We start from the raw sequence: 72,089 nt of genomic DNA, 5'->3' as shown, positions 1-72,089 counted from the left end.
CATGATCAAGAAGAATAATCTTAGAAGGCCACTATCATTAGCAGAAATGAGCATTTACAGGATGAGGACTACAAGTATCCTCTGGTAGAATATTCAATAGAGGGTTCGTGACTTTCAGGACAAGAAGATGTCTTGATAGGAATTCCACTTATGGGGATTCAAGCAAGGATGATATGTAGGCAAGGAAAGATGTAGAAAAGTAAAGGAGATTGAGGTATTATCAATCCAGGAAGATGTCAAAGGAAGCACAAATGATCAAAGAAAAGAACTAAGATGAGGTATGTATGCATCTATGTTTTCAATTAAAATCATGTCATCATTTGTATCAATGAGCATGGAGAATTGCTCTGGTTGCATGGTCAAGGACAGGGTAGATCACTTTCATTGAAGAAAATCCTCAAAGACATGGTTCACGCACTAATAAAGGTCAACATGAGAAATTTCCTCACATGGAGTATGAGGTGGTTGACAAATAAAATCTCTAAATAAGCATATCATATAAAGAGATCAGGGATAAAATAACACCATGGACACTAGGAATCAACATCCGACAGATTTTTTGAAGACATCTCCGGGAAGAAGGCACAAGAATTCTAACAAAGGAAGAAAAAGACCATAGGACCCTCAACAACTAGAAAGGCCTTAGAGATGTGAAAAATGCAGGATGTTGATGATTCAAGCCAACAATATGTAATGATGGAAATCCATCTCGTAAGGTACTATTTGGTTTAATTTTATATTTTGATTTTTCTTGAGTAATATATAGATGGGATTGTGTAGGGCTACTAGAACAAGAGTTGTAATTACACGTAAAACTAACATTCATGTGGTGGATGGAAAATCCCAAAAGAAACATGATAAGAAAGAAGTAGCCATATGACGGAGGTTCTAGATATGTACCAAGAATGGCACTTTACATGGAAAAAGGAATGACACTACGAAATAAGAAGGAAAGTGATGCATCGCTGATGCCCTACAAAGAAGAAGATCGACTGAATTTCATGACATCAAGGAAAGAAAGTGATCAAGCAGCTGAAGGACCCACACAAAAAAAGTTGCTGATGAAAACAAGAGTCCCTGGTTGAGAGGGAGCTCTAACAAGTCCCTAATTAAGAGAGAGCTTAGGAAAGTTCCTGGTCAGAGGGAGCTTGGGTACATTCATTGACAGGAATGAGAATCTATTCCCTAGTTGAGAGGGAGAGATAGACACAACATTCTTGTCTTCACCTGGGAAGAAAGAATGGAGGATTGGGTAATCATCTGACATTCGATGCTCTTTGAGGATGTGTAGGGCATCAAAGATAATTGTAGGGAAGAGGAAAAATATTCTTTGAGGGTTGGGAACCCAAAATAAGAATAGTCCTAGAAGGTCATACTCAGTGAACACCCGGGTTGGTATGTACCTTGAGAGACAATGATGAAGGTGTCTATAATCATTGGTCTCGCCAACATTTTGCTTTGATCTATTGAGATATAGAGCTGTTGGCCAAGGCCTTGTTGTGGAAACAATGTTGGGTACTATGATGCCATAATAGATGGATTTCCAATCCGATTTCTCTTATGTGAATTCTTCAGATTAAAAATTTCCAAACACCTTGTAATGCTTTATGAATACCTCCCTAGTTAAGAGGTAGTGTTGAAGAAAGTGTAACTAGGTTAGATCTTCATAAATGTAATTTTGATATTTGTACTTGTAAAATAAAAGAATTATTATTTTTGTCATTATCAAGAATCGGTTTCTTGTACATTTGATAAGTCAAGCACATCTTGAAGTGCTTCTAGGAAAGTCAGAGTCAATGTAATCGTTGAAGACCCATATGGGCATGTTACACTATGTAAATATATGTATTAGAATCAAAGAAAAACGTCAAAAGAGATCCTCAAATAAAAGACAAGTCTCCTCTTCAAGTCGGCTCAAAGAAATGAATTTTTAGTCCACCTAAAGTCAAGTCAGCCTCACTAGCTCAAGTCAGACCAATAGGAGGGACATACTCCTATATATAGGGCCATTCAACCTCACAACTAGACCATCAATCATCTATGAAATTAGTGAGCAAGGAAAGACAAAAAAGATGTGTGAAAAAGGAGCACTGAAGTGATTCTAGGGAAACAAAGAAGAGGAAAGAGAAACTAAGTTTGGGAGGATTGTTTTTGGACCTAAGTTTTTCACACGTGCGAAGAAAGGAGGGCAGTTTTGCAGTCACATCAGATCCACAAGGGAAACAACATAATATAGTTCGATTGGGCTAAGAAGTGACTCCAAATAAGCCTCCATCTCAAGCAAAGGAGGTCCCACATCTAGCAAAGGAAGGGAGAAAGTAAAAAGGGTTATTTCAAGCCCTAGATCAGCCACACATGCGAAGAAATCAGACCTGCACTAGGGTTAAGAGGATCAACCTCTAAACTTAGAGATACACCAGAAGAAGAGGCTCACTATCTAGTTGAAATATCAAGAAGAAGAAAGATTTCCAAGCAAAGGAAAGGAAGGCACCAAAGAAGAGGTCCCTAAGGAGGCCTAGAGTTCCTGCAATTGCCGGAAAAAGAGTTGTTAGTTGCTGATAGAAGTGTGAAGGAAGAGATGAAGGTACAAAGCAAAAGAAGGCATTGATTGAAGAAAAAAATGAATAGAGACTACGTCTTGTGCTTGGAGGATCTACTGGTCAAGGTTCTAGGGTTTGGAATTTGTCAGTTGAAGCTTCAATTAGAGAAATTTACAGAAGGGTTTTCCTCTCTAGGAGAGAGAAGTTTTTCTCTGGCTGAGAACCAACATCTTGTGTTCTTGTCTCTTTTGTTTTGGTAACAGTTTGATGAGGTAAGAGAACACACACTAATAAATATAAGAGAAGATTGTGCTAAAAAGAAAAGTAAAAAGTACTTCACAAATTTTTATCATCATCAGAAGAATCTCACTATAACCCAAATGCCCTAGATTCTTCAAAAAAAATGTCAAATATCACTTCAAATTTCTAGTTGGTAGTATATCATCAAACAAAAGGTCAAATCCCAGATTTAAAGGATGCATATGCCATTTTGAAAGAGTAGATGGAAATAAAAGATTTGATGGAAGTTAAAATTTTCATAAGAGCATTCAATAACATTCCAAGGAACATAATCAAAAGTTGGGAATTTTTCAAATTCTAGATTCAAAGAGATGAATCATCATTCAAAAGACACCTAGCAACAAAAAATTAGTAGTTGGAGATTGTTTGCATATTTCAAGGAACAAAATAAAATTCTCAGGCAGTTCTTTAGCAGTAAAAAGCATCTAGAGAAGACAAGTTTCATAACATTTCTGTTTGAAAGGGATTTGACTCAATCTTCCATCATTCGAAACATCTTGCAATATGTTCCAGATTTATTTTATTCATTTGATATTATCTTTATTGTTAGTTAATTATTATGATTTTATTCCGGAAAGCTAGACATAGTTTGCCATTGTAATTTTCTCAATAATCTTTATTTTTTTTATTGTAAAAGGGTTGGAATTTGTGCCAAAACCTTGATATTTTTGTAAATATTGATGTTATAGTTTTTTAAATAAAGGGCTTCTGGCTTTAGCCTCTTACAAATTTTGTTGTTTTGTGGGTGCTTTCTAGTTATTACATAATCTTTACTTCTGCATACATCTGTGGTTGTATAGATATATGGGAAAGGTTGGGTTGAGGGTCAACATCCTTGACATCCCACTGCAAAGTTATGTTTTGTACACAGTAGATCAAGGTGACAATGTGTCACTATTGATCCCTTTGCTTCATTAGATTGTTGCTTCTATTCAATTCATATATGTATTGATGTTTCATTATAGAGTTTCTTCTATATGCTTCTGTTCTTATTAGGTATTATCAATATTCAGTATGAATGTTTATGCTTCCTAATATCTCTTTATGTATTCCATCCTCAAATTTAAAGCTATGTTATTCTATCATGTTGAATGTTGGTAGTTTGATCAGGCCTATGAAAGAGAGGGCTTTATCTATTAAGCAGTTATTTGTGACTCATTAGCAACCACCATTCAAAAACCCCTAGATCTGGCCATTGTGCTTCATAGGCTATTTTTTAGTGACAATTAACGACATTAAAGCCTTGTGACACATGAGGGATACCCCTTTGTTTCAAGGGACAACTTGGACCTAAAGTGTTGAGTTGGTTTCTTGGCACAATTTCCAACCAATAAAATTCCTTCAATAAAAAGATACAACATTTGGCGTCGTTGCCAGGGAGTGCATTAATGAAGAAATATTTCCCCTAGGAGAACGATAAAAGATTAGATCTATTTTTTTATGGTGAACAAGGATTAGACATTTGATATTGGTTACATTTCTTTCACGCAATAGCTCCACTTTGTTTTTATTTGGAAATTCCATGGGTTTCATATTCCATTGGTTCGAAATTAAAAGTGCATTCGTTGTTATGATGATGACATACAACAATATATCTTTCTTCCTCTCAACAATGATCATAAATCTCGTTCTTGAATGAAATATATTTCAACAACTTATTGATTTTCACCTGTAACTATAAGTTGCCTACTGAATTTGAGTTTTATCTTGTATATACTTTTCAATTTTTCAGTTGCATGCAAAGTGTTCTGTCAGATAACCCACTCCTCACTTGGTTACACTGAAAGTATGACTACACTTAACAATGCATAATTTCATATCAATAAGTAGGGGTGTGTGTTTGAATAAGATTGTGTTTGAGTAGTTAGTGTGCAATAGATCAGGTTGTTTTGATTTGATTTCAACAATTTTAGTTTGCAATGTGTGGATTCCTTTAGTTTGAGTATAATAAGTTGTAGGATAATGAAAGGGTTGAATTCATTATTGGGGATTGATATGACTCCATAGCCCAATGGGTTAGGCACTGCCATGATTTATTTTCATTTCCTGTAGGTGGCTATTTGCACTATGGTTCATTGATGAACAGGAATAATTTCATATAAAAGTAGGTTACAGGTTTCAAGTCATATATTGCAAGTTACAAGTAAAGAAAAAATTGACTAAAGGGACTGGTTTACGTCATATGACTCCATGCCCAAAGGATTCAAGGCACCTGGTCTACAAGTTCTTTGCATCCCATGGGGTGAAGCAATCCGCAATTGGAGCCTACATTGTAACATATTCTTGTTAGAATGACCGAGTTAAATTTTTGGTCATGTGGCTCTTTCTCATAATTTTTCTCATTACATATTTCATCCCTTTATCAAGATTTGTTGATTTTCTCCTTTTCTCTCATGATATTCAAATATCCTTTCACCTTTTTAATTTTTATTATTATAAATAATTTATATTTATATAACAATTTTATAAATATTTTATATTTTATAAAATATTTTGAAATTATTAATTAAATATTGTTTATTATTTATAACAAGTTCTTATTAAAAAATGAAGGCTCTTTAAGCCTTATTCTAATCTTAACCAGATTAGAATAAGTGGGTTAAGATTAGAATAAGTGCAATACATTAAGCTCCAAGCCACAAGAGAGGGGGCTAATATGGTGTATATAAACACCATGAGACTCCTCCACCCAATCGATGTGGGATAATTTCCCATGACCAAACACACACACACACACACACACACATATATGAGAACCAAGCTTCTATGCAGTCATTTATCAATCAACCTGATGACATCCAAATATGCCAGGTGTCAAAATCACATTGCAAGGGTAATATCAATGACAGAAGCACACAGGGAAAAGGCCTTGCGATTTTTAATGATGAGTAATGGCGTTCACAAGTCACCGACTAAGGTTCAATTCCGTATCCCCTAGGTCATCCAACATTTAACGCAAGGGGGGGTTCAATTATTTGTTGTTTGACAAAACAACCTTGGTAATGTGGAAACTCCAGAAGAATTGCAGGGCCCTCCTCATCAAAACCAAATACCACCCATAACCCCCTATGATACCATTTGTGGTTTCAACGTTAGGACATGTGTGAATATAATGTAAGGGAACTAGGATGAAATAACAAACCTAGTATATGAAGCATTTCTCACATTTCGACATATAGAAAGGAGTTGATGCAACGTTTCATTGAGAGAATACTTATCCTAACACAGATAAAATGAGGTTCAATCATGTATAGTTCGAGCCGATTTATTCAAATGGAAGACATTGGAGTTTATTTAACAATATTTGGAGTACAAAGGCATCACATTTTTCTATATATTTTTATGGTGAGAGCACTGGTACCCATGTTTATGTGTTTGTGTCAATGCAAAATGATGGAAAAGGTCAAGGAAGTCTTCCAATGGAACTGCGCCCATTTCCTGAAGGTGCTAATGCAGAGAAAACTATCAAAAAAGCTTTCACATCTTTGGAGATTCAATTTAATGCAAGTTAGAATGTTGATATTGATTTGAGTGTTGGTTTGTCCATTCACCCTCCTTGGATTTACAATATTTGTAACGTGAAGGCCACAAGTTGGAAAATTGTGTCACTACATTCAGAAAGCAAGAAATTTCAAGACAATCAAGCTTTTCAAAAAATTGAGTGTATTTGTTTGTGTATTTCGAACTAAAAGAAAAGGTAAAGAACCCTATATTGGTATATTTAGATATGAATATTTTCCAATGAGTGAGTATGTTTGGTCCAAACAAAAAATTGTCAATAAAGAGCTAATACTTATCATATCCCTACATGTTATTGGTCTAGATTAAAGTGGAAATGGTGTCAAGTTTGTGATAATGTCTGCAGAATCAAAGGCAACACGTAAAGCTTACAAACTAGAAAAGGATGAGCGTTTACCACAATTTATAGCAATATTCAAGTGAGAAGAAATTATGGTCTTAGCCAGAATGAGCAACTTGCAATCCAAAAAGTAAAGTTGGAAAACATTCCATGATGACCATTGGAGAAACAGAGGGTATCGTGGTCTATTTTTGAAGCTCATCTAAGTTTTAATATTGTTGGATTATGAAAAGAGCTACATCTATGAGTCAATGAAGAATTTAAGTAAGATGTATCTGTTTCATAGTTATAATTCCTTAAGGCCATAGCCATGGGTGTTGTCATTTAGGATAACATACTTCGTGGTGATGCAAAAATACTATGAGAGCTATGAAGAGTTAGAAATATGACAACGATTTCCTTTTTTCCTCGGATAACATTGGAAAGGTGGTTAATGAAGTTTTTACCTATATCTCTTCTTTGGAGCTAGGTACAACATTGAATAAGGTTATTTTTGTTGATGGTCTAGATGTCTTGAGAATGTAGAATTAGAATTTGATCCACAATCTTCATTTGTGTGTCTACATTTCGATTCTGTAACAAGACTCATCTTCAGGACAAAAGCCAAAGAGAAGAGCATGAATGCAGGGTAATAAATATGGGAGCGAGGATGTGAATAAGCTGACTCATCAACCCTGAAATTTTTTATTATCAAGACAAATTAATTAAAATGGAGACTAGTTATCACATATATATATGTGTTTAGTTATATTAATAATTGTTATTATAATTAATAAAGATAATATTTATAAAAATTATTGATCTGTTATAATAATTAAATTAAAATAAATATGATTGTTATTTAATGCATTATAATTATTAATTTAAATGAATAAAGTTAGTAGTTATTATAAATATTATTAATTGATTATAACTTTTAAATTTGTATCATGTGATAATGCGATATTAATATTTGTTATTATTATTAGTTAAACTAAATATGGTTTTATAGTTGTAAAATTATAGTTGTTAAATTACTCAAGGTAATAATAAGGAAGATATGGAAGGAAATAGGATAAGGGTGATGTAGTGCTAAGGTTTAGAGGAGGAAATGAATATGAGGGAGAGGGGAGGAAGGAGAGTTTAAATAGGGTAAGGAGGACAAGGGAAGAGACTAGTTAAGGAAGTAAGGTTAGGGGCCTTGTGAGAGTAAGGGGATACAACTACTATTTACTTCCATACCACCATCTCTATTAAGATTGTCAGGGTGCTTAATAATTTCTAGGGCTTCACGTACCTTTCGCTTATACAAATGATTTTATTTAGCGGTTATCAAGGTGTCTTCAAGGCAAATATGGTGACATGTCTTAGATGAGTTTTCTGCAAATGCTAAAGACCGAGTTCTATCATTTTTTTTATGTTAGTGCCATGTTCTTTTAGCCTAATTCGGAAGGATTTTCCTGTCTCTCCAATGTAACATTTTCCACACGAACACATGAATTTAGAAATCCCTTTGTAAACCCCTCGTGTTTCTTTGGTCTTTGCATATCTTCATACAAAATTTGAAGATGCAACTGGTGCATAAAGTGAAAATAAAAAACCCGTAGGGAATACACATGTTTTGCGTACATAAAAGGAGCATTTTGATAATTTTCTTAAAATTATTTTAACTTTTTCACCTCATAAGTGATGTTGGCTTCAGGAACTAGATCTATAATTGGATATGCAAAGAATAGAAGCATGGAAGAGTGACTATAGGTCTAATATTCCTCTACTTGCATTGATTATATCCTTTAAAGGATTTTTTAATAGGGAATGACCGTGTCAAGACTAGATTAAAGACGTCATAACAAGATAACATTCAAGCAAGACTTTCAAGAATAAAAATAAAAAACCAGCTGATATAGATTTTGTCTATGAAATGGAAAAATTGTCACAGATAATTATAAACCTCTTAGGAGAAGTGGTTATTGTTAATGTTGGAGCAGATACATAAGTTAAACTTGAGGGTAATACAACATGGCTAAGCTGAGAGCTAATGGACATATGGCAAACTTTTAGGGAGAGGTATCATTGAAGACACTGGTAAAATGAGGATTATTGTGGAAATTGATGATTAGATGCATAATCACCATGTAGCCTTGAGATTGTTGAAAAATTATCATCAAAAGATATTAAAATTGAAAAATCAATTAAGGGCTTCATTTGTTCCATTCTCAAAGATTTGAAACTACTTCTATACATCATTATTGATACATTTACACCCTCTTGGAAAATATCAGAGCTCTATCAAGAAATTAGTTTTCAAGTGGATAAGCTTGGACCTTCTTCCTATCCTCCACAAGAAATTCAACAAATGAAAGTTTCTACACACAAAAAATTATGACTACTTTGATGGTTTTTAGTATCTTATCCAGTTAATTCAATCATTGCAACAAATAGAATCTTATGGATTAAAGACAAAGGATACATGTTGTTGTGTAAACTGATTACTTGGAAAAGCACTTGGAAATCAAAGGTTCATTTCCATATTTATGGGCAGTCGAAAAATTCTTAGGGAGCAACTTCAGCAAATTTAAATTTTAAAGACGAGGATCAACAATCAAAGAATCTATTTGGATTTTGAGGCCCGAGTTTCATTCTATATTTTGTGGAAAAGTATAATGATTTTTTTGGAGTATATATCCCTAATCTCAAGATACATAATCTAATTATGAAGGAAATTCAATATGTCGAAGATCACTTCAAATTTCTAGTTGGTAGTATATCATTAAACAGAAGGTCAAATCCCAGATTTAAAGGATGCAAATGAAATTTGAAAGAGTAGATGGCAATAAAATATCCGATGGAAGTTAAAAAATTTAGAAAAGAATTCAAAAACATTCCAAGGCACAAAATCGACAGTTGGGCTTTTGTCATATCCCATATTCAGAGGGATGAATCATCAGTCAAAAGACACCTAACAACAAAAAATGAGCAGTTGGAGATTATTTGCAAATTTCAAGGAACAAAATCAGATTCTCAAGCAATTCTTTAGTAGTCAAAAGCATCTAGAGAAGATAAGTGGCAAAACATTCCTATTTCAAAGGGATTTGACTCCATCTTCAATCATTCAGAACACCTTGCAATATGTTCCAGATATATTTTATTCATTCAAGATTATCTTTATTGTTAGTTAATTATTAGGATTTTATTCCAGAAAGCTAGACATAGTTTGTTATTGTAATTTTTTTATATAATCTTTCATTTTTTATGGTTGGCTTTTAGGCCAAAACCTGGTATTTTAGTAAATATTTATATTAAATATTTTTAAATCAAGGACTTCTAGCTTTAGCCTCTGACATATTTTTTTGTTGTGTGAGTGCTTTCTAGTGATTACTTAATCTTTATTTCTGCATACATCTGTGGTATAGATATCTAGGAAAGGCTGGGTTGAGTGTCAACCTCCCAGACATCCCACTGCAAATTTGTGTTCTTTACTGAGTAGATCAAGGTGATAGTGTGTCGTTGTTGATCCCTCTACATCATTAGATTGTTGTTTCTATTCAATTCATATATATATTGATGTTTCACTATAGATATTCTTCTATACACTTATGTTCTTATTAGGTATTATTGATATTCAATGTGAATGTTTATGCTTCCTAATATCTCTTTATGTCTTTCGTCCTCATATTTCAAGCTATGTTATTCTGTCATGTTGAATGTTGGCACTTTAAGCAGGACTCTGAAAGAGGGGACTTAATCTATTAAACAGGGATTTGTGACTCATCAACAACCACCATCCAAAAACCCCTATATTTGGCAATTGTGCTTCATCGACTATTGTTTAGTGACAATGAACAACATTAAAGCCTCGTAACACTTGAGGGAGACCCCTGTGGTTCAAGGGCCAACTTGGACATAAAGTGGTTGATTTGGTTTCTTAGTGCAGTTTCTAGCCAATAAACTACCTTCAAGAAATAGATACAACAACTATCATAGCAAACTCCTTTCCTATACACCCCACCTAGTTACGTATCTCCGTAAGTAATGGAAACCATCACCTTGCCAAATATTTCTTTACCTATACCTGTCTAGTATTTGGTAGCTCCTGCCATGTCGACTATGTTAACAATTTCCCCCATCAAACATGTTATCCTGAGTCACCCCGCGGAGGCTCTACCACCTTTGAGCATGTTGTACTCTTCAAAATTCTGGTAATAATCATTTCCTGGATACCACCTTTGAGCATGTTGTACCTTTAAAATTCTAGCAATAATCATTTCCTCAAGAAAAATATTCTTTAATGTATTACTTATATGAGAATATTTATATGCATATAGTGACTTACATTCATGAATTTCTCTTGTATGAAGAAGAAGGTGATTTTTGAGCATATTTTTACCTAAACTGTGAACAATGAGAAGTGTGCTCTTCTTAAATTCGATTTGGTTATAGTATCTTTATCAAATTCAATTGACGGCCAATGACCTCATCAAGGGTTAATAAAGAATTAGGAGATTGATGACATCCATGGTGAAATATTTTACATTGGTAAGTTTTGGATTGTTTTGGATCTCACCAATGAAACCATGGAACTTTATAAATTGTGCATGTGGATATGAGTATATAATATTAAATATATTAAGTTTTCAATCAAAGTCTTGTTTAAATTAAATGTAAGGTGATTAATTCTTGGTGCCACCATGAAAATCTTCAAAGGATCATATCTGGATGATTTGGATTTATTTTTAATAAAAAAAATATTGCTATAAACCTCGCAACAAGTAGAAGGTGATAACCATCACAAAACACAATTTCAAATGAAATTAGATTGGTAGAAGTTTGATACCCCATATTCTCATTATGATATTAGATAGTTAGAAATTAGATACCCCATAACCTTAATATGCTATAAATATGCTATAAAGGAGGTTGGGTAAATTACAACCATCACTTAAATATATCATTATTATTATCACCATCATTTATATTTGTATATTCTAAATTTTAAATTTAAATTTTATATTTTTATATTCTAAGAATAACATTTTAAATGGATCTTCGAATTCTAAGTCGGTTATTGTAGGGAGCGGAGAAAGCGATGAAGGAAATCGAGTAGGGTTAGGGTTCTGGAACGAGCTGCCTTTGGCAGACCTGAACCTGGTATAGGGAGCAGGGGAAGCCTGCAACCACCCGCACCTGATCAGAGAAGTGAAGAGTGCAGAGACGAGTGGAGGACGGGGGATAGAAGGTAGGCGGGATTGATAGAGAAATGGCAGACGGGGACGGGAGGGGAGAGATCCCCTCCTATAAAAATGTAGCAGCAGGTGAGACAAGCAGAAATGGGGCGTATGGAGGTACCGGAAAAAGCAACAAGGACATCCCGGTCATGGGGGCTCGCTAGCAAGCAGGTTGGGAAGCAGATGCCTACCTAGAGCAACGAAAAAACCTAGGTTTATAATCCCTAACAACAAACTTGAAGAGTATAGAGGATACATGAAAGATCATGCTCTGATTTGTAAGTTTGTGGGGACCTGGCCGTCTGAGAAGGATCTGGCCAAATGGATACAACAGAGATGGAAGCCCAAGGGACACATAGACCTAAAACTAGGGGCAAAGGGTTTTTTCATGGTCATTTTCGCTAACCTAGAAGATAAGGAGAGGATTTTTGAGGGAGGACCCTACTTCCTGAACAACGCTGGTCTATTTATGAGGCACTGGGAGGAATGCTACAACCCAGACAAAGAAAAAATGCTAGTGGCACCGATCTGGGTCGGACTATTCGGACTCCCAATCTAGTTATGGGATCCAGAGATTCTGGAAGGAATAGGAAACACAATCGAGACATTTGTTAAAATAGATGAGACCACTAAAAGAGGAAGATATACGTCCTATGCTAGGATCTGTGTATACATGAATATCACAGATCTACTTTCGGAATATATCGAAGTAGAATACCATGATGAGGTCTGGCAACAACCAGTGGATTATGAGCATATCCCATTCCATTATAGAAGATGCCATGAATATGGCCATCTCTTCAAACAATGTCCTTTGAATGCATCTGGAGCAGTAGCAGGAAAGGGAGAGGAAGAGAAGAAGGAGACAGAGGAAAACAAGGAGGACGATGAAGGGTTCACAGAAGTGCTTACCAGAAGGAAATCTCAAAAAGGATCGTTCCCTCTAAAACCATTTGTCAAAACAGTAACCCGAGAAAACCAAAACAAGTTCGGGGTACTACAGGAAGAGGAAATGGAAACAGAAAGGGAAGACAGTGAAGAAGAACCAGCGGAACCTTCAAAAGGGGACAAAGGAAAAGACACAATGCAAACAAATTTGGAACAGGAGAAGGAAGGAGAAAGCATGGGAACCCCCCAAGACCAAACCCAAATGGAGATAGATCCACAAAAGGACAAAGGGAGTGAAGAGGAACAAGTAATGAAGAGACTTTTGCATGAATGGAGGCATCTAGATGAAAGATTCATACCGGAAGAACAAAAGAAATTATACAAGGACATGTTCCAAAAATATAAGGAGAAAGGAGGGGTAGCCATAGCAAACCAACCAGAACAGCTAGGAGCGCAAGGAGGCCAAGGCACAGAAATGGGTAATGCCGGAAAAGGTGGAAGAAAACGGGGAAGAAGACCTATGAGTGAGACCATCCAAATGGTTGGAGATATGTTGGTTAATTCAGGAAGAGTCATACCTCTTTCAAAGGTATTCCAACAACCCCTCAAATTGTTAAAATGATAATTACAACATGGAATATTAGAGGGCTGAATAGTAAGGGGAAACAGAGATATCTGAGAGACAGGTTGAAAAAAGATAAACCCAACATAATGATAATTCAAGAAACAAAGATTAGTGAACAGAAATTGAAAGAGATAATGAGTAAATTTAATCCCCATTATGAAATAATGGGTCAGGATGCCATAGGTAGTGCAGGGGGCCTGGAAATTCTTTGGAACCTAGAGGAAGTTCAATTTGAAAATTGGGTAAGTGTGCCTCGAATTCTTTCAGGAAAATTCAGGAATATAGGTTCTCGGGAATGGGTCCTTCTCACTGGGGTATACGGTCCCCATTTAACGGGAGAACGTAGGAGCTTTCTTCAAAATGTGGGAACAATCTGAAGCTTATTCCCAGATTCACCATGGATTGTAGGAGGTGACTTCAACATGATCACATCCCTAGAGGAAAAACGAGGAGGCCTGAGAAGAACAGATCTGGATATGGAAGCCTTTGGTGATATGATAACGGAACAAAGACTGGTGGACATACCCACAATAAATGGGATTCACACATGGAATAACAGAAGAGGAGGTATAAACCAAATTGCATCAAGACTGGACAGATTCTTAATATCTGAACAAATAATAAACAGGGATATATTTATTGAAACAATGATCCTACCAGGAATGGGTTCAGATCATTGGCCAATCAAACTAGAAATTGACATTAAAGCTAGCCCAAAAAAACGCCCTTTTAGGTTCGAGGCCTTCTAGCTCAGAGATCAGAAGTTCATGACAAAAATGGAAGAGTGGTGGAATCAGAGCCAGTAGAGGGGAAGAAGCAGAATGCAAACCTTCCAATTAAAATTAAAGGAGCTCAAGGAGAAGATTAAAAAATGGAACAGAGAAGAATTTGGGAACATATTCAAAGACCAACAGCTTCTAGACCAGAAAATGAGAATTCTGCAGCAAGAAATAATATCAGAAGGCAGAAGCGAGGAAAGAACCCGAGAAGAAGGGATATTAATAAGTCAAATTGAAGAATGAAGAAAACAGGAGGAGATTCTATGGAAACAAAAGTCAAGAGTGAACTGGCTTAGAGAAGGAGAAAGGAATACAAAATTCTTCCATCAAGCCATGATTCAGCAGCGACAAAGAAACAGAATTTTCTCCATCAAAAATGAAGATGGAATCCACCTAACCCAGCATGAGGAAATGGAGCAGACTCTAGTTGGTCACTTCAAAGACCTCCTTATGGAACCCCAAACGAATAGAGGAGAAGCTATTGGAAGGATTTGCAATGAAATCCCAAGTATGATCACCAGAGACCAGAACCTAGCCCTTATGAGAGCTGCAACCTTGGAGGAAGTGGAAGAGATCATGAAAGGGATGAAGAAGAATAAAGCGCCAGGACCAGATGGATTCATAGTGGAATTCTACCAAGCGGGCTGGAAATTCTTGGGGCAAGGCATTTTAGAGGTGGTAGAAGAGTCGAGAAGAAATCAGAAGGTATGTCCTGGTCTAAACTCAACCCTCTTGTCTCTTATTCCTAAAACTGCTAAATCTGAAACTGCCCAGGGTTTTAGACCCATTGCTCTTTGTAATGTAATTTATAAGATTGTTGCCACTCTGATGGCTGAAAGACTGAAGCCAATTCTGTCAAGCATTATCTCTCCAGAATAGAACAGGTTTGTGGAAGGAAGGCAAATCTTAGATGGCTTGGTAGTATCTCAAGAAGTGGTGCATTCCTTGAAATATAAGAAGGAAGCGGGCATGATGATCAAACTGGATCTCTTAAAGGCATATGACTGTCTGAACTGGGAATACCTTAAATCGGTATTAGCGGCATTCGGTTTTTGCAATAGGTGGATAAAGTGGGTGTATGATATGATTTCCACACCAAATTTCTCCATTCTTTTGAACAGAACGCCAACTTCAACTTTCAATGCCACAAGAGGGCTGAGGCAGGGGGATCCTCTGTCCCCATTTCTGTTCATCATTGCGGCAGAAGGACTGGGAAGATATATCAAGAAAGAACTGAGAGAAAGGAAAATCAAAGGGTTGAGGTTATGGGGAAACAACCTACCGATTACCCACCAGCAATTTGTAGATGATATTATGCTTTTCTGCGTAGTCTCCCTAAGAGAAGTAAAAAGAGTAAAAAGAATTCTTGACCTCTTCATGGAAGCTTCAGCTACTCAAATCAACAAGGAGAAATCTTGTACATTCCTTTTCAATACTCCGGGTAATGTCAAATCCTACCTGACTAGAATATTGGGCTTTCTCTCTAGGGACTTACCCACAAAATACTTAGGAACCCAACTAGCCCTAAATCCTTTAAAGATGGCGAATTGGCAACAAACCATTGAGAAACTTAAGAATAGACTGGCAAACTGGTCCTTTCGAACTTTGAATATAGCAGGAAGAGCAGTGCTTCTTAGATCAGTCTTACAAGCAATTCCCATCTACCCTCTTTTGGCAACGATTGTACCCAAAGGGGCATGCACAAAAATGGTGGAGATATTCAAAAAATTCATCTGGGGAGGGCCAAAGCAACAAAGGAAATGGGCTTTGATATCTTGGAAGGGCTTGACAAACAATAAAGAAGAAGGGGGATTGGGCCTGAGAGATCCTTATACCCTGAACCAAGTAATGGGGGCGAAGCTATGGTGGAGATGGATGAGGGGAGGAGGAGACCTATGGAAAAGAATCTAGATGCAAAAATAAAACATGCCCACAACACCTGAAGATATCCTAAGGCTTGAGGAAACGCCAAGAGGTTCCATAATATGGGACCTGGCCAGTCAAAACAGAGACATTATATCTAAACATGCATTATGGGAAATCCGAAATGGAAATTCAGCCAAATTCTGGGACGAAGCTTGGCAGTAAAGAGAGAAAATGAAGGAGATGAAGGGCCTTAGAAACACATGTCAGAGAGAAAAGGAGGAAGGACTGAATTATGTAAGTGAGTTCTAGAATGAAGAAAGCCAGGAGGAGACCTGGAGAACTTGGAAGAATCCGGAAGCGTGGGATAGACATATTGATACTGAACAAAGAGAGCTATATATAAGAGAAATGAAGTCAAGGAGAATAACTATCAGAACAGGTCCAGATATATTGAGATGGGGTCAATCCATGAAGGGAACCTTCACGATCAAAGAAGCCTACCATCTAACCACGCAGCAAGGGCAAGATGAAAATGCACCCATATGGAAACAAATATGGCAGAGTAACTGGTGGCCAAAAGTAACACTGTTTTTATGGTTAGTAGGTAAAGGTCACATTCTGACATGGGATCAGCTTCAGAAGCATGGATTCCATGGACCCCCCAGATGCTGCTTATGTAAGCAAGACCAAGAAATGCAAGAACATCTTCTAAACTCATGCCCTTTCACTCAGCAGCAATGGGAAGAAATCAAAAACTTTTTGGGAAGACAAACAAAGATCCTCACAACATTAAAGATACCATTAAACAATGGGGGCAAGGTCAACTCTCAATCCCGGTGGTTAGAAGAGCCTGGAGTCTAGCGGTGGGTTTGAATATGTGGATGATATGGAAAGAAAGAAACATGAGAATATTTCAAAACAAAGAAATGTCTCCAAAGATGATATGGAAAAGAACCCAAAGACATATAAGAGAAACTATCCTTACTGTTACACTAAAAAATGTCACCATGACTATTTGCAGTTAGTATGGCTCCATCCACTGTCATACTATCCTCCTTGGCAAGTCTCATGCCTCTGCTCTTCATGTCAAACTTCAAGAAAGAGAGAAAAGTCATTAAAAGTCAATTATCTCTGGTACGCAGTTTCTCTTAGCCTTACCTGCGTGTACGCAACCCAAGTTCACAATACCTGCGTACTTGTACGCTCTGTACGTAAAGGGGTGGGTGCGTACTCCTGTAAAGGTCAAAAGGCGCAAGTTTCACTCCAAAAAAGTTACTTGTGGTCATTTCTAGAGTCTTCTAGAAGCTTGTTTGACGTGTATGAAGTGCCTCCAGATGGTTCATGTATCCCTACCAAAGAGGAACTTATCCCATCAAGAGGGGAGCTATCCCATCCAAAGAGGGGCTTATCCCATTGATGGTGGACCTGAATAACTTCCTCTAGAGCACTATAAATACAGGCATTGGGCCAGAGGGAGGGGAGGTTGAAAGCTGAACATTCCTAAGGGTAGATGCTACTGGAATTAGGACTTCCCTGTAGAAGCTTGTGAGGAGAGATTACCATCTTTGCTTGTTCTATTTGGAAGTGGGTGAGCTGATCAGAGTAAAGGAGAACTCTTGTGGACCCTGGGAGGGACTTGCACAACACCAAGGCTCAGGTTGTAATGGTTCCTTTTGTTACCTTTTAATACAAATTAGTCCATTCTTCTCAACAATTTGTTATTTATGAGTTGTTTCATATACTCCTTGGTCTATATATTAAATATGTTTTATTTTATGTGATATTCAGGTGCTATTTAATCGTTTGATTGTTAGTGAATGCAGGTTTCTAAGGGAAGGAGGAGCTCATCCGGATCAACGAAGCTGGACTACTACAACAGCGTTGGATTACAGGTAGGATCTAAACACTTGATTTCTCATATTGTAAAAGCATATTTAGGGAAGGATTGCTCTTATTTGTCTTGTTTGTCATTAGAAAGTCTTAGGTTTCTAGGAAGGTCGGTTGTGTCCGCACTAACGACTCATTCCGCGTGACACTTACGGAAACTTGGAATCAAGAAGATTGGAAAACAACTTCGGAGGAAGAAAAGATCTTGGCATACCTCCATTTAGAACAAGGAATGGTCCACCCCCAGAAGCAGAAAGATCCTGTAACTCTCAACCATAGCCCTGCCAATTTCAAGTGCCCTCAAGCTGGCTTCATCAAACTGAACTTTGATGGAGCCTCCAAAGGAAACCCAGGGCCAGCAGGGTTCGGAGGCATTTTCTGGGATAATCAAGGGTGGACAAGATGGGTGTATGCAGATCATGGGGGTATTATGAGCAACAATGAAGTAGAACTAATGGCAGTCTATCAAGGATTAAGAATAGCGATTCGAAATGGATACAATAATCTGGAAATAGAGGGAAACTCAAAGCTAGCAATAGAGATGCTCAGGAAACTTAATAATGGCAAGGATTGGGAAAAAGTGGCACAGAGTTGAAGGACGGTGGGCTTAATTCAAGACCTGCAAAAGCTTATAAAAAGAATTGAGTATAAGATCATAAATCATGTCAGAAGGGACGGTAATAAGGCAACAGATTTCCTTGCTAATTGGGGATGCAATGAACAAGGGGGCAAGGTAGACAGTATATGGCCGACACATATGGAAGAACAAAGATGGGAGCCCCTCAAAACAATCATTACCCATGATAATAATGAGGACACGAACTCAAGGTAGTAGATACAAGTGGCCCCCGATCGGGGTGAGAGAAAGGGAAAAGACGTTCAAAAGGACAACGAAGGGGAGAGGTTGGCAAGGCCGGCCACCAAACGCTCTCATAATAACTCAATGGGACACGGGGGCATCATGCAGGCCTAATGGAATCCCAAGGCATCGAGGTGACAGGGGAGTGGAGGAAGAGTTAGTAGGAAACGACAGCGGAAGCGTGATGGGATGCAAGACAGGTGGGAGAGGGTTAATGAGGGTGGCTAAGGGTGGAAGTGAGCTCAGTACACAACAAAGGAAGGAGAAGACTGGAGCTAAGCGAGAACTGGTTTCTTTGGTGACTAAGTGAAAGTCTGGGTATGTTTTCTCAGTGCCAATTCTTGCATCCCTTTCAACCTTTTGTAGTATGACGGAGGAGGGGGAGGAGATAGGAATTGTTGAGAGAGGGAGAAGTCTGCATGAGTCTGCAACCCTCCCTGCAGTGCACAGTAAGGAGGCAGAGGGGGGCAAGTTGAGGAATGCAGAGGAAGAGTCTAGCATGGTAAAGAACCGTGAAAATCAGAATAAAGGTCGGCCGGGTTTATGTAAGCGCTGGGTACAGGGGAAGCTTGAGGAGGTTATACAAGCAGTCAGGGAGGCAGATAAGACTATAGAGGGCATACACTTGTCTTGCCCAAGGGGAGGGAATCCTGGGAGGAGCCAGACCATCGGGAGAACCTGGAGTGGGGAGGGAAAAATCTGGGATAGGGATACACAAGAGATGGGAATAAGAGTAACTGCAGATAATCTAACCTTTGTTGTTGGTCATGGCAAACAGGCGGCTATAAAGGGCAAGATAGCGCGCCTAGGATGAGGAAGAGGTCGTGGTGGAAGAGATTGGAAAAACCAGCCAGGACGTAACGACCCCACGACCTCCACGCCTGCACTTCAGAGGCGTAGCCAGAAAACCATGAGGAAAACAGTGCAAGAGGCTGCAAGGGCATATAGAGAAGGAACTGATGCTGACATCTGCAAGCTCATTCAGGAATTGGAAGAAAATGTCATGGAAGGAGACTCGGAGCCCGAAATGGAGGAATGGGGAGATCTCATTCCTGACCCGGGAAACACCAGGGGAAGAATGACTCTATACAAGCAAGCCTTGCACGTTTACTGGGTGCTGAAACGTTTACTTGCCAAGGCGCTGGAACAAGTAGCAGGTGAAATGGCAGAGCTTGCCCAGGGCATGCCAAACATGAAGAAAGAGATGAAAAATCTACAAATCATAATGATTATGCAGGATAGCAAGCTGGAGGAAATCCAGCAACAGCTGAAGAAGTTAACTCCAGCAACGAGGGACGCGGCAGCAGCACCTGAGAACGTGGAAGACTGAAAAGTTTAGTTTTTGTAGTTGTTTATTATGTTTGTTTTTTAGGACAGTATTCTCTTTTCTTTTTAGTAGTTTCATGACTGTCTGGAACATGTTTAGCATTTGCTGTTGCGAAGTTTATTTAGCGTGGATTGGTAGACTTATTAATTTTTGCTACTGGATGGCCTATAATAATTTGAGGTGGCCAATAGATCTGGTTTCCCATCTGGGTAGGTTGAGGCCACCAAAACAATGTATATGGTTCAACTTGTTTTTATATAAATAGAAAAAGAAAGGCACTACCGCAGCTTACAAAAAAAAGAAGAAAGAATAATATTTTAAATTAAAATCAACTTTTAAATGAATATAAAATTTATCTAAATTCTATTCAAAATATTCTATTAAATGTAAATTTATTCTTATTTGATAAACAAAACCAACAATATTATCTAATTTTAATCTAATAAATCAAATTTTCAAGTTAAAAAATTAATTTTATTTTTAATGGCTCTTAATTATCATTATCATATGTTTAATTTTATAATTTTTTCTTTTTAAAATTTAATATAATAATTATGATTAAATTTGTTAAAAAAATGTATATATATTTTTAAAATCATTTGAATATATTAATAATTATATAGTTGGTAGCACAATTGACAAAAGTCATCTTGGCAAACCCTCTTGAATCCAAGTGGTGCAAACATTTAATAGATTAATTTATTGGTTGTTTTGAATTGATTTCTCCAATTTTATTTTCAAATTTAATTATTAAATTAAATTGAAATATTATAACAAATAAACATAATTATATATTAATAAAATAACATATATAATAAAACTGCATTATATTTAATTTTATTTAATAAATAACATTTTTAAAATACATGGTTTTTTTTAAACTACCCAACAAGATATTTAATTTGAATATTATTTTAAATATACTATCATTATAAATTAATATTATTAATATAATTTCAAATATAGTGTTATTTTTATCGTTTGTTAGTAAAACTACCCAGGGTCAAACTTCACGGGGTGGTTGTGCCCTGGGTTAGGGGAAATAGACATGCTAAAAAATTCAGTCATCTTAGGGCTACTGTGACCCAGATTAAGTGTGATCCCCAATTAATTTTAACTGATTAGATGGCCATAAATCCTAAAAAACCACAAAAAAACTTAACAAACAAAAAAAAATATTATTATCTTTATCATAATATATATAAATAATTTTTTTATTTAATTTAATTTATTATCCTATTAAATAATTTAATATACTTTTAAATTAAAATTAAAATAATAACAATAAATATTTCATTATTTTATTTTTATACATATATAATTTATATTTCCATAATCACATATTTATATCTTATTTAAAAACTTAACATATTCACCATAAATACTATTATATATATAATTAGATGATGATGACGACGACCACGACCACGGCCAAACATTGGTCTATCGGACCTAAAGAAACACATTATTTATTTTGGTTTAAGATTTTATTCTTATACTAAAAAAGCTTGGAGAGAAACCTCCCGAGCTCACTATAATTTTGACATTGTAAAAGGCTAGGAAAGTCAGTTTTGTAATAAAGATTGTGAAACTGAGATCCAATGTGGTTGTATGTGGGGCACTCTAAGAGGAAGTGGTTTTCATCCTCGATGTTCCTATTCTCACATATATGGCAGATCCTTTCCATCCATGGCGTTTTAGGAACTGCCGAACGACTTGTTTCACTATGGAGCTTATGAGAATTCGTTCTAATATTTGCTATATTAATTTTCTTTGAGCTAGTTAAAATATAGAGATACTTTTGATCTTCTAGGGTGAGGTTGATGACCTTCTTATAATAACTTAATTTTCTTTTAGCCGCTAAATCTTTCTCACACCATAGTTTTTCTTTGAACTTAGAAGTAACAATATCTTTAATGTTATTTATGTTTTGCAATGCATCATTCTCGTTGATCTCCCAATAGTTTAACCAGGCCCTTGTGTCCCCTTGTGTTTTTATGCCACCCCCGATTGAGCCTTAGGTGGTTTTGGCTGGAATTTAAAGCTAGCTTAGGAAGTCTATGATTGTCTATGTTATTGAGTTTGTGCTTGTACAACAGAAACCTAATCATAGCTAGGCTCTCAATAGGGGAAAGACCTCCTTCTATAAGGAGAATAGGATAGGGTGTATTACTTTTAATTTTCAGGTTATAAGTTATAAAACGCTTCTGGATTTGCTCAATCTTTCTCCATGATTCTCTAGAGATACTGCAACCCCAAACCTCACAGCCATATAAGATAACAAGAGTGACTAAAGTTTCAAAGAGGAACTTCTTTTCATCCCACATTACGAAGTTTGCTGTTTCACAATTATTTTCAAAGTTAACATTTTCATCACAAGAATTTTATATATATAAAGTTAACATTTTCATCACAATAAATATAAATATATTTTATATAATACATAATAAAATAAATATAATATAATATTTAAGAGATCCCATCATTATTATCATCCTAATATATAAATATATTTATTAAATAAACTTAAAAAAGATATAATAAAGCATCTTCTAAACATATAATTTATATATATATTCATGCATCATACAATATATTCATTTATAACATATATTCATTTCATTTAGAATCATAATATATAAATATATTTATTAAATAAACTTAAAAAAATTATAATAAAGCATCTTATAAATATATAATTTATATATATTCATTTAGAACCTATATTCATTTCATTTAGAAGCATGTTCTTAACCTGTTCACATGTAGGAATGGGATTTGGTTGAAAAAGTTCCCATTCAAACAAATTACACAGAAATACAAATTTTAATATATATATATATATATATATTTAACTAATTTAATTTACTAGACTTCAAAAATATGAAGAGTGTTAATGTTATTTTATGTTTTTTGGGACTTTCTACATTGGTGAGATTGGTGGTTTGGCAGAACATGTAGATAAATCTAAGCATCACAAATGCATTGAGGAGGCCCCAGTCTAGGGTTAGTCATTTCCATTGATGGAGGCCCTAGAAATCAAAAAAAGGCCCAATAATTTGAATAGGGTCAATAGTTGGATTATTAGTAGAAGTTGGGTTCCTGTCCTCTTAGTTTTTTAATTTTTTTTGGGATTTTTTTTGTTTGTTTATTTATCTAGTTAGGTATTGGGGTCCTTTTTATAATATGTGGTGTTAGTTTATTATCCATTAGAATTTATATTCTTGATCCTTAGTGTTTTCTCAAGTATTTTATCATTCTATTAGTTCTTAATTCTTTTTTGTATTTTTGTTATTTGTTTAATGAGCCTCAGCCCCATATTTTATTGTTAACTTTGTTTATTTATTTATTACTTTTCTTTGATATATATATATATATATATATATATATATATATATATATATATATATATATATATTTCTTTTCACTGGTGTATATTTTTGTTTTATTTTATTTATTATTTGGAGTTTGATTTTGATGTTTTAATTTTTGTTAATTATTTTTTTTCAATTATTTTCATTAATAAATTTTTTAATAATATTTGATTTTAATAAATTAATTTAAATATTATTTTTCAAAAACTAACCATTTAATATAGCCTTTACTTAATAATATTTATTTTTAATAAATTAATAAGTTTGTTTGGTAGGTAAGCACCCATGGGGGATTTGAACCAGTGAACTATAACAAGGAGTGCCTTAAACAGTGCACCCATTCACCATCAATCCAAAGCCCTGTGGGCTAATAAATTAATATTATAATTTAAATATTATTTTCCAAAAACTAGTGGTTTAATATAGTCGTTACTTAATAACATGTATTTTTAAAAAATTAATATCATAATTTAAATATTATTGTTCAAATATAGCTGTTAGTTGAAATTATGGAAATTATGGTCTCTATATTGCTGTCTGTTTAAGCTTTTTCCATGGTCTGCCTCTTCATCGATTTTCCATGCTCTACCTCTTCATCGGGTCCTGATAATGAATCACACTTGGTTTGAAATAGTCGGCCAAAAATTTCTCTTCTATGATTTCTATGGAAAGACTTTTCTTAAGTTAAATTAATTAATTTGAAATATAATAATAAAATTGTTTAAATGTAATATAATTTTAAGGAGTTGTCGACTTTTTGGACTTTTCGCGCTGGACCTGATAATGAATCACACTTGATTTGAAACAGTGGGCCAAAAATTTCTCTTCTATGATTTCTATGGAAAGACTTTTCTTACGTTAAATTAATTAATTTGAAATATATTAATAAAATTGTTTAAATGTAATATAATTTTAAGGAGTTGTCGACTTTTTGGACTTTTTGCGCTGTCTAAATTTGACGGAAAAAAATTGAGGTGAAAGCTTGATTTGTGTTACTTAAACTAGTTTTTTTACTATATATATGGATTCAGCACCTGAAAAACCCCTAAGACACTTCAATTGTGCAGGGATTACCCATCAAACTTGTGATTTCAATAAATTCCTGCAAGATTTTAGAGAAATTAGATCGAAAAAATCCACCAGAAAATTTTCCAAAAAATCTCACTAAAATAACTCTTTAATATTGTTATCATCATAATATATAAATATATTATTTAAATATATTTTAAATATATTATTTGAAAAGTTAACATATTCATCAACAAATATCTTTTATATAATAAATAATAAATAATAAATATAATATAATATTTAAAATATTAACATGTTCACTATAAATCCCATCATTGTTATCATCATAATATATAAATATTTTTATTAAATAAAAATTAAAAAAATTATAATAAAACATCTCATAAACATATATATGTTTATATATATTCATGCATCATACAATATATTCATTTCATTTAGAAACATGTTCTTAATATAATTTATATATATTCATGCATCATACAATATATTCATTTCATTTAGAAACATGTTCTTAACATGTTCACATGTACGAATGAGGTTTGGTTGAAAAAAATACCATTCAAACAAATTAAAAAGAAATAACATTTTAAAATTCACAATTTTAACTGGTTTAATTTACTAAAATAAATTAATTAATTTGAAATATATTAATAAAATTGTTTAAATGTAATATAATTTTAATTTTAAAAATTATATTATAAGTGTGTTGAGAGTTTAATAAAAACAGCGATTCAGAGCTTTATATGTTATAACCAACCAGTGAGTTATCGTCAATCCACTTTCGTATAAAATTAAAAAAAATAAAACTCAGAAAGAAAATAAAATAAATTATTACGACAATGCAACTTTTATATAAATGAAATTATATATTATATTAAATTAAAATTAACAAATAATTATCTATATAAGTAAATAATCATTATATCAATCAAATTAAATTAAATATGATATTAAGTTAAAATAACGAAATTATTAAATTAATGATTATATAAGTAAATCATTGCAAAATGTGGGTTCCTCGAATGTGAATAATCATTGTAAAATCCATTTCTTTTATGGAAAAGATTTAGACCTGGTGCATATAAAAGTTGATTTCCATTATATAAAAGTTGATTTCCTTGCAAATAGCTGGTGAATATAAATGTTTGGTTGACTATTACATCTGTACAATAAATATATTCTACATGTATCCATGATCTTAGACAAATTTCAGCCCAAAGTCTTTATTATTCATCATATAGGCTAAATACTAATATGAATTCTGGGTAAAGTAACGAATCATCTTCTTCCTCATACAAGCACTATTTCAGGTAAAAATTATCAATTAAATTTGGATCTTAAATCTTTAGGTACATGTATTAAAGTCAATCCATCCACAATTTGTCACCAAATCAATCAATAGCTTTTGGACTTTGACCTTTTAGCACCCTTTGATTCCTGGTTTAAGTTCGAGGCTGCGACCTTGCAACGAAACCACTAATAGTTTATCTAGGATTATTTTTTTCTGATTCTGTGGCTTCCTGTTGACAATTATTTCAGACAGGATTTTAATTTGATTATGTGGCTTGTTGTTGACAATTATTTCAGACAGGATTTTAATTTGCTTGGCTGGCCATTTTTTATAATTGTTATGGAAAATGTTAGAATATCAACTAAAGTTTTCCTCAACTCATTCTCCCAGAGATTGTCAAATTAAGCTTGTTTTCCTCCCCTCTTCATCCTAAGAGAGACTGTGAAATTAAGCTTTTCAATGAGGCCCTTAGAGAGATTGTGAAATTAAGCTTATCAATGAGGCCCTAAGAGAGATTTTGAAATTAAGCTTGTCAATGAGACCATTATACACGTTCACAATCAAGCTTATCAATGAGGCCCTAAGAGAGATTTTGAAATTAAGCTTGTCAATGAGACCATTATACACGTTCTTTGCATCTGTCAACAACTTAACCCATTTGTTACAACAGAGTTTGCAATGACTCAATAGGCCAGTCACCTTTTGAAGTTTGTTATATATTTCAACAGCATGTGCCTACTAATAACTTTGTGTGAAATTCCTCTCCAACCAAACCCTGTGAGCAGAGGGAACAACTAAAAAATACCACTTTCAAACAGATACATGGAAAAACTAGGACATCACGATAAAGAATTGGGCAAAATATTAATTATGAAAAGCTCTTCACAATAAAGCCAAATGCAGAGGCCAACATCAGCAAAAGGAACAACAAAATATACTATTTTTAAACAGATACATGGAAAAACCAGGACATCGCTATCGAGAATTGGACAAAATATGAATTATGAAAACTCTACATAATAAAGACAAATGCAGGGCCCAATATCAGCAAAAGGAACCACAAAAACATATTACTTTCAAGACAGATACTTGGAAAAACTAGGACATCACTATCAAGAATGGGGCAAAATATGAATTATATAAAAAGCTCTACACGATAAAGACTTTGGAGGGTATATCTAAACCAGCAAGATACCATAAAATGATGGTAGATATGGGTGGAATTAAGTATTTCTATACTCATGAATGGGAATTCTGAGTAAGAAGTACGAGCAGAAAAAGCTGAAGCAAAAATGAGAAGCTGTCAGACACCCTCATCACCAAACAGCGATGGAGTTATCAGAAGTAGCACCTCCATAAAACTTGGGTAATTGAAAACAATAATTATCTTTGCCCATCAAAAGCTCACACTTGGACCACAACATTAAAAGCTAATGATGCCCCATAAAGATTGCATCATGACAAAATGAACAATTAGACTTCAAGCACGGTTACCACCTGCTCATGTAATGCAGACAAGGTCAAAGAATTTAACAGTAAGAAGTAACAGTAAGTTTACAGCTTAGCCAATGCAGAGAACCAAAATATCCAATTATTTTCAGTGATGCATGTGTACAGAAGAACCAAGAAAGACAACATAAAACGGAAGATCAAATTTGAAGAATCTGATCTGCAAATTTAGTTTGAATCTTTTAGGGTATAATATTGGATGGTGCCAATCAGCAACATTCTTCAAGCTCTCTTACCAGTTTGGCAGAAAAAAACTAGGAATTAGATGGGTTTCCACATAGATCCAAGAGGATAAACCTTTTACACGGTAATATGAACCCTTAACAAAATATATAGACAAATCTGGGTTCTTCAACATCTTACATATGGATATGGATGCTTAACCAAATGACCAATCTAGGGTCATCAACAAAATACCCATTATCATTAGTTTTGTCATCATTCCAATAGCTTGCGAGATATACTTTCTATGGTGTAGGAATGCCAAGGGAGGTAAAACTTGAAGGGTTCCAATCGAATATTTAGATATAGCTATAGTAAATTGCTCCACAAAATGTTCATGGTGCAGAAACAGTTAACAAGTTGACCTCAGCTAAATCAAATTTCAGTAATCCGAAGAAGTTTTTTAATGTAGGAAGAAAAGTATGATGCAGGAACAAGCATGTCCAAAAATTAGTACATGGTTAAACCATTTCCTATCCAACCATGTAGATAATCAGTGTTGAGTCTCCATCATATATTCAGACCAAAAGACTGCTTAGCTATCATACATCCAACCAGTGATGGAAGAAACAACTACTAATCTTATATAAAACTTGGTAGTAACTTGACATTGAGTACTTATGTTGGCACAAAATACATGTATGTTGGTGATTCAAAGGAGAAAGAGAATAGCCTAAGGACGAGATATGAACATCAAAATATAGGACAGAGACAACTAATGGCAGCAGCATGAATTACTAGCATCTATAACCAAAGCAGAAATATATGACATGAATGGTGTGTAGTCATAGACACATTTTCATATAATCTTGTTTTCAAATAAAAAATATGTGCCTACAATTCATTGAACTCCCTAGGTCATATTAAATCTGTCTCTCTATAGGCCGTTGATATCTAAAGCAGCACATCATTAATGGTTAGACACCAATGCAACAATTGTACACAGACAATGCCATTTCTCATTTAGCTGGGCCACATATCGCACAAAATTGGAATGGACATGGTAATCATTTTCCACTGGAGTAGTAAATGCTATCAATACCATATAATAAGCACAACCAGCATATGGTCAGTAATACCTACCCTGTTTAAGATCTCAACAGTCAATTCGAAAATTTTGGGACAAGTAACACGACACAGGCATGGCCTTTGCTTGTTTCTCAAAAAACATACTGGAATGCCTACTTTCCTTCACAAAAGCCAAGGCCTGCTTACAGAGTTTTCTCCCAAGTGGTTCAAGCAAGTCTTTAGCATCTTGCCTCATAAACTTCTTCACTTTCCTCATATATCCATTTCTATTGAGAGTTCCAGTACCAGGCAAACCATCTGAAACAGATAAAGTGTGTTGATTCACATTACTTCTATTAAACTCCACCATGGATGATGAGGCTTTTTCTTCAGTTGAATTAGGATGCTCAACATGCTTATTGCCGCCAGAGCCATCTGCAAGAGCGACAGAACCTAATGGATCAGAGAGATTTGAATTACTACACAGATTTTTATTTGGTTTCACTTGAGGTAAAAAATAATTCTGAAGGACATCCTGAAGGACCAAATCATCATCTACAACAGGAATTGCTCCTGTCAAAGTTTTGACAGCAAATTCCAGACAAGGATCTCGCCAGAAATCTCCAAAAGATGAGACAATTGGTGAGTCATCCCTTTTTTTGTTCAAATCAATTTCTCCTTCAATGCTTTCTTTTGTTGGTCCTTTAGAAGGACAAACATTCTCAAAAAGAGCAGTTTTCAATTGTTCTTCACCACCTGCAAGTCAAAGTATTCAGCAAGGCAAGCGGCATAAACTAAAACTGCTGAAAGGCATTAAACAATACATAAGAAACAGAAAAACAACAACAATGTTGCTGCTAGTAAAATTCCTCCCTAAAAATCTTTAAGGATATCAATACAAGAAGCTTTAACTATTAAAAGGAGTGTAATGGATGGCTGCGACAAATGACATGTACATCAGTAAGTGGTCTGCAAGGCTATGTGAGAAAGAAAATGGTAGATAAAGGATTTTGAGATGAAAGTACTCTTTACATGTGTTTGCATTGCTATCGAGGTCAAAAATCAGCTCCCCTTCCTTCAGGTTTGATCCATTCATCTCCTCTTCATCTATAAAAGGTACCCAGGATCCTTCTGAACTATTTAGAACCCATCTAACCTTAGTAGGTCTCTTACTAGCATGCACTCCTGCTGTATTCTGCAGTTCACTGAAGTTTTGTGAGGATAATGATGAAACAGGTGTATTTGCATTGCCAAGGCAGTAAGCTTGAGCCAAACAAATGTGAATTAGCATATGGCGTAACTGGAAGGCAAACAAAAATCTGCTCAGAATTGATGATTTGAAACTTACACTGCTTTTGTTCTCTGCTGAAGTTTTACCATCAGGGTCTTCATTCTTCCGCTTTGAACTAAGCCCTCTGATATATCCAGTTTCCACAAACTTAAACACGTCTTTCTTAGATCGAAATCTATGGTCTGACACAGGATCAAAAAAATACTGCACAACCCACAAAAGCAGGATTGTCAATAAGGGAACCATAGAAAGCTTGAACTCACCTAGATTATTGAAATTCAGTTTCCCTATTGTTAGCCTACCATGATCACCGATGTTCAGTTTCCCAGTTTTGAATAACTCAGCCCTCCTCACTAAGTCCCTTTCTCATTAAGTACTCAGACTAGGAATGAAAGCACTCCATGGTATTTCAATTTGTGACAAAACTCAATCAGTTGTAGGAATTTCACCACCCACTAAAAGCTTTACACTGGCATAGTTACATCTTAACTTCGATCTGTTAAGCACCGAGAGATTGAAAAACACCATGTGTAAACCTCTTGAAGCTTAATAGATCTAGTGTTAAGACAGATCTATGCTTTTCTTATTTCTTTTCCATGGAAAACTTCCTTGAGGAAACTTTCAAGACACCTCCTTACATTGCGGGAGTGGCACCTGGGGTAAATTCTGCTGGTTTACAACAGGTACTCCTAACCTAGAGGGACTCCACTGGACTTGTACCCATGACCTCTAAGAGATCTCGGTGTTGAAACTGGTTGGTTCAAACTGATCTAGCTAACCCACTAAGCTAAGTTGGATCTATGCTTGTATATATTATATATCACCAGAATTCAACTAGTTATCATAGAGGTTCAGCTCCCCTGTTTTGAATAAGTCAACCTTTCTTACTAAGTCCCTTCACAACAAGAGAAAGCACTCATTGGGACTTCCAATTGTGACAAAACTCCACCAGTTGTAGGAAATACACCACTCAGAAAGCCAATTGTATTTCATGTTGGCCTTTGTTTAGGCATTACACACATATGAAGTAATGAAGATCTCCCCCCTCCAGGGCTGTAGAGCGCCTTGCTTCTCTCGGTGCAAAAACCCAGTTCTCTTTTCCCATTCCAAATTGTGTTCGTGAGGCACAATATAGGCCTAAAGCATTCTCAATCGTAAACAAAATCCTAATGGCTGCGTTGTGATGATAAAAAAAATTGTGAGGCTGGCACAGAACTAAATCCTAATGGCTGCGCTGTGGTGATAAAAAAATTGTGAGGCTGTTACAGAACTCTTCCATGGAGAGAATGTGAGTACCTAATGAGTATGGAGATATAGTTGAGCCCTAAGGTTGTCAGACGGCATGTTGCTGTCCTCCCTTTCTATCTTGCTAACATAAATTGCTGGGTTTTAAGTATTAAATGGGTCTCTTTGGCTTTATGTTTAATTACATGTGGAATGGTGTGTGGGGTATCCAATTCCTCCATGTTTTGTTAGTCTAAAGTACTATTGGTTGAATTCTATATGTTAATCTTACTCTAGTATCAGTCTCAACTCTTGGGCCTATGATATCTTTGGGCTAAAACATATACCCGCTTGGGCTTCTATAACAAAATCTCATTCTTCTACTCTCAGACTCAACTCCTAAGCCTATGATATCTTTGGGCTAAAACATAACCACTTGGGCTTCTACAAGAGAATCTTATTCTTCTACTCTCAGACTCAATTCTTGCACCTCTGATATCTCTGGGCTACAACAAACCCACTTAGGCTTCTACAGTAAAATCTCATTTCTTAGAAGCCAAGAGTACAAATTATGGGAGATTAATCAGAATGGTGCCTCGGTTTTACAGAGGCCCAGTGACCCAAAATCCCAACAACCAGTCCTCGCTACGTTCTAGCTATTAGAATTCTTAGTTTCATAACAAACAGTACCTAATTATAGAAAGAGGCAAACCAAAGACATTTTGATGCAGGCTAAAATCATGAAAACTTCTAATTGGGAAATTGGGGTATTTGTAAATACCTTGTCTGTGGTTCCAGCACTGGCACCAGTCTCTCTAGTTCTGAGTTCAGTGATCCATCCTTTTGGAAGCCAATCTGGAGATTCAATCACTGTAATAGCTCTCTGATACCTGCTACTGGGACGACGCTTCTTATGGGAGCCCGATCCCGAAGCTCGATCCAGTGAAACATCTTTAGGCATCCCACCCAATTTCATATTTTCATACCCAGGTCTAGAGACTCCCCATCGGTAGAATTCCTGTAAAGGGGCGATTATGTAGAGACATTATGCTATGAAAGCTTTTCACAAGTTACAGGCGTCCAACACAAAGCCAATTGCACGTAAGACTGCCACCTGCACGCACTCCACCACCTCGTATTTCCACCCTTTATTGCCCCTGAATTCCAATTCCCATTTCTCCTCCATTTTTGCTACCGCAATTACAAATTTGCCAAATGGGAGATTCATTAGAAACAAAAACTGGTTCGAATTTTCCTTTTCTTTTCCCTATGCCTGATCTGCTTTACTAAGCTAATGTACAGCAGACGGGTATTAGTAAAAAATCAATCTCTTACCTGTTGATGGAGATTAAGCTCCTAATCCAAGTTGGGTCAGAATTTATTAATTTCGTCGCCCATTATTAAAATGTTTTATGCCCCTTTTGGGTCTGCATCGAGGTGTGTATTCAATTCTTTTACTGTCTTTTCCATCGGCGGTCTTCGATCAGTGAGCAGCTTGAAGACCGGAACACTAAATACTGGAGCCCCACAGCAATTTATTGAAAGTATACAAAGCAATTATTGTGTGTGGCGCCAGAATATTCGCTCCTGCTTTTCCTTTCTTGCGATCGTGTGTGAGAAAAACCAACCCAACTCAATTCGTTTGGCAATTTATTTTTAATTTGGGGTGGTGGAGTGATGTCGTCATATTTCATGTCAAACTCGTCGTTTCCTTTCAGAGGTCTGCAAGTTGGAAATGGAAACTCCCATCTCCAATCGATTTCGAAGTGCCTCTAATAAGGGTAAGCACGGTCTGGATTTTGAAAAAAGGATGATGCGAAAGGAATTCGAGGCCATTAGTAACAGAGGCCACGAAGCTAATTTCTATTCAGACTTCTAAAACTGACCGCAAGTACACAGAGCAGCACTGAACAAAATCTATATAGGAGAAAGCCCAAGAGATCGTCCAGGGATTCTGACTCTGTGTCGAAAAATGATAATGAGCCGAAGGAAAATGCCTTTTGAAAAGGGGACCTTGCAGCCACCATGATTGCTGCAAATTCTTGGAAGTTAGTTGGATTCTGATTGATATTAACTTCATTGGAATAGTTAGATTATTTCCATCAGTTAAGATGATTTCAATCAGATTTATCTTAAATAAGGATGTAATAGGAGGGATCTAATTTTTTTCAATTTTGATGACTCACATACAACAATCTTATATATTACATTGGGCTGTAGAATAAACTTCTCACTCAATCATTATAAATTTAAAGTTTACTTAAGGATATAAATTTAAAATTTAAGTTACACATTATACTGGGCTATAGAATAAACGTCTCACTCAATAAATATAAATTTAAAATTTACGATCAAAATATAAATTTAAAATTTAAGTTACACATCTTACTGCCCTGTAGAATAAATGTTTCACTCAATAATTATAAATTTAAAGTTTACGTAAAGATATAAATTTAAAATTTAAGTTACACATCATACTACCCTGTAGAATAAAGGTCTCACTCAATAATTATAAATTTAAAGTTTACGTAAAGATATAAATTTAAAATTTAAGTTACACATTATATTGGGCTGTAGAATAAACGCCTCACTCAATAAATATAAATTTAAAGTTTAAGTAAAGATATAAATTTAAAATTTAAGTTACACATCAAACTAACTGGTCTGTAAAATAAACGTCTCATTCAATAAGCATAAATTTAAAGTTCACTTAAAAATATAAATTTAAAATTTAAATGGAAACAGAGTACTAAAAATTAATTTGTAATACTAGTTACTTCAAAAATAATTTGTAATACCAGTTACTTATGACTTATGTTTTATAAATTATCTTGTTTCATAAAATAATATTAATATATAATTTAAATATGAATATTAATCTCAAATTAAAACTGTCATATAAATATATAAGTATTCGTTTAAAAAGTAATCATATTTTATAAATGACATATTGTATATGGAAAATTATTTACCATTTAAATAATTAATATATCTTTCATAAATGAATTTAAATATTTAATATATATTATGTGATGAAATTATTTACAATTTAAATATTAGATATAATATTAGTTTAATATTAATATATAATTTAAATATGAATATTAATCTAAAATTAATACTGTCATATAAATATATAAGTATTCAATTAAAAAATAATTATATTTTATAAATGGCATATTGTATATGAAAAATTATATATAATTTAAATATTTAATATATACTATGTACATGAAATTATTTAGAATTTAAACATTAGACATAATGTTAGTTTAATATTAATATATAATTTAAATATGAATATTAATTTAAAATTAATACTGTCATATAAATATATAAGTATTCGATTAAAAAATAATTATATTTTATAAATGGCATATTGTATATGAAAAATTATATATAATTTAAATATTTAATATATCTAGCATAAATGAAATTATTTATAATTTAAATATTTAATATATACTATGTACATGAAATTATTTACAACTTAAACATTAAACATAATGTTAGTTTATATACATTTGAAAAAAATATTAATTTGGAATAAAATATTTTTTATATCATAATTATTTTAGGTATGAAATTATGGATATTAATACATATTCAATAATAAAAAATAATATCACATCAACTATTAAGACTTTGTATTTAAAAATTAATTTTCAAATTATTAAATTTTAAATAAATAATATTTTCTAATTTTTTTTTCCATAATTATCATAAATGTGAAATTATTTCTTATATTATAAGAAGTTTAACACATAAAAAAATTTAAAATAAGTATTAATTTAAAACTAAATTTCATATAAGAAAACATTATTGTAACAAAACAGTGTGCAATATTATACATAGATAACAATCATAAATTAAAAGAAATTAGGAAAACATATTGATATTCAAATAATTAATGTTGATGATATCAAAGTGAAGGAATGATGATGATATTAAACTAAGGGAAGATGTTATTTCACCAATTTAGGAACTTGCATCTCAAAGCCAACTTCCAAATTAATATATTTTTTATCATGAGTATGTCTTATAAACCATTTTCATCTCATGATTGTTATGTTTGTAGCATTATTCACAATATACGCACCTAATGACATGTTAGCACCAGCAAGTAGATGTAGAAGAACCATATTGTCATAGAACAAAATATCAACAAAAATATATGTCATTATGACAAAAATAACTTGTAATATTACATAAATAACAACAATAACTTGGAGGAAGACCACTGGGCATAACAATGAAACTGTCAATAATATTAGTCCTCTAGTGAGGAAGCATGATATTGTTTCAACTATAGACCTGTACCCCAAAACTCACTTTTACACGCCCAACAACAATGTTAAAATAGAAGAGAAATATTAAAATTAAACAAAATCTTAATAAATACATAAATCACTCCCACACACGAATATCCAATTATAATAAAAAGAAATTTTATTAATATTTATAATTTAAAGTTAACCCATAAACATAATACAAAGATACCAATAATACTAATAATAATAATAGAGCGAAGAAAAATGTGTTACATAAACCCAATTTATATTAAAAAACATTTTTTTTAATAAAACTATTAATAATAAAATATTTTACATATTTATTTCAAAATATTATATATAATTACTTAATAGTATAAACATTTAATAACAACATTACCCCTATAATTTAAAAAATATATATTAATTTAAAACAAATCCCCAAAATATATAGATTCAGCATAACACCTTATAATACCACCCTTACAAATGGATAAATGTGGCAAAGAGAGATATACTTGTCCAACCGGAGAATGGACTAATAAGATCCATTCACAATGTGTGCATCATATTCTAGATTTGCCACGTTTAATTGCATGCAGATTAAAGGAGTTGCCATTAAAGAAGATGGGACTTGATTTTCTAAGAATGGAAAAAGGGAGACAAGAAAATAAATTATTTTGTAAGAAAGAAGATAAGGCTTGATTTTATAATAATAGAAAAAGGCGGTATTTATATATGGAATATCAAAACCTGAAATTTAAGTACCTTCTTTTATTTATATATATATATATATATATGTGGGGTAAATAATATATGTACATGAAATTTAGTTAGAGTTATTTTAAGTAGTTATGCGAATGATTATATTTATATTTATTTAAAATTATTTTAAGTAACTATGCGAATGATTATATTTGTATTTAGTTAGAGTTAGTTTAAGTAATTATGTGAATGATTATTTTTGTATTGAAACCTTTACTAATAATTTAATGAACTATAATATTTTAATAAATATTAATGTATTAATTAATATCACATTATTAAACTAAAATATATTATAAATATATATATGAAAATTATTTCTTTAATTATTATATTTTACTATATTTTAAAAATAAAATAAAATAATTTATATTTTATAATATTAAAAGGTTCTAACATACTGAAATATTATACCACAATTATGATAAATATACACTTGTGATAAGCATATACTTGTATTAAGATTTAGAATTTTATTGATAGAGCAATTTTTTTAAAAGTGTATCTTATAATATGATGTAGATTCTCTCGCTCTTATTATAATGAAATTTATTAATAATATTATGTTAATATTTTGTTTTTATTTAAAAATTACAAAATATGTTTAAATTTCATATATTTTTATGGGGAAAATGAATAAAAAGGTAATTTATTTAGTTAATAATTTTAAATGTAAATAAAAAATATGCATATAATTTTTACTTTTACTTTACATTAATATTATGCATGTTTCAATACCTTTCAATACTTTGTAAAATTTTATGGTATCTGTTAGATTTGTCTCACCACATTCTTCCTCACTAATTTTATGTTTCTCAATGATTGAGTAGTTGGCCACAATTTTGGTACTTGGGTGACATGATTATAGCACATAGAAAGTACCTTGGAGCTTCATGATGCATGACTCAATAAAAATCTTATATTTTCTTTCGCATAGCTTGAAACACTCATAGATAACAAGTTGAGTTATACTAGAAAAATGATATATCTTAGCGTAATAATGGAGGAGTAGTTCAAGAACAAACACAAGTAATGTTAAAATTGAACTTGATAAGAAATTATTCTTATGAAACACATGTGAGGAGCATAATTGGATTATATTGATGCAGGGCTTCCCCTGTGTATACCCACAGTATGCATATAGTATGCATAAATATGTTTCTCCCCAGGAAACTCAACTCTTTGCTGAGTCAAACCTTCATTACTTAAGGAATGATTAAAGCCCCCTTTATTAATATCTCTGTGGAAAGATTCATTACAATAACCCTGTCTTTCCCTTAATTAATCCTTCTTTCCATCGGGACTCCATAACTCCTCTTAATCCTTCATTAATCCTTAATTAACCCTTAAGCCCACATATATAACTAAAAGCCCAAACTGTACTTTGATAATGATGGACCTACCCTTAAACAAACTCATATTGCGCTTTATTATGTTACAAACCACTTATAATAGAAATCCTTTGTAAACATGCCTTTCCGCTTTTATACGATCTTTGCTAGACTTTAAAAAGAATGAACCCGCATTCATAAATCGTCGGGTTTGCACATCAATCCATTTCCTTCCAGCTGTGCTTTCCATTCACCGATCTCCAATCGGCCCAATCTCCGTCGTCAATTCCATTTTCCGATCCAACAGCTATCAACACATCGCTTAATCGACATTCCATCGCGTTATCCACCAGCCCTTCACCTCTGCGATTAAATCGTGACAGTCGATCTGGCGCTCGATCTGACGGTTGACGTTATATTTGATCAATTAAACAAATCATTGATCCTGCACCGTAGATCTTCACCTCATTCGATCCAATGCTTCATAACAATATCAACCGAACAACTAGTACGAGGATTAACCACCCGAAAAGCAGTTTCCTCTCTCCTCCTCGCTGTTACGTGTCGCTCAATGAGTGGAATTGGGTGCTCACCCTTCAATACCACTTATGGTTTTGAGGCCGCCCGAAATACCACTTTCACTGTTTAAAACCCACTCTTCGCCGATTATCCTCTGCGCTCTTTCACCATGTGATGACTGTCGATTTCTTCCATTGGACAGTTCTGATGGTTCCTTCTGGTTCCTCTGTATTTTGATTTGGACCGTTGATCATTGAGATCTAGTGGTTCCTATGCACCGACGACTCACCTTTTCTTCGTCCCTTTACTTTGACTTTAATTCATTTTTCCAGTGTTTTCTCATGGCTTTGGGTGTTCTTCAAGGTTTCATTCTTCCGCTATTCCGCTGCGCACTCTCTATAAGCTTAACTTTGCAAATTCTCACTTTGTTGCCTCTCCAGAGCTTCACTCTGAATCTCCAATTGGATTTGCTGATCCCTTATGATTCCTCCGAATCATTCTTTCCTCTACGTAGTTTTACAAAACTTAGCCTGCAACCTTTGTTACAGAACCTACAAATTAACATATAATTCATTCATTCAATATTCATTTCACACATCTATACAGTTCTAGAATAAACCTCTGTATATATAAATATGAATAACCGATTACATAATGAGTCTCTCTGTTTCTCAGGCCTCTTCTTCTAATATTAGTGGCTTTTTTTCACCCTCTGCCCGCAGGCTTATAATCACACTTTCCCTGGCCGGCTAGCTAACCTATCCAACCTCTCTCTTTTTTTCTTTTCAATACATTATTAGCAGTTTCTTTATAGTTGAGGAACTGTTCCTCAGTTACTTTTCAGTTGCTCAACAATTTCTTCAAACTAGTTCCTAACTAATCCTAACTTGATCTGCTTGCCTAATTTAAAACTAATAATGCCCGAGTAAGCCTTAATGTTAAATGAACCAATAAATAGATTCCCTATCTATGCTTGCTAAGAAATAAATATTGTTTTACATCAAATTTTACAATGGCCCCTTCTTGGCTAACGTCTAGACCCTTAGGTCCGACTAGATACTTTGAGCTTGATCTTTGAGAGCCAATGCTCCTGCATCATATATTCTTTTACGCATTCTTGCAAATTAATTCCACTTATGTTAAGAACTAATAAATCATCTATGAAGAGTGGAGAGGCTACTTTTTATAAGCATACTAAATAATATTTTATTACTACTAGGTTACATATTTCTATCTTCTCATTACATTGAAACTAACAAACTGTCTATGAAGATTAGTGAGATTACTTCTTTTTATGAGTTCTTAGTTGCATATTTCTACCTTGCCACTACTTGTGACTTGTGATTGTATATTGATACTCTATTTTCATTTGGTTTTGTTACATAGATAAACATTCCATGCATCGACATACAAATATTTGAAGATAAATTAACTTAAATCCAAAGGTTAAGGCCTTAGCTTTAATCATTTTAGGAGTAGATTTAAAATTTTGAATTCAAGAACAACTTGGCCACTTCTTGTTTCTTAGCGTTAAGGAGTGAACAATTTAGTTTTGTTTTGTTTAAGTTCATGGTTGGAGATAGGGCTATCTAAATTGCATTAATTCTTTAAGGAACCCATTCACTGGAGAACTATATAGATATATTTGTTGCAATGGAAAAACAACACATGTTTCCAATTATGCGCTTGATAGTGATATTAGCTAGCCCTATAGCTTCAAGGCATAATGAAAGTTTTGCACTTCCAAACCCAAAAAGTATAATTTAATTGTTATACCTTATAATATGTCATTTATATATCAACACATTCTCTATTGTATTTCTATAAAAATATTGATAATACCATATAAGTAAGAACTTTGTACAATTTAAGTGAATGTTGATGGTACCATATAAATAAAAACTTTGTATAATTCAAGTTAATAGTCATTTGGCATTATGTAACTCTTCCAATTTTGTTCTTAACTCTCCCACCTCATTTGAAAAGTTATGATTAAGAGAATTTCAGTCCATAATAAACTTCCTCAACATTTTAAGGCATCTTACTAATTTTGGTATTGCACATGTAAGGTTGTTCCCATCTAATGTGACAAATCTCAAGCTTGTAAAATTACAAATGGTATTTAGATTAGTATCAAACAAGACATCAAGTGAAAACCAAGGGATTTTTTACCATAATCAACATTTATTTTCTTCAAAGATGTGAAAATATAAGAAAAATATAGCAAAGTTCCTAAGATAATCTATTCTCAATTGCTACTCATGTTGTGGTGTTTGATACATTCTAATAGTTAAATATTTAGGGAAGCTACAATGCCATCACTTGACCATCCTCAATTAATTCCTTAGAGTACCTTTATAATAATAAGTTGGAGTAGCCCCAAGGGTTAGCTCAACTGGTCGAGTCCCCGTTGTTAAGTGCCTTGTTGATTGGGAGGTCACATGGTCAATTCTCCTCGACGCCCTTGGGGTTAGGCCCTGCTAGTCTGGTCGATGGGCTTTAAAAAATTCCCTTCGGGGTTGATCTCCCTAGATTTTCCCGTAAATGTAACTGCCACCCAGTGTCCGTGAACCACAATATAAAAAAATAAATAATAAGTTGGAGTAAGGAGGATTCTAAAAGATAATTTTAGTGTGAAATGTCATGATCTATTACCTCACCATCTTCCTTTTGATATGTGACCTCATCATCTATTACTTTTGGTTTGGGACCACTTTGAGAGCCATTCTTTCCATTTTAGTATTTCCTTACTATATTTTACATTACATATACATTTTCTTGGCAATGAATTAGCATTTACCATCTCTCAAGTTGTGGAAACTAGTGTGAATTTGGCTATATGAAATATGTTTGTTTGATTCCTTTCAAAAATCCCTTCATCTTTATGTACTACTAGAGACCCGTCTATAGCCCTACAAGTTTGCTATAAGTTCTTTGCCAAGACATTTCTATCTTGTAATGTCTTACAAATGGAAATATTATGTTGTGAGACATAGTGACGCAAGCCATGAGAGATCACAAATGATGTTGGAGACCCTCCTCATTCTAAAAGTAGCACATTGAATGCTACAACATCATTGCATATGAGTTATATGGAAACTTCCAATGATCGAGTATATGGAGTGTGATTCAACGACTCAAGCACGTGAAAAATGGTAGATTTAATAGGGATAGATTAAGATGATCCTATATTAGAGGGATAAAGCTATGATTCTTGACATATCATTGACTCTTTTATTCATCACTTAAGCAATAAGGCTTCGTCTTCTCTCCCCTAATCACATTTGAAATAAATAAAACAATTGTAATTTATTTATTTTTAAATACCGTAAATGTGAGACAAATCATTGATATAGATCTAGTTAATAATAAGTAATACATAAACAATATGCATTATAAATACTATATCTTCAATGATTCCAAAAACGTGCCACCTTCCAGGTCGGCATTTTACCTTCGCATGTGCACCGCCACCTCTCCAAGTGTTTCATGCATGTGGAGGATGGCTTTATAGTTCCTTGGGATCTATATATTGGACAGTGGACCAAGACATACCCATTGGATCTAGCTCACACCCCGATCAAGAATAACATACAAATAATAGTTTCAAATAAATAATTATTACTATTAATTTTACATCATCAATATATGTATATAAAAAAATAAAATCAATTTTTTAATAATATAATTTTTTTTATATAAATTATATTTTATAAAAATATAAAATTTTTATTTATTTATTTATTTTATATTTTTTCAAAATATTTGTAACATTAATATTTTTCATAAAAATACACTCCATCCCATTTTCCAACTTGCTCATAAAAATACAAACTTGCTGACATGTACCAATCTTATTTTAAATGAAATTTAAACAAACAAACAAGAAACATATTTTTACAAATCAAATTATTTAATTGTTTATTTTTTATTTTATTTTATAAAATAAAAGTTAATTCAATATTAAAAATCTATAAAATGTAGCTTTATCTAATATGCATATGAAATATGCTTTTCAATTCTTTTTATAATGGATTACAATCAAATATAAATAATTTACGCAATTGGTTAAATTATAATTTGATAATTGAAATATCTTATTTTAATTGGAATTTAAAATATAATTTTATTTTTAAAAATTAAATTATTTAAATATAATTTTTATTTTATTTTATAAAATTAAAAATAATTTAAAAATTAAAAATTTTTAAATATAATTTTTATTTTATTTTTAAAATAAAAAAATAATTTAATATTAAAAATATGTAAAATGTAGTTTTATATACTAAAGATATCTACTGTACTTTTAAAGTTTTTATTATAATTTAATATAAAAAATAATTATAATTAATTACGATTCAATATAAAAATTATAATTAATTACGATGCAATATAAAAATAATTTACACTATTGGTTAATTATGATTTAATAATTGAAATATTTTATTTTAATTGAAATTTAATATATACTTTTTAAAAAAACATAAACAGGTATTAAATTATTTAAATTTTATTTTATTTTATAAAATAAAAAATAAATTATAAAATAAAATGTGATTAAAAATTTACTACCATAATTTAATTGAAATATGGTTTTCAATTTTTTTTATAATTAATTAATATAATAATCTAATATAAAAATGATGCAAGTTATTTGTTAAATTGCAATTTGATAATCGAATTGGTATATCAAAATCAAACATTAATGAAACAAGGAACAAGGAAAGTTCCTGTCTTGAGTGGGACAATAATTGACTCTGAACTGTCTCTTTTGACCTTGTTAAAGCATAATATATTCTCATATTTTTCGGCCACGGCCCAGATGATAAAAAGTCATTGAAAAAAATGGGAAAAGATAAATCTTGTTACCATAATATTGAAAAGCTTTTACTATTTAGATATCTAAAAAGAAATCCAATAATGCTCTACCCTCTACCCCTCCATATCAGAATTAGGGTTTTTTTTTACATGACTTATGTAAAGATAAAACCAAAATTGTGCCGAAGTAGTTGACTCGAAACCTCTAACAGGCTTTTTGTTTGTGTTAAAAATGACATTGTGTTCTTTTCCAGTGCAACTTTCAATTGAAGGCCTACTTAAGCCTCTTAATGAAGCAGAGAATGTTAAAGTTCAATTTGCACTATGGATAAAAACATGTTATCTATCTAATCCCGTATAATTATAATATCAATGTCAATCAAATTCATATAAGTAAAGCCCAAAAATATGAAATTTTTATATAGCATTATCATGCTCCTGTCAAAGGATACTAATTAGTTTTTATAGATCTAACGTGTTCTTAAGCCTGTGAAATTTTTGGTTGAACAAAGATGTGGTGCTTGTAAAACATCCAAATATTAGTGAAAGCATTACGAGAGGTCTACTGCAGTGCCTTAAGCCAAATTGGTGGTTGTCAAGTGATGTAATCAAAATATAAAAGTAATAGAAAAGATTCAAATAGTGTATTATGATTCATTTATTTCATTTTTTGCATAATGCATGTTTCTAGTCTTAAATACATGTTTTTGAAGAAGTTCTTAAGTATTGATTTCACATATCAGAATTGTAGACATCTCCTTATGATGCCAAATTGCATGAATCATAGCAGATATCTCTTTGTTCAATTGACAAAAGCATGAGATATACTGTAATGGTTGGAGATAATAAATGTATACCTTGTAGCTTTGAAAGAAAGAGAAAAGAACGCTCCCAAAAGTTTCCTGAAATGTCACTTTTTCAACACATTTTTCTATACCTCGATATGTAATGAACGTAGTATAATTCAAGTAACATAAATAAGATCACTTAATCTGACATCTTATAACAATAAAAATTATTTCCATTTTTGTAGCTGGATAGGGATCTAAGAAAAAAAAACCCATCAATTATGAGAAAAACTCGAAGGTTGGAGTACCAGTTAGTTAACTATGATAAGGTAATATATGCATATGAAGTAAGTCATTTCAAACTGTGATTGAATATATTGAATGAAATTGAATTCCCACTCATTCTGCTAAGATAGTCAAGGTGCTCAGAACTCCAAATTTATTGATTAAATCTAAGTTGTGGGTTGGGGCTATGGATTAAAAAAACATTGTTTTTATTTCTAATTTGATAAGCATTACAATGCAGAAGTACTTCAAATATTTCAAGGTTTTAAGACTATTATATCAAATTTAAAGGGTATTTTAGTAACATTTTCCTTACATTAAATACAACATTCCTCTATTTTTTTACAAGAAATAGGAGTACTGATGTGTAAAAAAATCTCATCTTATGGATATGTTACTATAATAACATAGCTTGCAATTAAGTATTCATCTTGCAATTCATGCATATTTTTGTCCCCATTGATGAAAATGGAGATCATTGGGTAGTTGTTGTCATTGATATTCAAAAGAAGATCTAGTATCTTGACTCCTTGTTAGGAGAAAATCGCCACTCTATGAAAGTAATAGTAAGTGAATTTTGAAGCTTCCCTAGATATGATCACAATGCTAAATCTCAAGTAAAAAATGGGGTAAATATTGTGAAAATTCAGGCTTCTCCATGGGTAATAATATTAAAATATATAATAACATTCTTGAAGACAAATTTCGTTGTTGCAGGAATGGTATATCAAGGAAGAATCTAAGAAAAAAGTTCAGAATACCTATTTGTATGACTATTCAATTTAATACCATAGAGTATAAAGCCCAGCGGGCCACAAGCACGGATTAAGACATGCGGACCAGGTGGTTGAGGATGACATGAGGACAATGAACATGTGGCCGAGTATGGCACAAAGACAATGGAACCTGGCATAGTCATGTCTTCGAATTGACAATTATAAGTTGAAGGTATAGATATATTTTAGAATTGCATCCGCTCTAGCGAATAAACTATCTCTGCCTTTAGCAACTAACCAACATGTATATATATGAGTACAATAGTTTTTTTCCAATACCAGTTTGGGGTGGGGTGGAAAGGGAGTAGTCTAGACAAGAATTTCCCACAGGAAGAACACTTTGGAGCTACTATTGTACACTTAATCCGGGTAGGATGGGATGACATGAAACAATATTATGATATAGTATTTAGTATATGAAGTATAGACATCACATCTGCTCAATTTTTCGTGGGTCAATTCTTAAACTCAACCTGAGTGAACAAAATAGCACAATATTTAAATTATAAAAATTTAGTTACTATCAATGGATATAAATCAAAGTGCGACATTTAACACAATGATAAATTAGCATGATGAAATATTTTTGACACATATTAAACATACCTACATACATGCACAACTACACCACATTGGTCCATGCTTTTGACCATTTGTCAACAGTGATGCCATCGAGATGCATGTTTGTTGCCATTTTTCCTCTTAAAGTTGGTAGACAGTAGCCATTTTTCATGTTAAAGCTTATCAAAGGTGGAGTTCATCACTAGCTATCTTTACCGAGAACATGAATTGCCCAAACTGAAAACAAGTCACTACATATGAGCCCACAAAAACAACAATCATAACATTAATTTCTATTTTAAAACTACCCATTGTTGGATTATGAGAGTGTTTTAGTCCTGGCTAGCCATCCTAATTGAGTGAGATAAAAGGGATAACTTGGATCGCTTGGCTATTCCCCTGGGTTTTTGTGTGTTGAGCTTAATAAGAAGGAGTAGTGGGAAGGGAAAGAGAAAAGATAGGAAAGGTGGAGGTGGAAGCATCGAGAAACATAACAAAAAAGTAAAATTCTAAGTAGATATCATCGTGATATCACAAGAGAGATTCCTACTCATCTGCAAAAGTTGCAATATACAACTTTAGCACCTGACTAGGTATGGTCCTTGACATTTTTATACCTTGTTTTTTAGCCTAGCATGTACTACCTGTAGAAATTTTGAATAATATAACACTTATTCATAGAGATTATCTTGATTATACGCTATTGCGGAATGCATGCATAATACATAACCTCCTCTACGTTGATCATCAATTTTGCGGAATTAAAAACAATGAAACATCAATCGCATGCGCACATTAACACAGTATGTAACCGGGGAAAGCATACAGCTGAAAACCCCCAACTATCTGTATATTATAATGATAGAGAACATGTAACAATACATAGTACAATACTCCTCACAAGTACTCAGTACTATCTCCACCTGCTACACACAAACTAGCTCAGATCTGAATCAAGTCACAGGTTCAAATCTCCTCCACTGTCTGCCTTCCTCTACTGCGCAATCCAAAGCAAGAATAGCAATGATCCAAGCTCATTTTCCTTGGCTTGTACTACACGAATCCTCATTGGCAATCTCAATCACTGATTGTGCAAATCTCATGCACATCTATAGTCACAACTGATAGTAGTCTCCACCTCTAACACCTGTCTCCACTGAACTGTCCATGCACTGAGTTAACTGATGTATTCTTTAGTTGCTTTATGAGTTAATAATTAGTGAATTAATTAACAATTAATTCACATCACTCATCACTAGTGTATTCTGCAATTAGACTAAATACAACTAGTTCAACTAAGTCAAACTAAACAAAACTCCATCAACTCCTCAATCAACTCCACCAAACTCAATCACTTGAGTTCTAACTGAAGTCCATCATGCAATAGCTCAACTGACCCATAAGAAAAGCGTATTTCCTTCTGGCAGTTGCATGTGCCACATCCGTAGCTCAAACTCAAGTGCTCCAAGAGGATAAGATAATGTTTATAGTCCAAATATTATTAAGAGCTAATAGTATTCGACTGTTCTATTTTTAGCCTGGCAATATAAAAATAGACTCCGCCCATATGTCTAAAATAGAAGTCCATATATTTTTACCAACATGACCAATCATCCACAAATAGCATCTTGCAACTCATAGACCATGATCCATATGTCTAAAAATAGACTTTGCGCCAAAAATAGCCTGCAGGCCCACTTAGTGAAGGCGACTCCTTTTCACTAAGCTCCATCATCTTGTTGCATTTTCAACACTACCCTGGTTTAATGTATAGCTCTATGTCGGTAAATTGTGATTCCTTGCTTGTCACATGCTATTACCTATACAACAACTATCCCATATCTTTGAACCTTAGCCACATGAATTACTACTCCATGTAGAAAGAGGTTACACGTAGCCTGATACCAATGAGTCTTCGGATGTTAACATGACGAGCTACACTCTAGAAATTACAACCAACTTCTCGTGATGAATTTCCATGTAATACTAGTTAGCAAGCAGGCAATTACAGTTAGATAATAATGGTCTATACAGTGAGATTTATAAACCGTACATTGTTGGGCACAACCCAACTTGGCCAGATTTTGGGCAAGGAAGTCGAATTTTGGGGATAAAGCGCGTAGTACAAAGTGCGAGGTGGACCGATGTTATAGGTCTATTTGGGCATATCACTCAAATCATTCAGGTCAGTACTTTTAGGGCTCATCAAACCCTAATTCAGTTACTACATTCCCTAAGAAAGTCATCACATTGAATGCCATCATTCCTGAGAGTTTCCTGGGTTGAAGACATCCTAAAATGACTCCTCGAGGGACCAGCGTAGCCTTGGTTAGGGGTAAGTGCATTGCAGATAACTTAGGCCCATTCAAGCCTGCTCTGCAAAGAACCTAGGCCCAGTTTGACCTGTGTTGGGCAAGATTGAGTGAAATATTCATAGGGTTCTGGGAATATCCCTTCATTCTAGACCATTCTAGAAGATTCCCACCTCTTATTCTCTCCTATGAGCTCGAAATTGGATAAGGAATGAATCAAATAACCTCCTATCCTCTCATCCCTTCCTCCATGGAAACTAACTCCCAAATTGGAAAGCCATTCAATGCCCAATTTATGACAAAACCACCTCCATTTCCCTATAAATTGAGCACTCATCATAGTAATTAGGGGCTGGACTTTGAGAATTTGTAAGGAGATACTGTTGGTGTGAGGTTTGAGATTGTAAGCAAGTATTGTTATGCTACCAGAGTGTTGTGCTTTTGATATGATGAAGGATGGAACTCAAGCTCGATGAGTGACATGGGATTGGATTTCTTGGTTGTAACTCTTCCTTCTAATTAATAAAGTTGTTTACACATTTTCCCATATTCTTGTCTTTATATATGATGATTATATGTGTAAATGCTTTCGATTCCATTTGCTTATAATAGATAGACCTCTTGCTTTGATTGGTTTTTGTCTTATATTTATGATTGTACGTACTTGTCAAGTGGATTTAGTTTGAGAAGGAGCGACGGGAGCTATTCAAAGGAGACAAAGGGAAGCGAAAGATAACAAGTAGGTCCCTTGTCTTATTTATCTTCTATAGAGAAAGGTTAAACTCTTTAAATATATTGTTCTAGGTGTATCTATCCACCTAGGGAAATTGTATTTATCCGTAGATGCAAAATTACACATAACAAATTGGCGACCATACTAGGGAAGTATCATAATTTCGGGTAGTTTATCTTCATCCTAGTACACCCTAGTAGACTTTACTTTTTGAAGTGTTTTTTGGTCAAAAATTGTGCTTGAAAGCCCTTAGAATGGCCTCTCTGGCACCAACACAGGCTTGGTTAGGACACAGAGCACTACAGAGCACCCTTGGCTTGAGGAAAGTGCTATGAAGCGCACTATCTCCCATTCAAGGCTGTGTTGATCCTCCTTAGGTCAAAAATCCCACCTTTGACTTGATTTTTCCCAAATTTCCTTATAGTTTTGCTTGTTGAAAGATCAATAATTGTTGTGTCTCAGAAATCAATTTGTGTTTCCTTTCCTAGCCCTACTTTGGCTTTGATTGTTTAGTGTTTCTTAAATGATTTCTTTATCACTATCAATTCATTGTCAAAGTTAGTTTATAGTTGATTAATATTTGCTCAAAAGAAAGTGTCATAAAAGTCTTCATTTCTTTCGAAAAGGAACTGTCATAAAGTCTTCATTCTTGCAAAAATATTGATTGATTATATGTCCATTAGTTTCATTTTGTTCACTTTAACATTAAGGGAATTGAAAAGAAAAACTTGCATTGTGCATTGAAAACGTTTGATTGTGCTCATAGTAATAGTTTAGGGAAATTGCATTAGATGTGCTCTTTGTTCTTTGATTAAAAGAATCTGATTGATCTATCCCTACTAGCTAAGGTTTTCATCATTCAAATTGAATGAAAAGAATTATTATCATAGTAGTTGCATTCTAGGAATTTCAAAGACAATCTTGTGGTGAACCTTGAAAGGCAAATTCTTAATCAAGATCAACTTGAAATTAACCTCAATTAACCTAATGGAGCATTGTCACCTAACGCAAAACATTTAGAGGTTCTAGGCTAGAGACGTGTTCCGACTTCATAAAACATAGCAACTGTCACTAACTTGTTTGTGATACATTCCGAGTGTGATACCTCATTCCATGTACGTGAGTATATCGTAGCTCGTTGATGAGCCCCAAAAATGGATAATTATATGGGCTCATTCAACCTCCTAATTTGACTTAATCCACCATTCTCACTATTTTGTTGCATGTTTTTTATTATATTTATGCTAATAGAGTTAATTGGGTTAGTCATTATGCCAACAAGTCTAATGTGTGCTTTGTGTAGCCTTTTTGGTCAATTTGGAGACAAAATTGAAGGTTTTAATGAGCACTTGGCAACCAAATTCGTGGGAGAACAAGGGAGAGGATTTGTAGGAAGGTGTCCCCTTCATTTATGGGCCCTTACCTCGAATTCTCCACCATCAGCTTGGAGTTCAAGGGCCACCAAATCAATTATCACAAGGGCAACCAAGCAAGTCAAGTAGGACTGCTGTTAACTGCAAGTTTTGGGCAGCCGAGTCCCTAAAGTTTAGGAGGACTGTTGGGGTCCTCAATTTGTATAAATAAGAGGGCTTAGGGCCTCATTTCAGTTAGTCATTTTGTATTCATTTTGTAGTCATTTTGTAGTTCGATTTTTAGGTAGTAGATTAGCTTTGCTTTCAGCACATTTTCAAGTTCTCCTTGTGGACAGTTTTTGGAATGTAACATTTCTTTTGATCAATAAAGATGAATCCAGCTTTGCACCAGCTCTAAATCTCTCTTAGGAGGCTGTAGCTCTTGGGGTTGGGCCCATCTCAAGTGCCCAGTACCTCCTTTGTTTACTTTCATGTGTCTTTACTGCATTCTTAGAATACAATCTGCTATTTATATTTAAATCTTGTTTTGTTATTTAGGTTGTTTTTGATGAGTAAAATAGCTTTTCATGCTCAGATTTAGTTGATAGGTTGTTAACAGAAAAAGCTTCAAGAAAAGGGCCATCAAACATCTGTGGTTTCACCTCTCCCTCAGTGGGATCAGGAGCTGTGACTAGGATGACTTTGCTGCCCACAAAAACATTGATTTTGCTTTGCCATGCAATCACTAGTGTTTGATTTTCATGTGTAGAAGTTGGTTACAAGTTTAGGCTTTCGTTTTCTTAGTTGCATGAGTTAAAATACATGGTTTCATTGCAGGTCACACTTCTGTTCATTCTCTTTACTAGCAGATAGCATATTAGGTCAACGTAACTAGGTCTTTGAATTTACAAGTCTTTGTTGGTTCAGATTGGAAAAACGACTTGCAGAGCACCTGTACCACTTCTTCATCTGCTTATTCTCCATCAGCACCATCCACTCCACCCTCTACTTAGAATCCTTGCCTCACGTTTTCCATTTGCTCCCAAAACCCTAATTTTTGTGTAAAATTGCTTCAGTCTTCCTTGAACAAATCCCACCATCCTTGCCACTCCTTAGCTCCATTCCCTAAGTCTTGAACTCCCCTACACCCCTATTTCACCTCCATAGTAATTCCTCCACCTTTTTCCCTCCATCCATGCTCCAAAATTCCATTTCTAAACATCCTGTAGAAAAATTACAGAACATCTTGTAGAAATCCCAGAACATCATGTAGAACCCCTGCAGACTTCCTGTAGAAGCTCATGAATGAGGTTTCTTGATAGCCAAACTCTGTGGAACTCTCTCGAAGGTGCTAGGGACCCCGTAAGCCCTCTCTAAACCTTCCCGAGCTCCTCCAAGCATTTCCTCTCGCCAATCCACCCCTGCACAGTCAAAAGCCAGTTAAAATCACATGCATGATAATTCTAATAACTTATTCAAAAATACAAAAAGATGTTTTCTTCAAATAGAGGTAGTCTAGACACATGTATTTTACCTTCATAGAAGTAATGGCATCTCTTTCAGTAGTTTGCATTCTCTCCTTTGCATCAGTAGGACTAGCTGGTAGAATTAGGGTTTGCGTTTTCCTTCAGTTTTTCAATCTCTTTTCGCAAATAGATTAGCTTCCTTCGAGTTAGCTTTCATCCATCAATTAAAAAGCTTCTTCTAAGAGCTCATAGAAGTTGGCTTAAGCTCCTAGTGGACTTGTGCCAGCTGACCAAGTGACAGTTGCGGCAAGAGTTAGTACTTGTGCATACAGCACCGTCGCTTCCAAGTTTGTTACGAACTACCAGGTTGATAAAAGTAAAGAAGGGAGTCCCAGGAGTTGTAGCATTATTGCTACAATACCGGAGCCCACCATCTTTTTGGCGCCGTTGCCGGGGAAGCGTCAGAGTATTGGTGATTTTTGCTTTTCTTCTATTTTCCTACTCTCGCCTTCTGCTAAATAGTTTATTTCATTTCCATTCTGCAATTTCATTTCCTCAAAAGTAAAGTAGATATTCCCTGCTTTCATAGATTAGCATTTCAATTCCGCAATTTCATTTCTGCAAGCATAGATTAGCATTTCAATTCTGCAAGCGTAGCCTAGCATTTCATTCCTGCAATTTCATTTGAGCAAAATAGATTAGTCCTTTCATGCTTTCATTTCAATTCCGCATTTTCATTTCAGTAAGATAGTTAGTTGCAGTTCAATCTATTTTAGTTTTTGCAGTTACAAGCAGAGAAAAAAGAAATAAGAATCAACCAAAAAGATTTCATTTCATGCCTTGTAGGAGTAGATATAATTCAGAAAAATGATTGCACAACACCCCCACTGCTTCACACAACCAACCTTCTCTCTTCTTCGATGGCTGTGAGAGAAGAACCCCTAGGTGGCCAGCAAGACATATTTGAAGCACCTCTAGGGGAGAAGAAGAAGAAAACATTCCTCTGGAGCGAATGGCTATAATCAGAAATGTTGGGAGCAGTACCTTATCCAAAAATGAATTTGCAAATCAGATGGAAGATTTCAAGTGCAAGGTAACACAGTTTCTTGCCATGCAACTAGATACCCTGCGGATCCAAAGGGAGCAAGAAGAAGTCAAGAGGGCTTTGGTCATCTTTTGTCCTAGGTGCACTAGAAAGCATCCTAGGAATGAATTTCCAATGCACTCCCTAGAAGTGTGTTTCGTCTGTGAAGGATACCATCCTACGAATCAATGCCTTTCCTTGCCTGGACTTAAAGCTGCATATCAGAGGGCCAAAGGAGTCACTGAACCACTTTATTTCATGAACCAAAGGAGGCCACATGGACCCATACCTTACCAGCAGGGAATGCAAGGGACATCCCAAACCTATTACGACCCCTATCCAGCCACTTTCATGCCTTATTGGGGTCCCCCTGCTCATCTTTCCTGGTCACACCTCCTCCTTGTTCCTTCATAGATCCATATTATGCCCTACCAGTTGCTCATTCGTTTCACTCTTATGCTCAGCCACAGCCTCAGTGGAATGCACCTCATCAGGGGTGGAGGCCCCAGTACAACTCTCATCCCGCTCCTTTGCCCCCACCACCTGCCCAACCACAACTCCACCCACATGCATCTCAAATATACATCCCCACTCAGCTACCCGTACCACCATTCCCAAAACCATACAATGGAGTAGCTCAATCCAATTACAATGCTAAGGCACAACATGTCCAAATGACTCCTCTTGAGCTTGATGATCTTCACCATAGCTCAGGAAGAGTATTGCAAAACAGAGATTATATTGACAACATTGAAGGACCAAAGCCAAAAGAAGATTCAAAAGAAAGGATCAAAGAACCATGGGCTGCTCTTGATGAAGAGAAGAGATCAGAATCAGAGATCAAGAAAGCTCCCTCATGGTTACCATCAAATCTTCCATGTATTCAAGAGAAAGATTAGCAAAAAGAGGAAGATGAGAAAGTCATGATAGAAGGTGACATGAAGAATGATCCAGATCAGTAAAAGGACCAAGGATATCAGAGCTATATTGAGATATGGTTTCAGACGGTCACTAAGTTGCAGCGGTACTATCTTCCTCAGCTATGTTTGATCCCTTCAAAGTCAGATCATTTGGTCTCTGAAATCTGGATACCTATCAAAGCATGCATTTCGAGCCTTCACATCATCTTGTCTCTAATCTCGATGTGCACATGGCTCCATTGGAAGTATTCTTATACTTGAAAATGATTTTGTTTTTCAAGTAGGGTAGGGTAGGAAAAAAGAAAAAAAAGAGAAAAAATGAAAATAAGAAGAAAATAAAAATCTAAGGTGAAAACCTCCTCGGAGGCGCCTTAGATTGGCTCATTGATTGAAAACCTCCATGAGGCAGTCAATGGGTTGGAAAGAAGAAAAAATAAAAAGGGAATAAGATCCCTGGGTGAAAACCTTCCTTGGAGGCGCCCGGGGCAGGAAATTAGGGTGAAAACCTCCATGAGGTGCCCTAGTTGTTTTTCAAAAAAAGAGAAAAATAAAAATAAAAATAAACCTAATTTCCATTGGATAATTGCAGGTTGTAAGAAGGACATTGCAGGTCAGGAGGATCACTCAAAGCAAAGACAAAGGAATTTTTGTGCCTTCTACAGGAAGTTCTGTATTTCTATAAGAAACATCCTGTAGAACCTTTGGATGAACCAAATTCAATTTTAAAAGGGAATCTGATGGTGGGAATCTGTTGGTTAGGCCTGCAAGCACCTCTGTGTCCATCCCTCGCCTTTCTCCATCATTTTTTCCACCTCATTGTGCTTCTTTTATGAAAACTGTGTTTTCTACAGGAAGTTCTGTGTCTTCTACAGGAAGCTTACAAAAAAAGCCAAATTGATCTCCGAAGATGACCCGAAGGCTAGGAATATGTCCATGAGGCCTGTAAACATCCATGCTTCCATCCCTCACCCTTTTCCATCATTTTTTCCGCCTCATTTTGCTTCTTTTATGAAAACTGTGTTTTCTACAAGAACTTCCTGTAGAAATTACAAGAAGTTAAAAATGGATTGCAAAAAAAGTAGTTTGGTGAACATGGTAGCTTCCTCAAGGGTTCAGAAGTCCTCCTGCACTTTTCAAACTCCTCCTCCATCATCTCCATGCCTGCATCACAACCCAAGCTCATTCTTTTTCACCATGCAAAAAATTGCAGAATGCTTTGAAGAAAAAAATACATAGAACAAAATTTGTTTTTGCCCTAACTTGAAAACCATGCATCCATTTGAAAAACCGTTTTATGGGGAATTGTACAGGGGTGATGGCAACATGCCTGAGCAGTTTCAGTCAATTCCGGTGCACAGTTTCGAAGAAATAAGCCTTCATCACCATCAGCCATTTTTGCATTTTCTCCATATCCATGCATCTGTTTCAAAACTTGTTTCATGGGGAGATGCACATGGGTTATAGTAGCCTACCCAAGCAGTTTCAGCCGATTCCGATGCACGGTTTCCGACAAATTGATCTCTGAAATATTCAACCATTTTCCATTTTTCTAGGAATCTGTGCATCCATTGATCGCAATTTTTCTATGGGAGGTGCATAATGATGATAGGAACATGCTCAACAAGTTTCAGATCGATCTGATCTATCGTTCCGGAGCAATGGAGAAAACAAGTTTCGGTCTTGAGAAAATTCAGCAGCAGCAGCTTGAGGGTGCAGATCTGAACGTGGAAACGAACTCCTGCAACTTAGATCCGGCTAGAGGATACCTGCACAAGCAAAATAACCACACATCAGACAACAAAGAGCTTATAGCACAAAGGAGCCATCATGCAACCACCGAAACAGATGCATGCAGCAGCAAAAAGCACCTCACAGCAACCATTTGACTTCAGGTACGTGACTAAAACTTGTTCCTCTATTGCATGAATCTAATCTAAGCATTGCATGAACGAATGAGATGGGGGGATTCAGCCAGGAAGCTAGCCATATTCGATTGCACTCATCCAGGCAAAAATCACGCAGCTTGCGTGTATAGTCATTCACGTGGAAGTTGAAAAACACAGGCAGTGGTAGACGTGTTGAACTCTAGCGCACAGGACATCAAATTATTAATAGATAGAAGAAGACATGCAGTTCATAACATCACTGCAGTTCGAAAAAAGCCAGCGCACATGTTTCTGCCACCTCACCACAAATCACGCAACAATTAAAGATGGCTTAGCTGAAACTCACGAACTGCTGTTCATCTGCACTTTCCACATCCTCAACTGAAGTGTGCACAATCGGTTAACCTATCGTCCTCCACTGAGTTTTTCTACCTGTCTTCGAGATTCTGCTGCGTATCAGGCTCGCTCAGAGGCGCAGGGGCACTCTACAGGCATTTCTACAGGAAGCTGCGCTACAGGAGACCCAGCATACGAAGAAGCTTGGACTGTTCACGTCGAGGGTGGCAATTCTCAGTGAGGTAGGCCTGAACATAACTTTCCCATGCAAATAATTCAAAAGGTGGTGAATTCGACGTGTTGAGGGGGTAGGGAAAATGTGAATGCAAGTCTGTCTATGAATTCAAAAGTCGTTTTCTTATTGCTGCCTGGAATTGTCTTCAGTGCAACATAGCCCATGCTTTGGAGAAGACCAAATACTCAGATTCAGACATATACTGAAAAAATATGAAGAAAAATACCATTTCTCTTGCCAGTTTACTGCAGATCTAATTGCAATGAATCATGCAGATTTTATTATCACTAGCACATATCAAGAGATTGCTGGAAGCAAGGATACTGTTGGACAGTATGAGAGCCACACTGCTTTCACCCTTCCTGGTCTTTATCATGTGGTTCATGGAATTGATGTTTTTGATCCCAAATTCAACATTGTTTCTCCTGGAGCAGACATGCAGATTTATTTCCCTTATACAGAGAAGCAACATTGTCTTACTGCTTTACATGGTTCAATTGAGGAACTCTTGTTCAATCCTGAACAGACAGCTGAACACATGTGTATTTTGAATGACCATAAAAAGCCCATTATCTTTTCTATGGCAAGACTCGATAGAGTGAAAAACATGACAGGACTGGTTGAATGGTTTGCAAAGAAAAAACACTTGAGGGATACTGTCCCCCACGTTCTGGGGAGGAAACCATATACAGAATTCCCATTCTGATCAGTGCACAAGCCAAAACAGAGCGTGAGGAAGCAAGATAGTGAGGCAGAGAAGAAAACTAAGGGTAAGGAAGCTAAGGGAAAGAAAACCTAGGGCAAGCCATCACAGGAAAAGCCATAGGAGAAGCAAGAAAGAAAAGAAGGAAGAAACAGAGAGGGAAAAAACAAGTTTAATCCATGGAAATTGTTGCAGGTTGCAGGAACACAATGCGGAAAGGGGGCCTCCCAACACAAGCAGAAGGGTCCCTACCAAGTTCCCAGGCATCCTCACATCCATCCCCTCCATGAACACTCATTTTTTTCAGGGTTCGGACACAATCTAGTCATGATTCAACCTTCTACAGGAAGCTACAGGACTTTCTACAGGAAGTTCTGTATTTCTACCAGAAACATCCTGTAGAGCCTTTGGGCAGGCTAGAATCGATTATGGAGAGGGATTTGAAGCTTGAAGTCTGTTGAGGAGGCATGCAACCACTCTTTTCTTCCATCCTCCACTGGTTTCATCTCCTTTCACCACCATTGCCACCATCTGATTGAATATACTTGCACAATCATACCAAAGCTGAGAATTCTCTAGGAAAAGGAGCAGGCAGTGGGAAGAAGCAGAGAGAAAAGCATGATTTCATGACCGAGAAGAGGACATCACTTTATAAGCTTAGCATGACAGGGAGGCCATCAGGGCCATCAAAGATGAGGAGATAGATTGGTTGCTTAGAGGATGAGCAACACTTTCAGTAGGGGGGTGATGATGAGCCCCAAAAAAGGATAATTATATGGGCTCATTCAACCTCCTAATTTGACTTAATCCACCATTCTCATTAGTTTATTGCATGTTTTTGATTATATTTATGCTAATAGAGTGAATTGTGTTAGTCATTATGCCAACAAGTCTAATGTGTGCTTTGTGTAGCCTTTTTGGTCAATTTGGAGACAAAATTGAAGGTTTTAATGAGCATTTGGCAGCCAAATTCGTGGGAGAACAAGGGATAGGATTTGTAGGAAGGTGTCCCCTTCATTTATGGGCCCTTACCTCGAATTATCCACCATCAGCTCGGAGTTCAAGGGCCACCAAATCAATTATCACAAGGGCAGCCAAGCAAGTCAAGTAGGACTGTTGTTAACTGCAAGTTTTGGGTAGCCGATTCCCTAAAGTTTAGGAGGACTGTTGGGGTCCTCAATTTGTATAAATAAGAGGGCTTAGGGCCTCATTTCATTTAGTCATTTTGTATTCATTTTGTAGTCATTTTGTTGTTTGATTTTTAGGCAGTAGATTAGCTTTGCTTTCAGCACATTTTCAAGTTCTCCTTGTGGACAGTTTTTGGAATGTAACATTTCTTTTGATCAATAAAGATGAATCCAACTTTGCACCAGCTCTAAATCTCTCTTAGGAGGCTGTAGCTCTTGGGTTTGGGCCCACCTCAAGCGCCCAGTACCTCCTTTGTTTACTTTCATGTGTCTTTGTTGCATTCTTAGAATACAATCTGCTATTTAGATTTAAATCTTGTTTTGTTATTTAGGTTGTTTTTGATGAGTAAAATAGCTTTTCATGCTCAGATTTAGCTGATAGGTTGTTAATAGAAAAAGCTTCAAGAAAAGGGCCATCAAACATCTGTGGTTTCACCTCTCCCTCAGTGGGATCAAGAGTTGTGACTAGGATGACTTTGCTGCCCACAAAAACACTGATTTTGCTTTGCCATGCAATCACTAGTGTTTGATTTTCATGTGTAGAAGTTGGTTACAAGTTCAGACTTTCATTTTCTTAGTTGCATGAGTTAAAATACATGGTTTCATTGCAGGTCACACTTCTGTTCATTCTCTTTACTAGCAGCTAGCATATTAGGTCAACGTAACTAGGTCTTTGAATTTACAAGTATTTGTTGGTTCAGATTGGAAAAACGACTTGCAAAGCACCCGTACCACTTCTTCATCTGCTTATTCTCCATCAGCACCATCCACTCCACCCTCTACTTAGAATCCTTGCCTCACGTTTTCCATTTGCTCCCAAAACCCTAATTTTTGTGCAAAATTGCTTCAGTCTTCCTTGAACAAATCCCACCATCCTTGCCACTCCTCAGCTCCATTCCCCAAGTCTTGAACTCCCCTACACCCCTATTTCACCTCCATACTCATTCCTCCACCTTTTTCCCTCCATCCATGCTCCAAAATTCCATTTCTAAACATCCTGTAGAAAAATTACAGAACATCCTGTAGAACCCCTGCAGACTTCCTGTAGAAGCTCACGAATGAGGTTTCTTGATAGCCAAACTCTGTGGAACTCTCTGGAAGGGTGCTAGGGACCCCTTAGGCCCTCTCTAAACCTTCCCGACCTCCTCCAAGCATTTCCTCTCGCCAATCCACCCCTGCACAGTCAAAAGCCAGTTAAAAGCACATGCATGATAATTCTAATAACTTATTCAAAAATACAAAAAGATGTTTTCTTCAGATAGAGGTAGTCTAGACACATGTATTTTACCTTCATAGAAGTAATGGCATCTCTTTCAGTAGTTTGCATTCTCTCCTTTGCATCAGTAGGACTAGCTGGTAGAATTAGGGTTTGCGTTTTCCTTCAGTTTTTCAATCTCTTTTCGCAAATAGATTAGCTTCCTTCAAGTTAGCTTTCATCCATCAATTAAAAAGCTTCTTCTAAGAGCTCATAGAAGTTGGCTTAAGCTCCTAGTGGACTTGTGCCATCTGACCAAGTGACAGTTGCGGCAAGAGCTAGTACTTGTGCATACAGCACCGTCGCTTCCAAGTTTGTTACGAACTACCGGGTTGATAAAAGTAAAGAAGGGAGTCCCAGGAGTTGCAGCATTATTGCTACAATACTGGAGCCCACCACTCGTCCACGTACCTTCGGGTATATAGGGCGCTATTATAGTACTTAAAGTATAAAGGAATGCTCTCATTGTGCAGTTTTGCATTAGAAAACGATAATACAGATTAGGCCTCCACGTACTTTTGGGTATATATGAGAGGAAAACACTAGGTTGCTATCCATCCTTAAGTAACCGAGTTGGCCACCTTGTACACTGTGATACACTGAACACAACATTCGAGGAGATTGCCTGCCTGTACTTCTCGGTTCGCCGGGAGGTATTCTGTAGTTCACAGTTGCTTGGTAATCCTTTTGCCTAGCTTACCCCTTTTTTGTTTCTTTCTTTTTTGTAATAAAATCAATCAGAAATCATGGAGGAAGATCAACCCTTACCCCACCATTCGTGGAGGACAGCCAGTAAACCACCTTTACCACCTGAAGCTACACCTATCCGGTTAAAGCGGTCTCGTTTGACTGAATCCAGTACTTCCCAAACTTCTGGTTCTTCATCTGAATTACCATAAACACCTATACCAGTAAGTATTGTGACTCTAGTTACTCCTAAAATTACTGGTACATCTGTTACTAAAGTGGAATCTCCATAATTACTTGAGGACACTAGAACTGAATCTAGTGAAATGGTAACCCAAGTTGTTCAACAACAAGTTGATTCTCAACCTGAAGTTGTTCAACAAGAAATTACTTCTGAACCTGAATCTATTCAACCAGAAGTTGATCCTGAACCTATCACCATTCAGTCAGAAGTTACTTCTGAACCAAGAGTTGTTTAAGAAGCCCAACCTAAACTTGTTCTTTTACCAGAACACTTGGATCTTGAAGTTGAACAATCAGAAGTTGTTACCATACCAGAAGAAGATCGACAGGTACATCCTTAGACATCCGTAACTGTCGAGACTTCCTCTTTACCTAAGGAACAAATACCGAAAATTTATTATGGACCTTACGACAAAATTCTCCCCCCTGAATTGATTTCGATAGAGGAGGAACCTGAGGTAGAAACACCCAGAACTCCATTCCATTTTGGAACTGGACTTTATCTTTATCCTCATATTCCTCATTTTACTGCTCCTTTTGATCTCGATTACTTTCAGACACCTGTTGATTCATTAGGAAATTTATTTGGACATTTGACTATGGCAGAGTCAACATCCTAGACTGTACCATCTATTATAGCTACGACAGAATCTTCTGTTGCAACCTCTTTGATGTTTACTACAACACCTAAGCCACATTTGTATGGTGTTCCATCCATCCCATCGAGTTACCAATCTTTATCTGGAACTCACTCAGGTGTTGCTTCTAGCCCTTGGTCTGCATCAATGTCCTCTACAAGAATTTTATCTAGTTCCTCATTAACATATACTAAACAACTAGACCCATCAAGTCAATATCAAGCTGGTTCATATAGTTACCATCCCATGTATCCGTTTTACACTGGGCTACCCCCATACGGAGAACAATATGTGCAATCTTTTTATCCTCCATTTTCTGGGGTGCAACCATATGTAGGTATGCCGTTTTCTTTAGGTCAGCCTAGAATGATTGTCTGTCAGTGGAAGCCAACAATGCCCATTCAACCTAAGCTTGTGTATCCATCACAACCTATGCAATCTATCTCATCAATTCCTACTACGTCTTTTGTTACCACTTTACCATAGTCACAAGCTTAGATTGTTGTATCTCAACCTGTGCAAGCTGGTCCTTCAACCTCAGACACCCAAGTTTCAGGTTTACAGATTCAACCTTCTCAGGTAGTTTTACAACAACCACTTGTGCTTGGAGTCCAACAACCTCAGGCTAGTTTACCTTTTACTGGAATGACTCAGACTTACACTGGTTTAGTGTATTCACAACCTGGTCAAGCTTACATTGGTGGGAAACAACCGTTAAATCAACAACTGTTGTATCAACAACAACAACAGTTGCTTCAACAACCTTGGCAGCCCCAATATCAACAACAACAATTCCAACAATACCAACCTCATCCTGGACTTGGTCAACAAGCCTATGTTGGGTTTGGTCAACAACAAGTTTACCTAGGTCCTGGTCAACAAGCCTATGCTGGGTTTGGACAACAACAAATGTATCCTGGTGCTCAACAACCACCTTATACCAGATTTTCTCAACAAACTTACCCCTATCAAGGTTACCAACAGCAGATGCCTTATGCTGGTATGCAAAGGCCTATTGCCCAGGCAATCCCATCTTACCCTGGATATGCTCAACCTAACCTTAATAGACAGTTTCCTTTTGTTGCAACACTTGAATTACTAGATCTAAATCGGCTCACCAATGACCCAATTCTTTATGCACCTTGGTGGCCGGTGATTCCTCATAAATTACCTTCCAATATTTCGAAATTCAATGGAAACCCTAGAGAAGACCTGTCCAACCATGTCATGATTTTTAGTTTATGGTGTTCATCAAACTCCTTGAATGATGATTCAGTTAGACTACGTCTTTCTAGAGACGCTTACTAGTCCGACTGTGAAGTGGTACATTGAGTTACCACGAGCTTCTTTTGATAAATTTACAACCTTAACTACCATGTTTTTAACCCACTTCCAGTTACCCATACGATATGAAATTGGAACGAAACTATTAACCAACTTCAAACAGACTACTGCTACTCATATCTCTAATCATATTCATGAGTGGTGTCATCATCGTCGAATGGTTAAAACTTATGTTCCTGATCAACTTTTAGCTGAGTGGTTTATAAAATCCTTATTGCCATCTATCACCGAGGATGTGGTGGAAGGTGGAGTTGTCACTAAAGAGGTAGTAATTGCTTGTGCCCAATATTTGGACTTGATTTATACACAGTTTGGCACGCTCTATGACAAGATCCCGAATGCACCAAGACCACCTTTCATTGTTCCTCCACCACCATCAAGTAAGGACTCATGTTGGAAATGGTGTGATTGGTTCTTCGAGCACACAAACGACAGGCAAACCATCTGGTCAAACACTTGCCATTTCTAATCAAACTTCAAATACAGCTGATAACACTCTTGCTTCTGAAATCAATGTCGTGTCATCTAACAAAGGCAAGAATGAAAAGAAACCAGGAAGCAAGAATAAGGGGAAAAAAGAAGAAACAAAATAAGCCCCCTTAAGAGAAATAATATGATTCCTCTCCTTCGGCTAGGAAACCTTGCTACCCATGTTTAATCTGTAACAATGAGCACTTTACGTGAGATTGTCCTCACCGCTCTGAAGTCTCAAGGCTTCTCAAGACTTCTAGTACATCTGTAGTGTTGACTGATCCTTTTCCACCCGAAGACACATATGATTGCTACAAACCATGCTTACACTTCCCAAGTTATTATGTTATTCGCCTCTAAGCCTAAAATTTATTTTTTGGTGTCAACACGAAGTAAAGATTATGGAAATCAACTCTCATCATTAAATAACTAGGCTGATCAACCTAATCATTTGACTTCGACTTCGTCTGATCCTATTCCACCACCTATTGCACCAGAGTTAACAATAAAACCACCTAAGGGAGTTGTACATAAATCAACATTTAATCCTCGAGCTTGAACATCACAGAAATATAACATAGTAGAATATCTAGCCCAGCCACCTTCTACTATGTCGACGCTTGAAGTGCTTCAAAATTGTCCCTCCCAAAAGTAGGCTTTGTTGTCTGTAATTGGTGGAATCGATACAATTGATTTCAATCTTTTGGTTTTCAACCATGCAGGTTATACGCCACAGTTACCAACACAATTAGCATTGCTGATTCAAGTAAATTCCTTGAATAAAATTATTCACTAAGCCATTATTGACGAGGGGGAATCTACTTGTATTATGTCGATGAATTGTTGGAAAACACTTGGCTCACCACCTTTGTCACATTCACCAACAATGTTAAAAGCTTTTGATGGTCGCACATATACGCCTTGTGGAATCTTGAGTAATCTGCAAATTGAACTATGGGGAAAAACAGTAACTGTTGAAGTTGAGGTTGTTGACGGATCCCTTGACTACAACATTTTGCTAGGAAGACCGTGGGTTTATGCTATGGCTGTTGTGGTTTCGACATACTTTCGTACAATTGCATTCCCTCATAAAGGCAGAATCAGTGTTATCGATCAACTTGCCTTCTTCGCCTCTGGTTCACAGGCTACTGGAAGCATTCCGTTAGTTCACGAACCCCCACTATCTCTTCAAAACATTGGTGTAGGTCTCTTCAAGGATTATTCCCTAATGGGTACTTTTTCACTACCGTCACCATCAAACATGGCGGAACTAGAAAAAGTTGAGACTTGCAACATGATATCTTCCACTTCATCTGACTTAAGGAAGATAACCAATAGTTCTAAAGTTGATAGTAGTAATGAAATCATTTCGCTAAGCCCCATTGAGCTTGCATAGCAATCAATCTTTCTGGCTTTTGCGGAAAACCCAAATCCATCTTCACCAATTGTATGGGTAGATCGTTCATTAGAATTTGGTACTTCTTCTAATCCTTTTTCACGTATATTTTCTACTGATGAAGGAATCATCCAATCAATGATGATGGAAGAAGAACCATGGGAAAATTATCATCATCGTTCCCATCTTCTAGATCATATAGAATATTTTTCAAATGAACTTAATCACCCTTCAGTTGTTGATTTCCTTTCGAATTCCGTTTTTATAGATACAGTAGATTCCTTTCGAATTAGGAAAACATATTGACATTGAAATAATTAATGTTGATGGTATCAAAGTGAGGGAATGATGATATTAAAGTAAGGGAGGATGTTATTTCACCAATTTAGGAACTTGCATCTTAAAGCCAACTTCCAAATTAATATATCTTTTATCATGAGTATGTCTTATAAACCATTTTCATCTCATGGTTGTTATATTTGTAGCATTATTCACAATATATGCACCTAATGACATGTTAGCACCGGCAAGTAGATGTAGAAGAATCATATTGGCATAGAACAAAATATCAACAAAAATATATGTCATTATGACAAAAATAACTTGTAACGTTACATAAATAACAACAATAACTTGGAGGAAGACCACGGGGCATGACAATGAAACTGTCAATAATGTTAGTCCTATAGTGAGGAAGTATGATATTGTTTCAACTATAGACCTGTACCCCAAAACTCACTTTTACACACCCAACAACAATGTTAAAATAGAAGAGAAATATTAAAGTTAAACAAAATCTTAATAAATACATAAATCACTCGCCCCACACGAATATCCCATTATAATAAAAAGAGATTTTATTATTATTTATAATTTAAAGTTAACCCATAAACATAATACAAAGATCACCAATAATACTAATAATAGAGCGAAGAAAAATGTGTTACATAAACCCAATTTATATTAAAAATATTAATAATAAAATATTTTACATATTTATTTCCAAATATTATATATAATTACTTATAATATAAACATTTAATAACAACATTACCCCCTAATTTAAAAAATAAATATTAATTTAAAACAAATCCCCAAAATATATAGATTCAGCATAACACCTTATAATACCACCCTTACAAATGGATAAATGTTGCAAAGAGAGATAGACTTGTCCAACCGGAGAATGGACTAATAAGATCCATTCAGAATGTGGGCATCATATTCTAGATTTGTCACGTTTAATTGCATGCAGATTAAAGGAGTTGCCATTAAAGAAGATGGGACTTGATTTTCTAAGAATGGAAAAAGGGAGACAAGAAAATAAATTATTTTGTAAGAAAAGAAGATAAGGGTTGATTTTATAATAATAGAAAAAGGTGGTATTTATATATGGAATATCAAAACCTGAAATTTAAGTACCTTCTTTTATATATATAGATGTGGGGTAAATAATATATGTACATGAAATTTATATTTATATATATGGATGTGGGGTAAATAATATATGTACATGAAATTTAGTTAGATTTATTTTAAGTAGTTATGCGAATGATTATATTTGTATTTAGTTAGAGTTATTTTAAGTAATTATGTGAATGATTATATTTGTATTGAAACTTTTATTAATAATTTAATGAACTATAATATTTTAATAAATATTAATGTATTAATTAATATCATATTATTAAACTTATATATATATATATATATATATATATATATATATATATATATATTATTTTTTAATTATTATATTTTAAAAAATAAAATAAAATAATTATATTTTAAAAATTAAAAATAAAATAAAATAATTTATATTTTATAATATTAAAAGGTTCTAACTTATTGAAACATTATACAACAATTATGACAAATATACACTTGTGATAAGCATATACTTGTATTAAGATTTAGAATTTTATTGGTAGAGTAATTTTTTTAAAAGTGTATCATTGGTTATAATATGATGTAGATTTTCTCGCTCTTATTATAATGAAATTTATTAATAATATTATGTTAATATTTTGCTTTTATTTAAAAATTACAAAATATGATTATTCTATGGAGAAAATGAATAAAAAGATAATTTATTTAGTTAATAATTTTAAATGTAAATAAAAAACATGCATATAATTTTTACTTTTACTTTACATTAATATTATGCATGTTTCAATACCTTGTAAAATTTTATGGTATCTGTTAGATTTGTTTCACCACATTCTTCCCCACTAATTTTATGTTTCTCAATGATTGAGTAGTTGGCCACAATTTTGGTACTTGGGGTGACATGATTACAACACATAGAAAGTACCTTGGAGCTTCATAATGCATGACTCAATAAAAGTCTTGTATTTTCTTTCGCATAGCTTGAAACACTCGTAGAAAACAAGTTGAGTTATACTAGAAAACGATATATCTTGGCATAATAATGGATGAGTAATTCAAGAACAAACACAAGTAATGTTAAAATTGAACTTAATAAGAAATTATTCTTATGAAACACATGTGAGGAGCATAATTGGATTATATTGACGCAGGGCTTCCCCTGCATATACCCACAGTATGCATAAATTTGTTTTTCCCCAGGAAACTCAACTCTCTATCGAGTCAAACCTTCATTACTTAAGGAATGATTAAAGCCCCCTTTATTAATATCTCTGCGGAAAGATTCATTACAATAACCGTGTCTTTCCCTTAATTAATCCTTCTTTCCATCGAGACTCTGTAACTCCTCTTAATCCTTCATTAATCCTTAAGCCCGCATATATAACTAAAAGCCCAAACTTTACTTTGATAATGTTGGACTTACCCTTAAACAACCTCATATCGCGCTATATTATGTTACAAACCACTTATAATAGAAATCCTTTGTAAACATGCCTTTCCACTTTTATACGATCTTTGCCGGACTTTAAAAAGAATGAACCCACGTTCATAAATCGTCGGGTCCACACATCAATCCATTTCCTTCGCGTTGCGCTCTCCATTCACCGATCTCCGATTGGCCCAATCTCCGCCGTCGATTCCATTTTCCGATCCAACAACTATTGACACATCACTTAATCGGCATTCCATCGCGCTGTCTGCTAGCCCTTCACCTCTGCGATTAAATCGCGACTGTCGATCTAGCGCTCAATCCGATGGTTGACGTTACATCCGATCAATTAAACCAATCATTGATCATGTGCCATAGATCTTCACCTCATTCGGTTCAATGCTTCATAACAATATCAGCCGGACAACTAGTACGAGGATTAACTGCCCGAAAAGCAATTTCCTCTCTCGTCCTCGCTACTACGTGTCGCTCGATTAGTGGAATAAAGTGCTCACCCTTCAATACCACTTATGGTTTTGAGGCTACCCAAAATACCACTTTCATTGTTTAAAACCCGCTCTTCACCGATTATCCTCCGTGCTCTTTCACCATGTGATGACCATCGATTTCTTCCATCAGACAGTTCTGATGGTTCCTTCCAGTTCCTCTGTATTTTGATTTGGACTGTTGATCACTGAGATCCAACGGCTCCTATGCATCGACGACTCGTCTTTTCTTCATCCCTTTGCTTTGACTTTAATTCATTTTTCCAGTGTTTTCCCATGGTTTTGGGTTTTCTTCAGGGTTTCATTCTTCCGCTATTCCGCTGCGCACTCTCTCTGAGCTTAACTCTGCGAATTCTCACTTTGCTGCCTCTCCAAAGCTTCACTCTGAATCTCCAATTAGATTCGATGATCCCTTATGATTCCTCCGAATCATTCTTTCCTCTGCGTAGTTCTATAAAACTCAGCCTGCAACCTCTATTACAAAACCTACGAATTCACATATAATTCATTCATTCAATATTCATTTCACACATCTATATAGTTATGGAATAAACCTCTATATATATAAATATGAACAACTAATTACATAATGAGTCTCTCTGTCTCTCAGGCCTGTTCTTCTAATATCAGTGGCCTCTTTTTCACCCTCTGCCCACAGGCTTACAATCACACTTTCCCTGGCTGGCTAGCTGGCTAGCTAACCTATCCAACCTCTCACTTTTTTTCTTTTCAATACATTATTATCAGTTTCTTTACAGTTGAGGAATTGTTCCTTAGTTACTTTTCAGTTGCTCAACAGTTTCTTCAAACTAGTTCCTAACTAATCCTAACTTGATCTGCTTGCCTAATTTAAAACTAATAATGGTTGAGTCAGCTTTAATGTTAAATGAACCACTAAATAGATTCCATATCTACGCTTGCTAAGAAATAAATATTGTTTTACATCAAATTTTACAATGGCCCCTACTTGGCTAACGTCTAGACCCTTAGGTCTGACTAGATACTTCGAGCTTGATCTTTAAGAGCCAATGCTCCTGCATCATATATTCTTTTACACATTCTTGCAAATTAATTCCACTTATGTTAAGAACTAAGAAATCATCTATGAAGAGTGGAGAGGCTACTTTTTATAAGCATACTAAATAATATTTTTTTACTACTAGGTTACATATTTCTATCTTCTCATTACATTGAAACTAACAAACTATCTATGAAGATTAGTGAGATTACTTCTTTTTATGAGTTCTTAGTTGCATATTTCTATCTTGCCACTACTTGTGACTTGTGATTGTATATTGATACTCTATTTTCATTTGGTTTTTTTACATAGATAAACATTCCATGCATCGACATACAAATATTTGAAGATAAATTAACTTAAATCAAAAGGTTAAGGCCTTAGCTTTAAATCATTTTAGAGGTAGATTTAAAATTTTGAATTCAAGAACAAATTGGCCACTTCTTGTTTCTTAGTGTTAAGGAGTTGACAATTTAGTTTTGTTTTATTTAAGTTCATGGTTGGAGATAGGGCTATCTAAATTGCATTAATTCTTTAAGGAACCCATTCACTGGAGAACTATATAGATATATTTGTTGCAATGGAAAAACAACACAAGATTCCAATTATGCGCGTGATAGTGATATTAGCTAGCCCTATAGCTTCAAGGCATAATGAAAGTTTTGCACTTCCAAACCCAAAAAGTATAATTCAATTGTTATACCTTATAAAATGTCATTTATATATCAAAATATTCTCTATTGCATTTCTATAAAAATATTGATAATACCATATAAGTAAGAACTTGGTACAATTTAAGTGAATATTGATGGTACCATATAAATACAAACTTTGTATAATTCAAGTTAATAGTCATTTGGCATATGTAACTCTTCCAATTTTGTTCTTAACTCTCTCACCTCATTTGAAAAGTTATGATTAAGAGAATTTCACTCCATAATAAACTTCCTCAACATTTTAAGGCATCTTACTAATTTTGGTATTGTACATGTAAGGTTGTTCCCATCTAAAGTGACAAATCTCAAGCTTGTAAAATTACAAATGGTATTTAGATTAGTATCAAACAAGACATCAAGTGAAAACCAAGGGATTTTTTTACCATAATCAACATTTATTTTCTTCAAAGATGTGAAAATATAAGAAAAATATAGCAAAGTTCCTAAGATAATATATTCTCAATTTCTACTCATGTTGTGGTGTTTGATACATTCTAATAATTAAATATTTAGGGAAGCTACAATTCCATCACTTGACCATCCTCAATTAATTCCTTCGAGTACCTTATAATAATAAGTTGGAGTAGCCACAAGGGTTAGATCAACTGGTCGAGTCCCCTTTGTTAAGTGTCTCATTGATTGGGAGGTCACATGGTCAATTCTCCTCGATGCCCTTGGGGTTAGGACCTGCTAGTCTGGTCAATGGGCTTTAAACGATTCCCTTCGGGGTTGATCTCCCCAAATTTTCCCGTGGATGTAACTGCCATCCAGTGTCCGTGAACCACAACATAAAAAAATAAATAATAAGTTGGAGTAAGGAGGATTCTTAAAGATCATTTTAGTGTGAAATGTCATGATCTTTTACCTCACCATCTTCCTTTTGATATGTGACCTCATCATCTATTACTTTTGGTTTGGGACCACTTTGAGAGACATTATTACCATTTTAGTATTTCCTTAATATATGTTACATTACATATACATTTCCTTGGCAATGAATTAGCATTTACCATCTCTCAAGTTATGGAAACTAGTGTGAATTTGGCTATATGAAATATGTTTGTTTGATTCCTTTCAAAAATCCCTTCATCTTTATGTACTACTAGAGACCCATTTATAGCCCTACAAGTTTGCTATAAGTTCTTTGCCAAGAAATTTCTATCTTGTAATGTCTTACAAATGGAAAAATGATTTTGTGAGACATAGTGATGCAAGCCATGAGAGATCACAAATGATGTTGGAGACCCTCCTCATTCTAAAAGTAGCACATTGAATGCAACAACATCATTGCATATGAGTTACATGGAAACTTCCCATGTTTGAGTATATGGAGTGTGATTCAACGACTCAAGGACGTGAAAAATGGTAGATTTAATAGGGATAGATTAAGATGATCCTATATTAGAGGGATAAAGCTATGATTCTCGACATATCATTGACTCTTTTATTCATCGCTTAAGCAATAAGGCTTCGTCTTCTCTCCTCTAATCGCATTTGAAATAAATAAAACAATTAGAATTTATTTATTTTTAAATACCGTAATAGATTTAGTAATACATAAACAATATGCATTATAAATACTATATCTTCAATGATTCCAATGATTCCAAAAACCATATGTTTGGTAAAAAAATAAAAATGAAAAAAAACACAAAATTTATGTTTTAAACTACCACTCATATTCAATATTATAGAATTCAAGCATTCATGATATTAGAGATAATGAAGACAACTACAAATTCAATATTATAGAATTCAAGCATTCATGATATTAGAGATAATGAAGACAACTACAAATAAAAGAAATGGAGTTAAGTATAAAAAACTTGTTAGGAATGGGCATGATGAGGGAAATGGACTTTATGACCGAAACATTGGAAAACATATAATCAATATATAGAGATTGTGGTACTTATAATATAATTTGATATAAGTAATAATTAGAAAACAAATAATTTATAATTAAAAGACATTTTAAAATAATTATATAATATATTAATGGAGATAAGTTAAGAGAATTTTGTAGCTAGTTATTTTTTGAAAAGAGATTAGCTCATCCTCTTAAGGATATATATCTTATCTTTTCTTCCTTCTTAAAATGCGCATATATAGAGCAATGAACAAAGTAGCAAAGAAACTACCTAGTATAGGAGTACAGGTGACGAATATCACTTTTATTAAACTCTAAATTCCTCTAAAGCTAGGCAAAATATACTTACGGAACCATAAGGTGTTGAGGTAAAAGAAAAATTTTGAAAGTAAACCGTTAGGAAGTAATATTTATCCTTTTCAATCTACATTTTAGATCTCACTGAAAATAATAAAAACCATTTTAATATGGGTTTGTAAAGAAGATTGAGTATAAGCAAAAATTATAGAGAAATAGGAGTATTGAACAATTAAAATTATGAGTGGATTTTTTAATTATTAATTATATAATTGTAGTAATCTAATCTAATACCATAATTGTTTTTTTTAGGAAAATTTTGTGGGGAAATCCAAGGGATACTTTCCCATGTTTATGGATAAAATCCTTAATAAATCTTTTTATTTAGACTAGTGCACCTCACTTAGGGGGATTCTAACTAAGCACCTATTAGCAACAAACTAACCGAATATCCTTTTGGGCTATAACTGTGTAACTTAATTTGGTAAAGACAATGATAATATAAAACATATGTTTAACATACAAATAATAGTTTTTTTTTTTTTTTTTGTAAGCTTGGTAGGTTCTTTCCATTAATTTTCTATCAAAAGTGCAGGTTACATCCACATTTCATATGATTAGGTGGCCTCAATCTTCCCAGTGGGAAACCAAGTCTGTTGGCCACCTAACAACATGATAAGCCATCCAGAAACAAAAAATAATAAGCCTTACTAGTCACGCTATATATGTTTGAGTGTCTTTGTTCTTCCTACTATCTAGATAACTATAAACATAACTAAAAACATTCCTAAAAAATTGAAACTGCTTCATACAAAAACTACAACTAGGGGTGTACTATCACTCTACTCATCATCAACTGAATCAACAGGAGCAAGGTCCTTCAAAGTAGAGCTTGGCAGCTCCATGTGAGGAATACATGGGATGTGCTACTCAATGCGGTTGAGGCGTCCATTTTTCTACTTCAATTGAAATTGGAACTTTTGAAACTCTTTGGTATAATCTGGGTTCCCACGGGATGACATATGCATGCATGTTGGGAAGTACTCCAGGACTTTATCTAGAAGGCTCTTCATCATCCAGTATAAGTGGACGTTTTGCTTGTATTGGGTAGATCATATGTCCAAGGTCAGGAACTAGTGTTTTCCATTGGTCTAGATCATTTTCCAAACATTCCTCTTTCTGTTTAATCTCCTCTTCTCGTTCTGCTACGAGTTGTCTAATTGAGGTCGAACTGCTCAAATGGTACGCCTAGGCTGCTTCCTGGATAATCCTAGAGGTTGATTTATGCCCCCACACAGTCCCCCCAGATGAGTTGGGTTGACTGGCTTGAGAAGGGGACACTTTCCTTTGTTTCTCGCGATCGCGGGCTCCCTGACCATTCCTTCCTTTACCAGAGGTGGCATGAACCATTTTG

The 72,089-nt window shown here is 34.8% G+C and overlaps 1 protein-coding gene and 1 pseudogene across 2 annotated transcripts; one reads left to right on the top strand and one right to left on the bottom strand.

The window, feature by feature from the left end:
* Positions 1–28,331: 28,331 nt before the first annotated feature.
* On the bottom strand, positions 28,332–32,626 carry LOC149150562 (uncharacterized). 2 transcript variants are annotated; one of them, XM_089440687.1, is made up of 5 exons: positions 32,424–32,626; positions 31,870–32,279; positions 29,922–30,068; positions 29,606–29,768; positions 28,332–29,329 (listed from the first exon to the last, which is right to left on the bottom strand). In XM_089440687.1, exons 2-5 carry the CDS (start codon positions 32,062–32,064, stop codon positions 28,662–28,664), a joined length of 1,173 nt encoding a protein of 390 aa, XP_089296813.1. In that variant the 5' UTR covers positions 32,065–32,279; positions 32,424–32,626; the 3' UTR covers positions 28,332–28,661. The 2 variants fall into 2 exon arrangements, with proteins under 2 accessions (XP_089296813.1, XP_089296812.1); XM_089440686.1 differs by lacking the exon at positions 32,424–32,626 and having other exon boundaries at positions 31,870–32,406.
* A 23,162-nt stretch (positions 32,627–55,788) lies between these two features.
* Positions 55,789–56,232, top strand: LOC149150561 (sucrose synthase pseudogene; annotated as a pseudogene).
* Positions 56,233–72,089: the final 15,857 nt, after the last annotated feature.

The sequence above is a fragment of the Pinus tabuliformis genome, chromosome 9 (assembly GCF_031772625.1).
Source record: "Pinus tabuliformis cultivar Carrire ecotype Pingquan chromosome 9, CPIR1, whole genome shotgun sequence".
In the NCBI taxonomy this organism is placed as follows: domain Eukaryota; kingdom Viridiplantae; phylum Streptophyta; class Pinopsida; order Pinales; family Pinaceae; genus Pinus; species Pinus tabuliformis.
Note: the sequence above shows the minus strand (reverse complement) of the source record. Positions and strands in the feature narration are given on the sequence as shown.

Excerpts from the sequence above, each read along its gene's own strand:
- LOC149150562 (XM_089440687.1), bottom strand. The coding sequence starts at position 32,064 with ATGAAATTGGGTGGGATGCCTAAAGATGTTTCACTGGATCGAGCTTCG. Across the intron at positions 30,069-31,869 it reads GTGCTGGAACCACAGACAAG|TATTTTTTTGATCCTGTGTC; the intron begins GTATTTACAAAT and ends TGGGTTGTGCAG. Across the intron at positions 29,330-29,605 it reads CGATAGCAATGCAAACACAT|GTGGTGAAGAACAATTGAAA; the intron begins GTAAAGAGTACT and ends TTTGACTTGCAG.